Source organism: Onychomys torridus, chromosome 2 (assembly GCF_903995425.1).
Source record: "Onychomys torridus chromosome 2, mOncTor1.1, whole genome shotgun sequence".
Lineage (NCBI taxonomy): Eukaryota > Metazoa > Chordata > Mammalia > Rodentia > Cricetidae > Onychomys > Onychomys torridus.
Window position 1 is genome coordinate 21,845,050 of NC_050444.1, and position 72,089 is coordinate 21,917,138.

The 72,089-nt window shown below is 40.1% G+C and overlaps 1 protein-coding gene, 2 non-coding genes and 1 pseudogene across 4 annotated transcripts; 2 read left to right on the forward strand and 2 right to left on the reverse strand.

Annotated features, from left to right (window-relative positions):
- The first annotated feature begins 616 nt into the window (after positions 1-616).
- On the forward strand, positions 617-30,964 carry LOC118578102 (solute carrier family 7 member 13-like). 2 transcript variants are annotated; one of them, XR_004944226.1, is made up of 4 exons: positions 617-800; positions 20,486-20,965; positions 22,286-22,418; positions 30,374-30,430. XR_004944226.1 is itself a non-coding variant. In XM_036178758.1 (4 exons), exons 1-4 carry the CDS (start codon positions 20,281-20,283, stop codon positions 30,620-30,622), a joined length of 1,449 nt encoding a protein of 482 aa, XP_036034651.1. In that variant the 3' UTR covers positions 30,623-30,964. The 2 variants fall into 2 exon arrangements, 1 of the variants encoding a protein (XP_036034651.1); XM_036178758.1 differs by lacking the exon at positions 617-800 and adding an exon at positions 28,789-29,150 and having other exon boundaries at positions 20,281-20,998; positions 22,299-22,418; positions 30,374-30,964.
- A 7,043-nt stretch (positions 30,965-38,007) lies between these two features.
- On the reverse strand, positions 38,008-38,137 carry LOC118579012. The gene has a single exon (XR_004944384.1). It is a non-coding gene; the product is annotated as a small nucleolar RNA SNORA5 (small nucleolar RNA).
- Positions 38,138-58,137: 20,000 nt separating this feature from the next.
- On the forward strand, positions 58,138-61,788 carry LOC118578330 (annotated as a pseudogene).
- Positions 61,789-61,923: 135 nt separating this feature from the next.
- LOC118579025 lies at positions 61,924-62,087 on the reverse strand. Its single transcript, XR_004944395.1, has one exon. It is a non-coding gene; the product is annotated as a U1 spliceosomal RNA (small nuclear RNA).
- Positions 62,088-72,089: the final 10,002 nt, after the last annotated feature.

Sequence of the window (72,089 nt, forward strand, 5' to 3'; positions counted from 1 at the left end):
TGATGTATCTTGGATTCATATTCAAGAGCTAATATCTGTTATCCCAGGACCAGAAAGATGCAATTCTTAATATCCTAACCCCTAAGACAAGGAGGCAAATTTGGGAGTTCTTTGGGTCAGAGGGATTTTGTAGGCTCTGGGTACTAGGATTTACAGAAATTGCTAAGCACTCCTCTATGAGACCACTAGAGGGCAGGGACACTCTTTGAATTGGACTCCTAAAATGGATGAGGCTTTCCATAAGATACAGGAGGTCCTCTTAAAGGCCCTAGCCTTGGCCCTACCAGATATCTGCAAACCTTCTCACTTACATGTGGATGAGAACAAGGACATAGCTAAAGGGGTATTAACACAAACTCTGGGCCCCTGGAAGAGACCAATGGCCTATTTGTCTAAGAAACTGAACCCAGTAGCCCAAGGATGGCCAGCCTGCCTTTGCATCATGGCAGCCACTGCATTATTAGTTAAGGATGCAGACAAAATCATCACAGGACAAAAATTTATCATTGCCAGCCCACATGCCATTGAGAGGACTCTTAAAAGCTCCCCATATCAGTGGATATCCAATGCTCAGCCCATCACAAGGCACAGCTCCTGAATCCACCCAGGATCTGACACAGCTCTTCTGCCCTTAACCTAGTCACCCTGTTGCTTGACCCTGACTTGGATGGAAATCATGACTGCTTGGTGGTGCTGAGTCAAGTTCAAAGCTGGAGGCCAGATTTGACAGACATCCCATGGCCAAACACTGAGGCAATATACTTTGCAGATGGGAGCAACTTTGTCCAGAATGGAATCAGGTATGCAGGTGCTGAAGTGGTAGCATTGGACTCCATAGAATGGGCCTCTGCTCTGCCAACAGGGACCTCTGCCCAATGGGCTGAACTGATTGCTGTGATCCAGGCCCTTCAGATGGCCAGAGGCATAATTGTCAACATTTACATGGACAGCCAAAGAATGGATAAAGAAAAATTTGTACATATACAATAAGGAGTGCTACTCAGCAGTAAAAATAAATGGAATTAGCATACAAATGTATCAAACCAGAAAATATCATCCTAAGTGAGGTAACCCAGACTCAGAAGGACAAACATGGTATGCACTCACTCATAAGTGGATACTAGATGTAAAGCAAAAGATAGCCAGACTAACAACCACAACTACAGAGAAGCTAGCTCACAAGGAGGACCCTAAGAGGGACACATAGATCACCCTGGGAAGGGGAAATAGATGAGATCTCCTGAGTAAACTGGGGATTGGGGGACAATATAGGGTAGGGGATGGGGGATGAGAACCTAAGGGAATGGTATGGTCAAGTTGGAACAGGGATGGAGTGGGAGAGCAATGAAAGAGATACCTTAATCGAAGGAGACATCATGGAGATAGGGAGAAACCTAGTGCTATGGAAGTTTCCAGGAGTCTACAAGGATGACCCCAGATTAGACTACTAGCAATAGCAGAGTGGGTGTCTGAGCTGGCTTACCCTAGTAATCAGATTGATGAATAGCCTAACTCTTATCATAGAGCCTTCATCCAGTAATTGGTGGAAGCAGATGCAGAGTTCCACAGTTAAGTAATAGGCTGAGCTCCAGACGTCCAATTGGAGAGAGAAGAGGGATTCTATGAGCAAGGGGCATCAAGATCATGATGGGGAAACACAGAGAACATAGAGAAACACAGAGAAACATAGGAACTCATGAACTTTAGACCAACAGCTGTGGAACCTGCATGGGACTGGACTATGCCCTCTGCATATAGGAGATAGTTGTGTAGCTTGGTCTGCTTAAGGGGCCCCTGGCAGTAGGACTGTGATCTATCTCTGGTGCCTAAGCTGGCTTTTTGGAGCCCATTACCTATGGTGGAACACCTTGCACAGCCTTGATGCAGGGGGAGGGCCTTGGACCTACATCACCTGAATGTACCAGGCTTTGCTGACTCCCCATGGGAAACCTTACCTTTTTGAAAGAGGGATTGGGGGGTGGGTTTGGCAGAAGGTTGAGGGGAGAGTGGGAGGAGGTAAGAGAGGAGCATTTGTGGTTGGTATGTTAAATGAATAAAAAATTTCTTAATAAAGACAAAAAAGAAAAGAAAAAGAAAATGGTGAGTTCTTGAATCCTTGTGGCAACCTAGTCCAGATCAATTGTCCCTTAAATCCATGGTCTGAGTCATTCCATTCAAAAGCAAACAGAGGCTGGCTGACTGGGGCCAGTGGCAGACTGAAGAAGGCATCCTTGAGATCCAGCACAGCATAAATGACCCACTCAGGTGGCAGGTTACTTAATAAAGTATATGGATTGGGGGTTGTATGGTGTAAATCTTCTACCCTTTTGTTAACTTCTCACAAGTCAGTACAGGTCAGCAGGGGTTGGAATGGGGCTTTCTCATTTGAAGGAGGGGAGTTTTCCAGGCCGATTGGTAAGAGACAAATATCCCTTATTCCTAGAATCAATTTATGTGTGATGTTATTCCCAACTTGGCTTGCCAGGTCATGGGTTATTGGTGGACCCTGGCTGAATTGGAATTGGCCTTCAGCTGCACTATGATTGGGACCTGGTCCTTAGCCAGTTCCATCTTTCCTGCCCACATCCTGGAGTCCCTTCCCATAGTCTTTCCAGGAATAGATTGTTGTCAGTGTCTGGAGGTGGCATGGCATAGAGCTTATATCCTTCCTTCAGTGCCATGTTTAAAACATGTATGGGGCCATCTTCACTTAGGACCTGCACTCCCTCAGGGCTAGTGGATCTGTGCTCCCATTTTTGTCAGGAGGTCATGGGTATGGGCATCGAGAGATGACCATAAATGAGTGGGTCCTAAATCCCACTCCTAAATCCATTTCCCTTCAGATAGTCCATGAATATCAGTCAGTCTCAGTGGCCCTTTGCACCCAGGTCCTTTTGTTAGACAAGGGTCCCATGGGCTGTTTTAAGATGGAATGCTGTGTCCTATGTCCACCAAAAAATCCACAGGCTTCCCCTCCACCTTCAAGGTTACCCAGGGTTCATGGAGGGGACATGAGCCCCAACATCCTCAGTCATGGAGTTCCTCTATTGCTGTGGATATCGCTCTGTGTAAATAAAGTTCTGATTGGCCAGTGGCCAGGCAGGAAGTATAGGCGGGACAAGAGAGAAGAGAATTCTGGGAGGTGGAAGGCTGAGTGGAGAAAGACACCGCCAGCTGCCGCCATGACAAGATGTAAGGTACTGGTAAGCCACGAGCCATGTGGCAAAGTATAGATTAATAGAAATGGGTTAATTTAAGATAGAAGAAGTAGATAACAAGAAGCCTGCCACGGCCATACAGTTTCTAAACAATGTAAGTTTCTGTGTGTTTACTTGGTTGGTTCTGAGCATCTATGGGCCTGGTGGGTGAGAGAGATTTGTCCTGACTAGGCCAGGCAGGAAAACTCTAACTACACTCTATCTCTAAGACCTTTGTCCCCTATTCTCTTTGCCTTTGTGGGCATTCATTTTTCCAATGTCACTTCTTGCACTTCTGGCCTTTCTGAAGGCAGGGGCATGGCCATGGCTCCTTTTGGAAAGGGGGTTGTCTCCTCTTCCCCTTCACATGTACTGTGTTTCTGAGTTCTTCTACATTTGGCCTTTCTTTCCCCGTGGCTGCCAGCAACTCTCTGGCAAGCCCCTTAGTCTTCTTCTCTTGAAGAGTTTCTCTATTGTTGTAAACTTCCTCCTCTATTGTGACAAGCTCAGCCAGTTTCTTATCTGTAAACCCATTCAGCCATTGTAGCTTTCATCAGATGTCTGGCGCTGCATGGTTCACAAAAGTCATATTCGCAGCAGACTGATTTTCTCTCGCTTCCGGGTCAAAAGGAGTGAGTGAAGGTTCTATAAGCCTCCATCAGCCACTCCAGGAAAGCTCCCAGAGTCATATCCTTATCTTGAACTACCTGATCTACCTTGGATAAATTTATGGGCTTTCTCACAGCTTCCTGGAGACCTCCCAATAAAATCTGGCCACAGACTTTCAGCCTCTCCCTACCTGCAGGGCCATTAGGATCCTATTCCAAATGGGTTAAGTGAAATGCTTCATCAATGTCAGCCTGAATAGCCTTGGGCTGGCCATTTGCCCCCATAACCAACTTCTGGGCAGCTGCTAGGACCCACTCTCTTCCTTGGTTGTGAATAGTACCTGCAAAAGCTGCTTCCAATTGTCCCAAGTGGGCTGGTGATTGATCATTACAGATTCTAACAAATCTAGCAGGGCAGAGAGTTTTTCTGAAAACTTGGGGTTTTGCATTTTCCAATTGTACAAATCACTAGTAGAAAGGGGTATGTGGGTCAAATATTGATGACCTTCCTGATGTGGTGGCCCCATTGTCTGCAGGGGCAGGGCCACCACAGTGGAATCTGCCTGTGCTACTTGAAGTGCTGTCCAGACTTTGATATGAGGAGGACTTGCCATGTTTCCCTTCCCTTCCCAAGCGCTGGGCTCAGCAATAGCTACTTTGTGTGTATGTGGACGGGGGAGGTGCCGGTATGGAGGCTGGAGCATAAGAAGGTGGGTAGAACTCCTCTGGCTTATGATCCCTCTGCTGAGAGGCAGAGCCTCCTTCACTTGCAGGATCATTGGGGCTGGTGGTTGGAAGTGTTTCAACTAGGTGGGAGGCTCTGCACCAGGTATTGCTAAATGAGATGATGTATGGACATGGTCATGGTGTCCAGGGTTCCAATATATAATATCTTTAACCTGTTAGATTACTTTCTGGCCATCCTACACCAAGGGCCAACCATTTATTCCTGCAAAAGATCGTTAGCTTCTCTGGACATGAAATTAGCCCCAGACACTCCTCTTGGCACCTGAAGTCCTTTAAATGGGTCTGGACTAGGTCAGGGGTGGGGATGGGGGTGGAGCTTGCTGACGCATAGTATTTTTCAAGAACACAAAAGAGGATGAACAAAACATCACACACACAAAAGCAAACCCATTGGTGTTCAAAAAAAAGAACTGTAAAGATGCAGAAGGCAGTCTCTTCCTTGCTCTGCTTGATGAGCTGATGGGTGCTACCTGTCACTAGGTACCAGAACCAAATTCAAACTGGAGTCTCCTAACTCCAACAGATTGAAACTCCCGGGTCCCACCAGAAGGGAGCACTAAGAGTGCTCAGACTCCTGACCAGGAGGAAGGTGTTGGAGTGTCCTCCCTTCCTCAGCAGGTCTTGAGTTTGCATCTGGTCATCAAACCAAAACCAGTTTTTCTTGTCTGGTCACCAAACCAGGATAAAGACAGAACAAAGACTAAACAAAGACACACTCGGACTCACCGGTCAGAGGAGAACAGAATTTGCTCTCCAAACACCCCACTAAGTGAGTTTGGGGGTCCTCAGCATCCCCAGACACTGCACCATATATAAGGTTTAAGGAAATGCTGAAGGAAGACCTCAGACTCAAATAGTATGCAAGAACAATGAGCGTGTATTATACCATCATTTATGTGGAGTCACTCACCTGTACAAAATAGCAACAACCCCCACAGGGAAGTGGAAGCTTCTTTAAAGCACAGCTGAGGGGGTTTTCAGGGTCAGCTACATAACTGATTAAGCAAGTAGAGGTTACATTAGTATACTGCTAGTTGGCTGAGGTTTAGTCTTATTGTTTTTGGACACATTGGCACACTCTTGGACATGACTAAGAAGAGGGACTGCTGGGTTTGTCCTTGAGATACTGTGAGACTGACTTAGGACATCTGTGTTTGTTCTCTCCCTCAACCCTGAATGTATGGGCCTTGTAGATAAATGGTCCTTTGTTGGAAAAAAAAATCTTTGTCCTTGTAGGAGAACTGGAACCTAAACCCAGTTGTGAAAGTGGGAGAATTTAACCCATCCACACTGACCTATGAAGAGTATATGCTTAGGATTTGGGCAACTGAGTCAAGCCCCTTAGACTTACATTTTCTCCCCCTGTGCAAGAGGTTAAGAAGCATTTGGTGAAGTATTTCAGTGGAAATTAGAAACAAAATAGATTGTAGCTGACCTGAAAAACCAATAGGTACTCCTATTTTTAGGGGAAGACAAGAAAAACTAGTTTTACTGTTGAATGACATCTGTCTTCCAGAGATAGCACCTTACCAGTGGCCTTCTGCTCTCCAGACATGGGATATGTGCCTGTATGGATTGCCCCTGACTTCTGAGATCTTTTGTCTTCTTTGGGATTCTGTGTCCTTAGTCTTCATTGACCCTTACAGGTGGCAGCCACTTCATATGAGGCCCTTGGTTGTTGGTTTATACTTGGCAGCAACACCATTTACACACATTTAGGTTAAAGATGCAGATGCCAACGTTGTGCCTGATTTTCTAAAACGTCTGTTTGTTAGTGACTAAGTTTATATAGGGAGGTGTGGTATGGAAAGGGGCATGATGAATAGTCTTGTCAATTTGGCAGTATCAATTTGTTAATTCTGTGCCTCCAGGCACAAAAGTGAGGGATTATCTTGGGTTTTGCCATGGCCAGACATGTGAGGGATTATTAGCATTTGACTATCAGAGGAAGGAAGACCTGTCTCCAAACTGGTAGACACTATTTATTGGACCTGGGTCCTGAACACAATAAGTCAAAAACAGGTAGCTAAGCAGGAATATTCATTTCTCTCTTCTTCCTGACTAGGTGAATTCTAAGTGACCCAGATGTTTCAAGTTCTTCCTACTCTGACTTCCCCACCCTGATGCACTATACCCTTCTACTGTGAGCCAACTTAAGCATTTTCTTCTTTAAATTCCTTTTAACATGGCTTTTCATCACAGCAATAGGGAAGGTCACTAAGACAGACATTGTCACTGTCTAGGTCTGAATTGCCCCGGCCAGTGGGGTCTTCAACAAGGACCTAAATTGCCGGCAAATGAGAAGGACAAGAGACACAAAGAAGGAGAGCAAGACAGGACATCTGATCAAGCTCCAAAATTTTATTTTTCTCTCAAGGCATATATAGGTAGGCCTGGCAAACTACTATTAGTTCACATGTTAATTTGTTGTTGTTTGCCATTTTTTTTGTTTTGTTTTGTTTACTTGTTTGTAAATAGATACTTCCTGAACAGGGCCATCTCCCTTTCTGCTTCTTGCCCTTGTTGTGATACTGTCATTGAGGTCTTTGCCTTAGTTATTTTACAATAGACGGGCAAGGCAATCTAAGAAAGTGGAATCCCAGGTATTAGTGGCATATTTCGATAGCCTATATGATAAGAACTTAAAGTTTACTTGAATTCATAAAATTGTTAATCTTTACAAATAAACCCCTTACTATGTGTTGTGGAGCTCTCAAGCTTGACTTGTTTAGTAACAAAGATCGAATGTTAAAATTTTTACAGTTCTTGAAAACCAAACCTGGAACTCTGGGTTGGCTCAACAACAGCTCTTCCTACTCTCTAGCTGAATGAGCCGTCTCTTCTTTTTCTCTTCCTCCTCCTTCTCTTCTCATCCTCTTCCTCCTCCTTTTCCTCCTTTGTCTTCTCCTCCTTCTCCTATTATACCCCCTCCTTCCCTCCTCCTCCTCCAACTCCTCCTTTTAATGAAAAAAGAACCCATCAGCCGTGTGTTACTTCGCTCCCTTCCTCTTGTCTTGACAGCTGCTCTGTGACTAAAACTCATGTGATGATTGTGAACTTGATGGGAGTAAACAACAGAGAGAGGGCTGTTGTCTCAAATATCCATGTATGAAATAAAGAGAATGACTATATAAATACATATACACATATACATATATATCTCCCAGATTCCATAAAATTCGTTTGTAAAAAGTTCTAACCAATACATATGATTATAACAAATATTTAGAGGACTAATGATATTGAAACCAAACTGAACATTGTTCCATTTTTCAGACCATGAAAATTTTAGAAATGAATTTCAGTATTGAAAAGGAATGATCAATTTGTTTTCTCTCTTTTACCATCGTTCTCTCTAAATGTAGTTACACATACCGTCTCTTACAATAGGGAAAACTTGTGTTAACAAGGAAAGGTTTTATAAAGGGACTATTTCCTCCTCAACATCATTTGATGTGGAAGATTAGCTTGAATGGTGCAACTTAATTAATAGCCAAATGCTCAGTGGCATCCCTCTCATTTTCACCTCAGACTCCTTGGTCCTCCTTTAATGCTAGCATCCTCCTACCTGCCATGCTCGCTCTTTCTTACATTGCTCCTTTTATCAGTGCCATGTGATATGTTTTTAAAGACATTTTCCTTCTTTATCTTTGTAACTGGCACATTTTCATTTAGAATTCTGTGAACTTTCCCCTCAAGGATGCCAAACAACAAAATCAGCAACAGAAATATTTTCCAAATTTTCAGATTCAAATAATTTCCTTTTTTTCTTCTGTAAAAAATTCTTATCTGAAGCATATGATATTATATCATAGTTGCAATTTTTGACCCATGTCAAGTTATAAAAGAACAAATAACAATTAACATTTCATTATTTACAATATTATTCCATTCATATTTATAGGAAAATGCGCATTTTTGTACTATGTTTCTCACTTAAATTAAACACAGCTCCATCAGTGTTTGAAAAATAAGGCACAGCGAAATAACATACTTTGACATGTAATAAATATTTTAAGCTGTTCAGTCTCAGAAAATGCCTACTTTTGAGTACAGCATATTGGATGTAGACTCATAGCATTTTCCTTCACAAAAAGAGACACCTACATGGTGTGCAAATGAGTGAAACAAACTATGACATTCTTGCTAATTCTGAATGTTTGAACACAAAGGAGGGAAGAATGCATTAAAACAATGCTTCTTTTCCTGTGTTATCTGAAAATGTAAATACACATTATATAGCTAGATTCCAAAGCCAGGGTGAAAATAGTTCAACCATCCCTGATTTTAAAATAATAGTTTATGAGGAGTAGATCTTTATACTTCATCTGTAAATTATTACAATAAGTTACTAAGCGCCTAGCTTTCTTTGTCAGGTCTTCCACATGCAATGGTTCATCTTCTTTTTGGTAGAGATGGGGACTTGGGTGGAGTTCAATGATACAGATGGTGCTTGTGTAGTAAATGATTTGTACATGGAATAAATGGACTTAGAGTGGCCGAGGGCAAAGTTCCTCTAGATTCTGTGTGCTAGTGTTTAATTTTCAACTTCTTTGTCTGTAATATGAGTTTCATCTTCCATGACTAGTGATATTTCTGTTTTTTAGGTAAGATTTTAACTGTCTTCTGCACTTTAACTGATTGTATTTTACACGGCATGATGCTGGTGTCTGCTAAGCAGTTGCTGGGAGTCTTTGCAAGGTCATGAATATGGACAAGAGGCTTGAATCTCTTCTTATGAAGCTGCTAATGCTGCCTCAGAGATTCTGTCTTAGTCACCTCATCTAATTACCTCCGAAGAGCTCTCTCCAAATACCATTAACCTATAAATTTGAGGATTAGTTCTCTGACATATGAACAATCTTCAGAGGATACATTGGATTGTAGAAGTCAGAGAGGTCAGGGACACCACAAGGAACCCCACAGAATCAACTAACCTGGGTTCATAGGGGCTCACAGAGACTGAACCAACAACCAGGGAACCTGCATGGGATTGACCTAGGCCCTCTGCATGTATGTTACAGTTGTGCAGCTTGGTCCTCTTGTGGGACTCCTAACAACAGGAGCAGGTACTGTCTCTGACTCTGTTACTGGCTTTTGGGATCCTACTCATCACACTAGGTCACTTTCCCCACACTTAATACAAGGCAAGGTGCTTAGTCTTAGTGCAATTTGATTTGTCATGTTTTGTTGATATCCCTGGGAGACCTTCCCTTTTCCTGAACAAAAACAGAGGGGGAACGGATTGGGGGTGTGAACAGAGTTGGGGAAGAGACTGAGAGGGGAGGAGGGAGGGGAAATTGCAGCCAGGACGATAAATAAATTAAAATACATAAACAAATGAATAGATAGATAGATAGATAGATAGATACATAGATACATAGATACATAGATACATAGATAGATACATAGACAGACAGACAGAAAGACAGATAGAGAAAAACAGAGGATATATTGGAACCATAGCATTCTGTCCTTGCCTACAAATGTCTTAGTCACAGGCCCAACACATTAGTTAAACCCAAATAGCCTCAATCTAAACCCTTCCAGCACTCACTCAAAAGACCACTCATATGAATTAAATATGGATCGGCCCCAGGCATGAGCTATCTTGGGGGCAAATTCACTCTAGTTTTGAAAGTGTGAAATTAAATTAAATCACCTACTTCTAAATGCAATATTGGGTAGGCATAAGACAGACATAGCCATTCAAAGGAGAGTGATAGGTAAGCACAAAAAGAAAATGGCCCCAACAGTGCTTAAAACCAACAGTGAAAATATTAAGTTTTAAACCTAGAGAATAATTTCTTTGGTTCATATCCTATCTCCAAGGATTTGTTGAGTTTAGCCCTCATTTCTTTACATCTTTTGGGTTAGAGTCTCTCAAGTATAGCTCTCCTACTCTAGAATCACACAGTTGGAGCCATCAGTTCTTGGGTCTCTATAGCTATCCTATTTGTGTGGATCTACTGCACACTTTTCAGGTGAGATTGTGTGTAGTTCTTAATTCTACAAGCTAACACTCTAGTGGGGGCTGTCTGTGATGTGTCTGATCTCACATTATGTGAGGTGATTGTTGTACAAAGACATTGTTATATAGGGCTTTGTTCAGTGGTTCTATCTCTGCCTTGCCCCCCCCCCAGGTAATCTAGATGTATTCCCACAGCTCTTGAACTCTGCACAGGTATGGAATTATTACCATGGGAACAATATTAAGGCTTCCTCACTCTTGTCCTTATCTGAAAATGTGATAAACTCGTACTGTACTCAAGAATACTCTTGACTCCACCTTTGGCGTAGCTGGGCAGCCTGGGCTGTACTTTGAATTACTTTCCTCAAGTGACTCTTGTGTCTAGGCCTCCTGAGAAGCTGAGATGATAGGTACATTCCACCTTGTTCAACTGAGAATGCCTGCATTTTCTGCCATGTTTTTACTCTGTTTTCTTTTTGATACTAAATTTTGCCATTGAGTTCTCTTTCCCATCTCTTATTTAATCATAAACAATTAAGGTCAGCCACAAAAGATGGTTTAATGAATGCCTGTAATTCCAGCATGTGGGAAGCAGAGGCAGGAAGATTTCTACAGGTTTTTAGCCCGGTCTTCATACCAAGAACCAGGCCATCAGATGTTATATACTAGGCTGTTTCTGAAAACAAGAAGATATGAATAAACAAACTAACAAACTGAAAGTACTTCCATGAAAAGTTCAATGGTTTTTCAGCTTTACATTTTTTTCTGGTGGTATCCCCATTCATCCCTTCTTAGATTCTCCCTTAACCTGATCAGTTCCTGTGGGAACCTGTGAAAGCTGTTAACTATTGATGGGATAGAATACAGAATGTTCTCACAAAGTAGACTTTAGAAACTATGATAAATGAACACATTTGCAAGCAAGGACATGGCAGGAATGCCCTAGCATATCTGCACTATCTCTATAGGAAAGAGAAATACTTGGGATGAAGATTCTTGTTTTTGTTTTTGTTTCACATGACCAAAGATGATAAGACATAACACAGGTATATCTCTCATTGTACTATATTTCTTTAACTGTTAATATGTTTTGCTTGGTTTAATAATAAAAGTGAGAATCTCTTCATTTGTACTACTTGTGAGCTCAGAAGCCCCTGGTATCACCACTCAGATCTTTGGAATATATCCTCTGATCCCCAAGACTTAGCCTTTCTGGCGATGGGGCAGGTGGACAGTTTCCATATTGTCCTAGGACAAGGTGGATACAATGTAATCAAGTAATTTGCAACTTTATCACAAAGAAGATGATTATTTCAGTTTCCAAAATCTTGCTTGCCAATTGTGTATGAGACCTCTTGAGAATGATTTTTGTCCTCAACATAATATTTTATATTAATGATTTGGGAATTTCATACAATGCACTCCTATTATGTTTACTTCTCTTTTTTTTTTGAGAGGAAGAGATTGTCACAGAGGCTTCCAATGTCTCTCATTCTCAGTTATGTGTCTGTAGTCATTGGAAAAAAAGCTTCCTTGTCCATAGCAGCTGTCAGTAGCATGGATCATGGACTTAAACATGGTCTCAGACAGACTGTTGGATATAGGACTTCAGCATGGTTTCTGGTGGCAGCTCAGATCATGGATATCCACATGGTCCCCAGTGGCACCATGAACCAATCATGGACATTAGCATGGCCTCCAATGGGAACAAGGACCATAGATATCAATAAGACCTTCAATGGCAGCAGGAACCACAGAAGTCTTTCAAGGAGAGTTAATTCAAAAAATTCAGCCATTTTTCATCTCCTATATCTTCTTCTTGTTCAGAGTCAGTGAGGCTGGGCATTGTGTCCCAGGGCAGGACCTGTGGGAGCTCCAAGCTGCTGTACACCACCATGCTATTGCCAGCCACCCTGCTGGCACCATAGCATAGCCAGCCTGCTTGCAGCCTGTGGGCAGCATTGCAGCCCTGCCTAAGCTTCCATGGGTCTGTCAGACTCCTCAGAGCAGCACCTCAGCACAGTGGTGTTGGAAGCTGCTGACATCTTGAATCCCAGAATGATTTTTGTGTATGTGTCTATATTTTGTTGGTTAAAGCAGCACTGCTGGTGGCTGGCCAATGCTCATGGCAGCCATGCTGGTGGAAGAGTGTGCTGGAGGAAAGTCAAGAGCCATAGTTACCCTTTTAGAGCTTTATTGAGAGAAAGAGGGGGAGAGAGAGAGGAAGAGAGACAGAGAGACCACATGGAGGGAAGAGAGAAGGATGGGGGGACACAGAGGGCCCACCCGCTTTTTAGGCTGGCCTGTGTCCCAGGATAATGATGTAATTAAAAACAAAACCCTTATATCTGAGACTTTCACTTACTATAAAAGAAACAGGTAGATGGGAATAGGGGCATCATTCCTCTCAAAAACTGCTTCCAGCTGATTTTTTGGGTGTCAGTTGGCTCTTGGAGGAATGGAGAAGGGGAGTCTACTAAAGTAGACAGGCGTTGTGGGATACTGTCTGCCATCCATTTGTCCTGGAGACATGTATCCCTCTTGGCTGTGGCTGGGAACCTTCTGTCTGACAAGATGCTGGTGACATAAAAAAAAAAGCTTAGAGAGAAAATAATCATTATTATTTTATGTTGGTAGATCTAGCCTGTCTTGACAGATTTTGAAACATGTTAAGCTTTAAGAAAGACAGATTATTTTAAAGCAACTCATAGTAATAGATGTTTACATTAAAGTCTTTTTGTAGTGCCCAGACACTTTTGGGTCTGGGGGTATAAATACCTTTTAGCTGTTACAGTTCCTTACTTGATGATCTTTGGACTCCAGTTCTGTGGTGGTCCTGTACCATTAGCTGAACAGTGAGTTAGTCAGAACAGGGAACTGGGAAGAGAAAAGCTTGTTGTGCATGAGAACTTATTTTTTTTTAATTAGGGACAAGGCAAAGATCATGGCCATGTCTGTATGCACATGAGAAACACAGGCAGTAACTTTGAAGTGAGACAATGAACTCTTATCTTAGTTGGAAATCTTTTTTCATTAAGAAACTTTGAATGTGCAATTAAATCTGGTGAGGTAAGTAAGGCTGTCCTCTGTACCTGACAATAGAAAGGAGAAGTGATATCCTAAAGCTCCCAGGACTGAGTCAGTGGCTTTGGTGTCCAGAAGGAAAGAAACAGATTGCTTCCCTGCTGTGTTCTGGGTTCCCTTCCATGTCTGTAGCCAAGCCTAGGTTTGCTGGAGGTCTTAGCTTGATGTACCCATGCACCTTGGTGCCTGGGGGCAGTCAGCTGACTGGTAGTCTTTCTAGGCGACACTTTTAACAAGGCTGGTGATGGCCTGGCAGGACATTTGCTAGCCTATGGCATTTTTTCACTTAAAACAGGGACCCAACAGCTTTCGGGAGTCAGAGAGTGCCAGCACTTGGCAATTTTGTTTTCAGGCTTTTATCTCTTCCCTGACACACCTTAAATTTTAAGAGATCGCCTGTGGGGTCAGGAGCCTTACTCTCCAGATGCTTAAGTTTTAGTCAGGGAGGTCTGGGCATTTTTTTTTCCTCATGATTGGTGGCATAAGGACAGCTTTTGGAAGATCTGCCAGTAGGCAGACTATAAACCCATTCTTTTGGAAGACTTGTCTGAGGCTATAAGCTGATTTTTTTTTTTTTTTTTTTTTTGGCTTAGCCATCCTGACTACTGTAAACTTAGTTGTACGGATCTTAGCCACTTTTAGATCTGTCTGTGTCTCCCAAGGCAGTTGAAAATGAGTGGGTGGAGTTAAGGTGAATTAGGGCGAGAGTCTTAGAAGCCGCCCAAGCCCAACCATTTGAGCCCGCCCACTTGGAAGTCAGACAGAAAAGGTTGCACGTGGCAGACATAGAAGTGGGGAGGGAGAAGGGTTTAGAGCTTTAGCAGAGAGCTTGGAGATAAAGTAACTTTTTATTTGCCCGTTCGCTGGCAGAAGTTCCCACAAAACTGTTATGTGGCCAGGTTTACTGGTACTGCAAAGCTGTTATGTGGCCAGATCTACTGGTACCCGTCCCATCTGCCAATGTAAGTGGGTGGTATCTGCCCCTTTGTCCCATGGCTTTTGACCATTTGCTGGTAGAAGTTGCCGCGACACTGTTAAGTGGCCAGAATTATCTGTACCTGCCCCATCCGCCAATGTAAGTGGGTGGTATCTGCCCCCCTTTGTCCCATGCCTGTAGCTGAGAGAAAAATAAAAAATTAAAATAACAAACTGGGATCAGACTTCAACCCGGGCGTCCCTGAAAATGAAGTAAGATCTAGTAAGATCTCAAGTCCCCCTCCTCCTCATCAAGGGAATGTAAGAGCTGTGGCTGCGCTGCCGTTGGTCCACCCAGTAGACCCGAGATGACATTTTTATCCTTGTCAGGAACAAAAATGTGCCTGCCGTTGCCAGCACAGCCCGAGGACAACCCCTGGGGTGTCTGTTGCAAAGAATATAGCTCAGACTACAGCTGCGAGAATGGCAGACTCACTGTGAAGATTCATGGCGATAGCTGTATAGGGGTCCTGCGGAGGCAAGGGACATGGTCTCTTGGTCTCGCTGGATGGAGGAGGCAGCAAGCGGCAGCAGTCAGCAGGTCCTTGGTTGGTGTATATCCGAGTTGAAAAGCACCAAATGTTGGTTAAAGTGGTGCTGCTGGTGGCTGGCCACCGCCTGCGGCAGCCATGCCGTTGGAGGAGCATGCTGGAGGAAAGTCAAGAGCCATAGTTACCTTTTTAGAGCTTTATTGAGGGGGGGGGGGGAGAGAGAGAGAGAGAGAGAGAGAGAGAGAGAGAGAGAGAGAGAGAGGAAGAGAGACAGAGAGGGAAGAGAGAAGTGGGGGAACACAGAGGGCCCACCTGCTTTTTAGGTTGGCCCATGTCCCAGGATGATGATGTAATTAAGGACAAAACCCTTACACATTTCAGTTAACATTCTGGTCTCAGACAAGCTTTGCATTTTTTGGAGTCTTCTTTTGTCCTTAGCCTTTACCAGAATAACTTCAAACTCCTTCTAAGCAAAAAAAAAAAAAAAAAGTCTTTGTTTCCTGCAAGCCACAAGACTATATTATACAATATATATATATATATATATATATATATATATATATATATATATATTTGGCTGTGTGTTAAAGCTAAACTTTGACTAGCCAAGGGTTTGTCAAAAGGCAAAGCCATTTATTACAAATATTTGGTGTTATCCAGCTTTTAATATTCCAGCTGTCTTCTTCTGCTATGAAATCCTTGGGTACCCAGACCAATTGGCAAACAGTTCAAACTCCCCTGCTGAGCTTAGGAGACAAGCAGACAGGGGGGGGGGATGATGGATATACATAGTTTTGTCTCTTGTGCTAATGAAGCTCAGACCATCCCCTAGCCTTGAGGAGGTCTAGTGGTTCTCCAGAGCAATTGACTGAGAAAAAAAAGAGGGTTTAATTATCAAGGTGAGAAGTAAAACAACATTCCTGAGGAAGCAGAGAACTGTGTGCCCCAGGGAAAGAAAGGGCAGGCATTTGCTGTAGAAACAGACAGAATGGCATGGCCAGAGAGAAGAGAGGAAGACAGAGGTTCCATAGAGGGTAAGCAGATCTCGGGTAGAGTTTTCTGAGTGCTAGGAGTAGAGAGTAGCAGAGATGGAGAAAGAGGATACCGAGGATAAAGATGAGGCTGAAAGCATAGGAGTTTAGTCATTAGCGGGACTGTGAGCTAGGGAACTGGAAGGAACTGTAGTTATGGAGACAGGATTTCATCTCAGAGAAATAAAGTAGATGGATATAGAGCTTGTTATCTCTAGAGTTGTTCCTGCCTTGAATGTCTGATGGAGCTATAGCTAAATTGATAGAATTTTGTCTTAGAGCAATAAAGTTAACAGATATAAGAACATAGTGTACATAGAATTTTTTTCCCTCAGATATCCTACACCAAAAGTATCTAAGCTCCTGGACCCTGGGTATTCCATATTTGTTAAAGATCAGTTATGGTAGACAGAGGCAGAGGAGTTGTGAATTGGAAGACAGCCTGGTTTCAAAGTTATTATGTAGCTCAGGTTAGCCTTGGCCTTTGCATACTTGCATGTCTTGAGTATTGGGCTCACAGCTTTGTCACACACAACTGCTCACACTGTCTTAATTACTATGTTTCATTCTACTTTTGATTTCAAATTGAGCTCTGCTTATCAACTCATTAATACTTGAACCATATGACTTATGGTTCACTTAGCCTATATTTTATCATGGAGGAAAATAAACATTGGAAAGAAATTTTACTGGGTAAACTGCTCTTAAGACTCTGTCTCAAAAAAAATCTGAATTTTAAAATGTTTGATGGTACTTACGATTAACTTTAAAAATCAAATTATTGTAAATGATGACCATGCTTATAATAGTATTATATCTCTTAATAAAAAGGCAAAGATAATTGTTGAAATCAGCCTATGCCTTTATCTAATTTATTCCAAATTGTAAAAAAGAAAAAGAAAAAGAGAGAGAAAAACATTGGAGGTTTAGGCTGTGCCTGGGCCTGGGAGACTGCATTTTACAAGCCATTTTGGCTCTGTCTTAAGGAAGACGGATGTCGATGATCACAGCCCCTGGACAAACCCAGAAACTAAATATCTGTCAAGTACCACCCACTGAGCACGGACTGATACATGAATTACTTTTTCTTATCAATATAGACTCTCTCAGCCTAAATCAGAAATGTTTGAACTGTTATCAGACTCTTTCTTTAACTTGTACTCATCCTTTAAAATGTGTGTGTGCACTAAGGACAGGTCCTAGTCCCACAGCCTGGGTGCTTCCCAAACAGATCAAGCTATCCAATTGTCTCACTTATCCAGAGGGCCTGATCCAGCTGGGGGCTCCACAACCGTTGGTTAATAATTCATGTGCTTCCATTCGATTGGCTGTTTGTCCCTGTGCTTTTTGCAACCTTGGATTCAACAATTTACACTCTTGCAGTCCCTCCTCTTTCTCGACAGTTGGATACCTGGAGCTCCACCTGTGGCCTGGCTGAGGATCTCTGCATCCACTTCCATCAGTTATTGGATGAGAGTTCCAAGACGACTGTTAGGGTGTTTAGTCATCTGATCACCAGACTAGGTCAGATCAGGCTTTCTCTCCACCATTGCCAGCAGTCTACAGAGGATATATCATTGTGGATTTCTGGGGACCTCTCCAGCACTCTGCCTATTCCTGTTCTCATGTGGTCTTCATTTATCATGGTCTGTTATTCCTCGTTCTCCCTTTCTGTTCTTGATCCAGCTGGGATCTCCTGCTCCCCTAAGCTTTCATTCCCTCAAATCTTTCCCTTCATTACTCCCACTGTCGTCCAGGTTGTTCATGTAGATCTCATCCATTTCTCTGTCATTGGGTGATCCCTGGGTCTTTCCTAGGGTCCCGTTTTCTAGGTAGCCTCCCTGGAGTTGTGTAGCAGTCTAGTCATCTTTGTTTTACATCTAATATCCTCCTATGAGTGAGTATGTACCATGTTTGTCCTTCTGAGTCTGGATTACCTCAGTCAGGATGATTTTTTCTAGATCCATCCATTTGCCTACAAACCTCATGATATCATTGTTTTTCTCTGCTGAGTAGTACTCCACTGTGTATATGTACCATATTTTCTTTATCCATTCTTCAGTTGAAGGGCATCTAGGTTGTTTCCAGGTACTGTCTATTACAAACAATGCTGATATGAACATAGCTGAGCAAATGCCCTTGTGGTATGATTGAGCATTCCTTGGGTATATGCCCAAGAGTGGGATAGCTGGGTCTTGGGGGAAATGGATTCCCAATTTTCTAAGGAAGTGCCATATTGATTTCCAAAGTGGCAGTACAAGCTTGCATTCCCACCAGCAGTGGAGGAGAGTTCCCCTTGCTCCACATCCTCTCCAGCATAAGCTGTCTTCTGTGTTTTTGATCTTAGCCACTCTGACAGGTGTAAGGTGGTATCTCAGAGTCATTTTGATTTGCATTTCCTGGATAATTAGGGATGTTGAGCAATTCCTTAAATGTCTTTCAGCCATTTGAGCTTCCTCTGTGGAGAATTCTCTGTTTAGTTCTATAGCCCATTTCTTAATTGGACTGTTGGGCATTTTGATGTCTAATTTCTTGAGTTCTTTCTATATTCTGGATGTCATTCCCTCTGTCAGATGTGGGGTTGGTGAAGACCATGAGCTGGCTCTTTGGAACCTTGGGCTTACACAGGGACATATGCTCAGCCTGGAAGGAGGGGACAGGACCTGCCTGTACTGAGTCCACCAGGTTTAAATGAATCCCCAGGGGTGTCTTGGTCCTGGAGGACATGGGAATGGAGGGTGGGGGCGGGAGGGGGGAGGACAGGGGAACCCATGGCTGATGTATACAATTAAAACACATAATAAAAAAAAATTAAAAAAAGGTGTGTGTGTGTGTGTACATATATATGCACAGATATTTTAGAGTACACTGTGTGATATGAGAGTTAATATTTGTAATTAATATTGAAATAATAAAGCTTGTCTTCATGTTGGCCTAGCCACCAATGCAGGTGAAATTATATGACAAAGTGTTTGTGAAACTGCTGAAACTTGTGAATTTATTGTCATTCAATAAATTCTGACATTGTAGAAAGATGCAAAAGTGTTCAATATGTTTGTTTCTGGCATAGTGTTCTTTTGACAATAATCAGCTTTATGTCCTTAATGATCTGTAGGTTTATGGAGCTGGGCATTACAATAAAAAAAATTATTTTATTGTTGACTTTTAAAACTTTTTACCAAAAGATATATTCTCTATAAAATCTTCTGTGCCTGGATGCTGTTAAAGCATAATTTACAGTATAATGTTCATCAACAACTTTCCATTATCCTACAGCTCGAATTGTGTCTGAGTAGAAGATCATCAACATAACAGTTTTTAAAAATTACCTCCACGTTGCCTTTTAAATGTTTTCTGCACAGCTGATTTGATAGGCTCTTTTTTTTTTTCAGTGTGAATTTGAGTTATTATCTCACGTCTTTTAGTCTGCTGGAGGCCAGTTAGGACGGATCTGCTGGTTGTAAATGACTTCATTTTTCTTTATCTTGGAATATCCATTTTTCCTCCTCTGCTGTGAGAATTGTGCTGTGTATGGAATTCTTTCCGTTATTCCATGGACATTGTCATGGCCCTGAACATTCACATAGCTGTCAGGAGTGTGTAAGGTCTTTTTGGAGGTCCTGTGGACATCTTCTCAAGAAAGTCCATTATGTAGTTTTGTTTTTCCAAACTACTACTCTCAACATAGAAAATTATTTTAAACAACCACAGTTGGTGGCTTCAGACTAATGACCTAAAGACAGGAATTTCCCCACCGAGCAATCTCTGAGTCAGAACAATTAATTTATGCCCTTCAGTTAGAGCATTTTCTAAAAGCTGAGAGGTATTCTTATATCTTGTCTTAGAGGTAGGAACAGGTGTTCTAGCCTTGGGAGTTTGGGCTGAGCTTCACTCTGTAATCGCAGCCTGTCTTTTTTGAAGTTCCTTTCTTTTTCAATTGAATGTCCTATTTTGACAATAATTAAAAGACAAGTTAAATTAAGCCGTTATAGGTAATCTATTTTATTTCACTTAACCGTGTCACAAATACTTTAAAAGTAGCCTAGTTTGAGGAAAATGAAGCAGATGGGCTACATAATTTTAAAATTTCAGAGGGTCCATGAACATCTCTTATAGTTGTACATTGAGACATATTTAGAGATTATAATTAGATAGAATTGATTTTTTTCAATTATAATGGATAAAGGAAAGCAAATAAAGCTCAAGAGAGACCTTGGATATTTCTGGGGGGTCAATTTTCTAATTATTAATATAATTGGTGCAGGAATTTTTGTATCCCCCAAAGGGGTGCTGGAGTACTCTTGCATGAATGTGGGAGTCTCCTTGTGTATTTGGGCTGTCTGTGCAGTGCTCTCCATGACCAGCACTCTCTGTTTTGCAGAGATTGGGATAGCATTCCCATACAGTGGGGCTCACTACTATTTCATCAGGAGATGCTTCGGCCCTTTCATCGCCTTCTTGAATCTTTGGACCTCTTTGTTTCTGGGCCCAGGGCTAGCTGCCAGTCAAGCGCTGTTACTGGCCGAGTATGGCATTCAGCCTTTCTATCCCAGCTGTTCTGCCCCCAATCTACCAAAGAAGTGCCTTGCCCTGGCAGTGCTGTGGATTGTGGGAATTCTGAATTCTCGTGGTGTGAAAGAGCTGTCATGGCTTCAGGCAGTGAGCACCGTGCTGAAGATGGGCATACTGGGCTTCATTTCCCTCAGTGGGGTGTTCATGCTGGTGAGAGGGAAGAAGGAGAATGTGGGAAGGCTTCAGAATGCTTTTGATGCTGAGTTCCCGGAGATCTCCCAGATTATAGAAGCCGTCTTCCAAGGATACTTTGCATTTTCTGGCGGAGGATGCTTTACATACGTAGCAGGTAATTATCAATCTTCTGGGGTGGGGGGAATCAGTTCATGGCTGATATAGTGCATGCATGAAATGAACATCTTTCATTGTATTTTGCATTTAAAGGATTCAACTTTCTTCCTTGACTTTCCCAATGTGTTTATGGAAATTGGGCGATTACTTTCATGGCAAAACTTGTCTTTTATTGACCAATCTCTCCTTTTCTTCATTTTCTGGGGCCGTATATTTGAGACTCCGAGTGAATCTAGTTTTCTTTCTGTTAATGTGTAAATGCTCAGGTCGTGGAAATAGTTGCCCCCTTGGAAGTGAATTCAGGAAAACCAGATTGTGCTGGTGTAGTGACCAGAGTGCATTTAGGTTCTTTGCTACTTATTGAGGTTCTTTACTATTTTTACTCATTTATTTTTGGGATTATATTTTCTTATAAATTTTTCCTTTCATTGATGAATGTTCTCTCTCTCTCCCTCTCATTCTCTCCACTTTCCCTCTCTTCTCCACTGTCTCAAAAGAGTTTATCTCCAGCTTCTACTTGAACCCAGTTTCACGTTGTAGTTTTTGTGCTAGAGACATTTCTTGTTTATGTAGCTGTCTCTAACATAAAAGATCTAGAACACTGCATACGGCATCTTGAATAATGTAGAATTTCTTTCAGACAGATGACAGTAATGAGTAGGGGGCATGAAAAACTCCTTTCTTGAGGTTAAATCTCATGAAGCTTCTGCTCACCTTCTGTTCCTACACTCTGAACACAGAGCCTACTTTCCACTTGAGGAGCCTGGAGATGAAGGAAGGGTGCAAATGGAACAAGCATCGTGAACCCATACTCTAGTGTCTTCAGAAGAGGATCACTGTGCAAAAGTTTGACTCTGACTCTGAGTGTGTGTGTGTGTGTGTGTGTGTGTGTGTGTGTGTGTGTGTGTGTGTGAGAGAGAGAGAGAGAGAGAGAGAGAGAGAGAGAGAGACAGAGACAGAGAGAGAGAGACAGAGAGAGAGAGAGAGAGAGAGAGAGAGAGAGAGAAGGGTGACGGGGGAGAGAGAAAGATGGCTATAGAGTGAACAGAAAGAACAAGGTCCAAGATTTGACCCATGAACAATTTTTTTGTTTGGTTTTTTGAGACAGGGTTTCTCTGTGTGGCTTTGGAGCCTTTCCTGGATCTCACTCTGTAGCCCAGGCTGCCCTCAAACTCAGAGATCTGCCTGCCTCCACCTCCTGAGTGCTAGTATTAAAGGTGTGAGCCACCACTGCCTGGCAACACATGAACAATTTTAAAGATAAATTTAAGATACACATTTTTAAACAAAGACTGATGTTTCTCTTTATCCATTATAGGAGAACTGAAGAGAACCCAATAAAACAATTCCTAGATGTATATTTACAGCACTGCCTCTGATAACTGTGGTGTATTTACTGGCTAACATTTCCTACTTGACGGTTCTGACTCCCAGGGAAATCTTTTCAACAGGTTAGTATACAAATGAAAAGACAATAAATAAAGTGCAATCCTTTCAGTACAGTTAAGTGTTATTTTTTGTCGTTTTTTGCTATTTATTACGAATTCATACTGATGATTATTCTTTATTGAATCCATTCATTTTTTTAAAAATCTGATTGAAAAGTGTATGATTTGGTTTAGAAGCAAGATTCATGTTCCAGCACAGCCTTGCATTTTCTAATAACCTGAAAAGGTATGTATAGTGCTGGCAGATGTCATAGATCAGATTCAAAACATTAGTTATTGCTTTTGTGATCTCAACAGAGTGACACAATGCAATCAGTAGTAGGATTTTTAAAAACTTTCAAAATGTTTGCTTTTCAATAATTTGAGTAACACCAAGAAAGACAAATTTGAAATTTATGATATTGGTTGAATGAGGAAAAACTGAATGTTAATTGATGACTATTATTAATATATAAAATGTTTATCGTAAAGAACTCTAAAATTTTGTGGTGGATAAGGATCCTGAATATATTGAAAATTTTTTAGAAATTCTTGTCTTACAGCCTAAATTTTAGAATGAAAACAAAAAGAATATACCAGGTATTGTGATGCTTACCTGTAATTCAGAATAAGCAAAGCTGTGTCAGGATGTAATGACTTTAAAACAAGCCTGAATAAATAGACAGACCATATATGTAAGTAAGTGTTCATGAATTGAAAGACTATCATGAGATAAATAAGCACCCTAAATCCTAAACTGAACAACAGATTCAAAGGATAAAATGAAATATGGGTTAGAAAAAAAGTTAAACAAGGAAAATTGAATGCCAGCAATTTTCTCATACCATTTTTCAAGTTCTAGTTATCACCTTCTGAGATAAGTTTATCACTAGATGTTCTGGAACTAACCCATTTTGAGCAACTATTCTTATTTTGTTAAGTGAGTGTCTGAAGCATTGGATGTAAATCTAAGTGAAGCTTTAGAAAACACACTATTTATTGACATAAAACTACATACTTATGTAGTATTATGTGGTGGTTCATTATATTATATTCAATGTGTAATACTAAAAATCATTATTTTCGTCTCCATAAACACAATCATTTATTTATTTGTGGAGCATTCAAGCCTAAGAAAAGGTTTAACAACAGCAAATTGCCTCAAGTAAAATGTGACTGCTCTCCAGAATGTTGTCTTGTGGTGTGTCTTTCCAGGGTTGACATGTTATCAGTCTAGGTATCCTAGTGAGGAGAGCATAAATGAAACCAAGTTTTTTTGTGGGAACAAACCAAATGTAACCCTGGATAAACCTAGACAATGACTCACTAACTGCTCTGGCTCTTAGTGTCCATCTGTAACATTAGCTGTGGGTGTGACCACAGCCACTGGCCATCAGGAATGGCTGCTGCAATTTCTTGAGGCTGGTATTTATTATGCCTGACAGTGTTCTTGACATTTTGATTATTTATGAATTGGAAAACTTTCTCTGGCATGTTGTAATGACTGAAGTCATTGTGTAGTTAGCACAGTAGTTAGGGCTTGGGTGGGAAACTTGGGAAGTTTCTGACTAATGTTGCTAGTAGTTTGGTTTTTACTGCTTCTTCTTTGGGGCTTCTAATCCACAGACTTAATGTAAACTCCAAATTACTATAGGTAAATTTTAATACCTATTCTTTTATTATATTAGGAATTTAAATTAAAGAATTATTCAGAACCATATGCAAAAATGTAGATTTATGGAAAGTCACTGTATCATCATCAGTTATGGCAGGACAAAAGTAAATTTCACCAAAATAACCAGTAGTTTCCAGTAAATGACATAAGTAAGTCTGTATAACAGAGCACTCAGAGCCTTGAAAAGGTCATATTGTTGGTGGATACTAAGAGGACAATGGTTATAACGTATGAATAACAGAAATGGCAGGCTCTAGATTCTCATGAAATAGGAACTTGTGAACAACAGTGGTCAGCTGGGATGGGACTGTGGGTGATTTGTTATTTATTATTAATACTAAATTTAAATAGGTTCATAACTTATATGACTAGTGTGGAAAGTTACCAACAAAAGAAATAAGCACTTAAAGTTATGAGTTCAAAGGGTTGGGGGTAGATTTTGCCACTTGAGCATAACAAAAAGACCTCACAGTTTTGTAAAGGAAAAGTGGGATATTTATAACACAGTATGAATTGGATGTTACATTTTATTCAAGGCACAGTGGTTGAAATTACAACAATCTTCTCTATTAGTTCCTGTGTAAGGTGTACAAGTCTCAGTGTCAGATCTCTGACCTGTTCTCTTGCTTTCTGTTCCCTTAAGGGAAAAAAGGAAACTTACATTGTGAAAAGTTCTACAAAGAAGGATGTCCCATTAGAATGAGGGATGTGGACATAGCATTGTAAGGATTCCTGGGTCCACCATTTTCACCCTAAGAACAAAAGTGTTCCAGAAATCCTGTCAACAGAGTGTTCACACAGTCTTCTAGAGGCTTCTCAGCCATGCTAAAACTAGGGATATTAACCTATGGCAAGACAGTATGGAACATAAAGAGGTTATTCGGAGACAGAAGCTAAGGCTTCCTTGTTCTGCTGGTAGGAAGCTTGTCTCAAGTGTCAGGTGTGTTTAAGGGGTTGGATATGTAAGTGGAGATTTTAGAATTAGTTTCCTGATAGGTAGATAGATACATTCATTTTTGGAGGGTAACTTTGTAAAATTTCTCTCACTGAAGAATGCATACACTCACAAGTCCCTCTTCAAAGAAGTCCCACCTCTAGTACCTCAGTGGGTAATTACAGAACTATTTAGAACCGAACATGTGAGGAGTTAAGTCAAATATTCAAATGCTGACATTCTCAGGAGCATCATGTCTGAATTATTTTACTTTTGATGATTTTTCAGTAACTCATTTATTTCTTCCTTTTCCTTTTTTGGATACGCAGGCTTGATATATGCCCTGGGTTGCCTGCAATAAACTCCTTCTGCCCCCTGCTGTCCAAGTTCTAGCATGACAGGTGTGTTCCACCAAGCTCAGCTTTAAAGCACATTGTCTAAGAAAACACTAAGAAAAAGTTATATAAATCTATCAATACAGAATGAGTACATGACTTATCTTTAAAGAACAGAATAGTGAGACTTATCTAAAACACTTATATGGATGTGTATGTGCATATAATCAAAATATGTTAGAAAGTGAACAAAAGCAAATTCAATGTTCATTTTACATTTTACCAAAGACATGTATGAAGTAGTTTTTAAATGAAATAAATATGGAAATGAATAAAACAATGAAAACCATCACTTGTTGAATAGAGTTAAGAGGAAGGGAGGAGTATTGTGAATAACTTTTTCTACTCAATGCTGGCAGAGCTACACATGGCCTGTCTCTGGTTGTCTTAAATCAATCACACTACAGAACACCCACTAAGAAATCGAGGGAAATTTCCATTGCAGTGCAGGGAAATCATTTCTAACTCTGCCTGAAAGTGTGCAGTGTGAGTGTCTGGAGGAGCAACAGCAAGGCATTACTTGAAATTAATTAGAGCTGCAGCATGGGGTTCTTTTAAGTAACACCACAAATTGTGGGAGGTTCAAGAGAAAAGCAATGTGACACTCGGGTCTTTTTTAAATGGGCTAATAGCTGGGCATAGGTGATATGTGTCTATAATTTCAGAACTTAGGAAACTGAGACATGAGGATAGTGAGTTTGAGGTTAACCTGAGCTACACAGCAAGTTCTTGGACAGTTTGAGTTACATAGAAGACCCTATTTCTAAATGAAAAAACATTTGAAAATCTTATGGCTTGTTATGGCTCAGTATACTGAAGTCCTAGGGACTCTCCTAGAAACCAACTACCTATGTATAAAATGGTGACTCAAAGGACATCTAACCCCCAAGGACATTAGGCTCCGCTCTGCTCATTCTCTTGAAACCTGAAGAATTATCACTCTGTTAGAACCCTCTGCCCAGCAACATGTATCTACATAATACAAATTTGCCTCAAGCGAATTCCCACAAATGATGGGTATTGCTGATTTTTGTACCACCTAACATGGTTAAACCAATGTTCATAATATCTCTTCACCTTGAAGCACCAAAGGAAATAAAAAAGAATGTTCTATACCAGTTGGCCCACTACAGGAGTTCCCAGCTTCAATATCATCAACAATTTGGAGTGTGTGAATTTTGTTTTGGGGTTCTGGGTATTGAACATAGAGCCTCGAGGATGACAAGTGTTCTGACATTGAGCTAATTCTTTGAAGCTCTCCTGACCATCACCAGAACACATGACTGCTACTCACTAGGATGCTAACAGCAAACTCCTACCTAATTTATGGAACATCAGACAACTCACCAGACATTGTCACATGACTCCCGAGGAGCAAAGTCACCTCTAGCTGAGAACCACTGTTTAGAAACTTAGACAAGCTTCAGAAGTTATAAGTATTTTAACTATTTGTGATGTCTATGTTCATCTTCTATGTACTTTACGTTGCACTAACGAATTCCTCCCAAGTGCCTGCCTTGAGGAGATTTCTGTCAGGGTCCAGAACAGATGCTACAAGCAGCTAAGGATACTAATCTGAGGGATATTCGATGAATCTAAGCACACTGAGTTCTTTAGTCCATTTACTTTATTCTTCTAAGTCAATTCTATCTACATAGTTTCTTTTCTGTTCTCATAGTTAGCTCTTCTCAGTCCCTGCTGCGCTCAGTCCTTTCTGATGTTCTCATGTCTATCCACTTCTTTCCGTCTTCATCCTCATCTTGTTCTTCTCAGTCAATCCCCCGTGCTGGGAGGGAACCAGTATATATACACATGCAGTAATTCTTTGGCAAAGCAACATGAGGTTTGAAGTTTCAGAGTTGCAGAGAGAGGTGATGAGGATCCACACATGAAGCAATAATTGTCAGCTTCCAATTACAACCCCAAAGGGGAGTGACTAAAGGGAAGTTCTCTGGTAGGGTCAACTAAAGACTAAGATCAATCAGGGAATTTATGTGCTCAAACTATAATCTAGAAATGGAATGTTAGGGGTCAGTAAGTCACTAGAAAGTCAACTGTCTTTGGTGCCACTTCTGCCCCCACTCACCCCCAACCCCTCCACCCCCACTCATCCCAGCTGCAGTTGCTTTTTCATAAGGAAGGGGACATATGCTCAATGGCTAAGCAACCTATGTTAGGGCATGTAGCATTTGATTAGTAAAAGCACCTTCATTCAGAGTAATTGCTGAGGAGAAAAATCTAGGAATAGCACCTGGCTGAGGAGGAATTAAAACTTAATTTTCACAAGAAAGAAGCTTGGCACCTATCACCTTCCTGGCATTGATGGCAATCTCCTTGGGTCAGTGGAAAGTAACTGCCTTAACTCAGTAACTAGCAAGTGGATAAAACATCATCCCAGGAATGTGAGCAGCAAATCTCTTAATTTTGGGTCTTGTGTAAATAACCCAGGGTAAAGGTAAGGCGTTGAGGATTTAATTGTTAGTGGTTCTTTTCTCTATCTGTGAGTGAGATGAGCTAATGTTTATCTATGTGCAGATTTGTCCTTGGGAAAAAGTATCTTTGCTGAAATACTTTTGTCCAGAGAATGACCCTGGCCAGACTTATGTTAATGAACAATAAACACAGCTGGGGACAGTTATCTAATTACCCCAAATGTATAGGCAAAGTTGTGCCCAAGATTGAGCTGCAATCATGAGATTTTATGTACACTAACATGGAGATGCACAGCAAATGGGGAGAATCATAGCTGCTATTGCACAAGTAGTTTACAATAAGAGATAGCCAGTTCATTCAAAAGGCAGTAATTCCATAACGCCTTGCCTGATGGCTTCTTCTAACGGAACCCTCAGTTCAGATAGGTTGCCCTTCTGAACTCTAGCTGTCACTGCTCTGTACTCCATGGATTTTTGCTGCCAGCGGCTCTCAATATTGCACTGCAGTTGGATGAGTCTCACTTCTTTGTAAACAGCGCTCTGCTGCTCTTTTCTGACTCTGGGGGAGTTTGTCAGCATTCTATATGCTAGTTTTAGACAATAAGCATGACTTCAATTTTTCCTTCAACACAATTAATACACTCCTTAAGTAGTTATTAAAAATTAACTATGTTGTGCCGGTCAGTGAGTATATTAATCATGCTATATACAAGATAGGAGGGATCTGTGTCTTCATGAAGCTCCTGGTCTTCGGGGGAAGACATTAAAAAGAACCATTCATTGTGCACTGTGATGAACTAAAATGGACATAAACCTAAGTTATGACTTAAATGTGAAAAAGGAAATAACAAAGTTAAAATCTCTTTTTAGCTTTTGTTGACTTTGTGAAATATTATTGTTTAATCATTAGATTTTTCTTTCTCAACACACTTGCTTTTGTGTATTTTTTTCTCTGCAGATGCTGTGGCTATTACATGGACTGACAGAGTCATCCCCCAATTAACATGGACTGTTCCCTTTGCTATTTCTGCCTCATTGTTTAGTAACCTCGTGATTAATGTACTTGAGTCAGCAAGAGTGGCATACACTGCAGGCGAGCATGGCCAGCTGCCCTTGATGTTCAGTACCCTTAATGTTCACTCATCCCCCTTCATAGCTGTGCTTCTAAATGTCAGTATGGGATCCATTGCAATCATCTTAACAAACTTAATTGAACTGATCAACTATCTTTATTTTATGGATTCAATTTGGACTATGTTATCCATGATAGGAATCCTGAAACTGAGGTACCAAGAGCCCAATCTACACAGACCTTATAAGGTAAATGTGAGCTGGGTAAATTTGTTCTATGTGAAGCAAGATACTTAACTGTATTGGGGGAATATATTCAGAAGATGCAGGAGTAGATAGGTTGTCACTCAGCAACTTGAGAAGCAAATCATGACAATCTCGTCTTCATTTCTAAATTTAAATTTTTGTTCATTGGCTCTACCCAATAGAAAACCTCTAAAGTTCCACTTAAGGATTCAGGTAAGACAAAGGTAGTTCTTTAGGTAAAGGACAGGGCATTCTGAATCTCTTGACATGGTATTTCTTTGTTTAGTTACATTCCTATCTATGCATGCCATTATCCTCTATAGTCAGGAGCAGATTTAACAAATGAGAAATAGATGCTATTCTGTGTAGTTAGAGTGTTTTGCCTGGCCCACAAATCTCTCTCACCTGCCAGGCCCATAGACTCTCAGACCCAACCAAGTAAACACACAGAAATTTATATTTACAAACTGTGTGGCCGTGGCAGACTTCTTGTTATCTAGTTCTTCTATCTTAAATTAACCCATTTCTATTAATCTATATTTTTCCACGTGGCTTGTGGCTTACCAGTACCTTACATCTTTCTTGTCTTGGGAGGGGCTGGCAGTGTCTTTTCGCCCCAGCCTTCACTTTCCAGAATTCTCTTCTCTGCTTGCCCCGCCTATACTTCCTGCCTGGCTACTGGCCAATCAGTGTTTTATTTTAAACAATCAGAGCAACACATTTGACATACTTGAACATCCCTCAGCAATTCTGTAATTCCAACACTTTTTGCTTAACAACAAATTCTGTCTCTTCAACTTTTCTACTTATGAACTTTCGTCCTAGATGAGGAAATAGTTCATAGGAGAGGGGATGGTACTTTAATCCTAGAAGAAGAAATCTTCCTTGGAAGATTGTTGGGATCTTCACTGTGTCCTAGAAACTCCTTTTGAATAAGCTATGCCATCTATACCCACAGTGGTCATCTCACCAGCAAATGTTTATGACTATTTCCATTCATGAAGACCCAAAAAGAAGTTCATTTTCTTAAATCATACCTTCACCAACAGGAGTCTCCAACACTTTTCTTTTTGGGGCATTTATCTGAGTGCTGAACATATCTACCTAACAAAGTATCTTATTTGGTCTGATTTTATCATTAGCATAGTATTTTTGCTTGTGTAAATATGTAGCTACCACACATGGATTTTCACATCTAATTACTTTATTAAATTTTATCTTTTTAGGTATTTTTGCCATTCACAGTCATAGCAATGGCCATCAGCCTGTGCTTGGTCTTGATTCCCCTTGTCAAGTCTCCAAAGATGCATTACATCTATGTGCTCCTCTTCCTTCTCAGTGGACTGCTGTTTTACGTGCCATTGATACACTTTAAAGTGAAGTTGATTTGGTTTGAGAAGCTGACCTGCTATCTGCAATTACTGTTTAATATTTGCATCCCTGATATATCTGATAAACAGACACACTCCTTTTAGAAGCAAATTTCAAATAAAAAAAACTTAATTATGGTAACTTTCAAAACTGAAATAATGTAAATAAAAGTACCCAAGAAAGGTCTGGCTTTAAAATAAGGAAACAATTGTTACATATGATCAAAGCTCTGCTTTGATGCAAAAATTTAAGTTTCAGTTTATGTAATTCCATATACAAATGATGTATTTTCCATTTGCTTATTCTCTATAGCTTCCATTTTCTATTGAATTTCTAGTTTCCTTAAAATCAAAATTAGTTATTTAAATTTTTTTAAAAAAAATGTTCTCTTTATATTTCTTGAGTGCTATTTTAGTGCTTATTTGAAGATAAAAAGATCAATTTTATCTGTCTTGTTTGCATTTCCTTGTTAGTGTTGTAGATTTGGTCTCACCATAGGTCCCTGGGATAACTAGTCTCAAATTCTTGGTCACTCAAGCAGTGTCCATTTCCTGAAGTGGGCCTTGAGTCAAATCAGTTATTGGTTGATTATTCCATAAGCTTTGTGCCACTATTGCCCTAGCATATCTTAAAGAAAAAGGGTGTGTGGCTGGCTTGGTGTTATATTTCTTTTTTGATACCATATAGAGTATCTCCCTGTAACAAAGACACTGAAACACAGGAATAAAGGCTCTGTGTTGACATCTCCATTTTCACTGATTGTGTAGGTGTTGTTACCAGTAATGGAGCCTTACAGTCGGTATGTGGAGAGTAACCTATAGTCTTGGTAACAGCCTGGATCATTTGGGGGATTCACTTGGTGCCCCTTTGAATAGCAACTCAATTAGATGTAACCCAATCCCAATATTAGAAGCATCATGTGGTGATAGGAAATGGCTAGTTGGTACTCTATTTCCCCCATTATTTGGCAATTTCATTTAGATCACCTTCATATATGTATATATTTTAGGAAATTTATACAGTATTAGGTTTCTGTAATACCTCTTGAATACCCCTTAATTTTATCTGCCAGCTCCTGTATTTCATCCCCAAGTCCCTCTTCCATACCCAACATCACTTGATTCCAGCCCCCATTTTATCAAGATCTATCTATTCTACTTAATTTTCCTAATGAGATCTATCTGCTCCCTATAGTACCTAACTCTATACCTACCTCTGTGGTTTTTATTGTAGCTTGGTATTGACTTAATACCCAACACTCTCATATAAGTGAATACATACCACATTTTCTTCCTTGGTCTGGGATACATCACTTAAGATGATTTTTTATGTCTTTTTTTCTTTTCTTTATTTGTACTTATTTTTATATCCAGACCTGCAGTTTCCCCTCCTTCCTCTTCTCCCAGTCCCTACTCACCCAACCTCCCCTCTGCTCCATCCCCATCCACTTCTCCTCAGTTCTATTTAGAAATACGCAATCCTCCTGTGATATCATCAAAACATGCAACAAAACATGGTGCATTGCAGGAAGACTAAGCACTTCCTTTATATTAAGGGTAGACAATGTAACCTAGTCTCCAAGGGAGACCCAAGTTTTCCCTCTTGATCCCTCCATGTTACTTAGTTTCTCTGGATCTGTGGATTGTAGCATGGTTATCCTTTGCTTTATAGCTAATATCCACTTATAAGTGAGTACATACCATGTTTGTCTTTCTGGGTCTCTTATTACACCACCCAGAATGTGACACAATCTAATATCACCTGAAGGGAGTCTCAAGGAGGGGTTTTCTAGATCAGGTTGTATTGTAGGCATGATTGTGGAAGATATCCTTGATTACATTAGTTGATGTAGGAAGATCCATTCCGCTGTGAGGCTCTCCATCCCACGCTTGGGTCCTAGAATGTTTAGGAAGAATATAGAAAGTAGGTTGAGGTGTGCAGACATGCATTCATTCTTTCTCTCTCTGCATTTGACTGTGATGTAATATGACAAACTGTTTCCAATGCCTGCTACCTTGACTTCCCATCAGTGAAGGATTATAATTTGAAATAAAGAGATAGAATTAGACCTTTCTCTGCTAAGTTGCTTTTATTAGTATATTTTATCATGGCAATAGAAATTAAAACTAGGGCAATAGGCAAAATGAGTGATTTTCCTAACTCAACTGCACTAGAAGCAGAAAGGTAAATGAAATGTCATTTCAAGAGCATCATGACCAAAAGCAGCGTGGGGTGGGGTGGGGCATAGGGAGTTTATTTGGCTTATACTTCTAAATTACAGTTCATTATCAAAGATAGCTGATATGTTTCTGCTGATGCAAAAGGGCAGATCAGAAAAGACTGAAAGCAGATAAATACAAGTTTATGGGCATTGCTCCTAGGTGGGTTTGTAGATCCCAAATAATGGGGCTGGAGAAGCTGAGCACCAGGGTGAAGGCAAGGAGTTTTTAATAGACCTTAGGTGAGGGGTGATGACCTGCCAGCCCATAGATGGGACTGTGTCCAAGTATAGTGAAAAGCTAACCCCTGAGAAGGCACTTGGGTGGGCTGGTCATGTCAGAAAGGCAGTTGCAACATCTGCCAGAAATGTGGAACTGGGCTTTTGGTACCATTCTGTTCCAAGTTTTCTCCGTGTGGGTGGGATTAGGGGAAGTAGGACAGACAGTGTTTCCTAGCTTGTCTTGGACTAGATACCAGCTAGTGAGGCACTAAAGCCTCAAGAGGCCCTTAGGGACTAAATGAATACTGTGTCAGCTTCAGAGAAGGATTATTTCTGCTAGGTTAATGAGTCTTTCTGAAAATGTACCCTGAACAGCCACCCCCATACAGCTGCCTGAACCACATTATTTCTATTTCTAAATAATAAACATGGCTCCCATCTCACACCAACTAAGCATTGTGTGCAGAGAGAACAAAGGCATTTTCTCTTCAGAGCAGAATATCTTAGATCTCATGTTGTCTGACCCTGACTCCTGCCCCGAGACTCCCCACAGTGTCCTGCTATTGACACTCCTGATGCTACAGGTGACGTTGTCTCAGTAGAATCCATTCCTCCTTGCCTGTGGGTCTGCCCTGCTTATAGAATTCAGGAGCTCCAGAAAAACACAGCAACTGCCACAGAAGGGGAAATGAGGGCACTGTCTGTGATCCCTATGAGCACTGGCTCCATAGGTCCATCAGCTGCAGAGGTAGCCAGAAGTGCCCAACCAGATCATACTTCAAATAGCAATGAAATTTTAATGCCTCATTTGACAAAATTCTCTTCAGAAGAATTATATTTAAATCCCTCCAACTCTAAGCCCCTTCAGAAGTGGAGCTCTCTCAGAAGCAGCTGATGGTGCTGCCTAAAGTCAACCTCAGCACTCTATGCTCACCCACTGAGGCTGTGCAGTCTGAGACATAAGTAGTAGATGTGGACAAAGCCCCACCCTCCCTCAGTGTGGTTCTTCATTGTATCTTCTGTCCTGCACCTTCCCTTCACATAATGAGTCTTACCATCTACTTCCACCTCCTTAAAGGGTACCAGGTTTTCTTTTTAATGGCAACTGTCTTGCCAGGGTTACCATAATAATGTACTATAAGCTGAATGGCTAAAAACAATACTCAAACATGTCCTCACAATTCTTGAGTCTAGAATCCCAGACAGAAGATGTTCGCTGGGCTGTTCTCTTCTTAGTTCTCTCTCCCTGCATTGTAGGTAGCATCTTTCCCTGTCTTCACATGGGATCCTTCCTCTGCCTATCTTTGTGTATGTCCTCTCCTTGCATGATGGATGGAGTCACACTCCATGGACTCAGATCATTTTAATTACTGTTTCTCTAAAGATTTAGTGCCAAATACAGTTATATTTGTAGGCTACTGGGTTATAGCTTTGATGTATTGAGAACATTATTGTCATCCTATAACAGTTCTGCACACACTCTTTTTCTTTTGACTGTTTCTAATTTTATTTATTTGGGCATTGTCTCAATGGTTTTTAAATATAATGGACACTTTTTCTTATTTTAACATTTTACAACACCAATTCTTTGATTCATTAATTGCTTATATTGTTTTTTAGTATTCATTGTCTTTTCGTGTGTTAGTGTGTGTGGTGGTATTGTGTTCCCCAAAATATTGTGCACCCTAATAAATTTATCTGGGGTCAGAGAACAGACAGCCACTAGATACGGAGCCAAAAATGGTGGCTAGAAAATGGGTCAGAGCAAGCCATAGCAGAAGCTAGCTGGTGGCGGTGCACGCCTTTAATCCCAGCACTTGGGAGGCAGAGCTAGGCGGATCTCTATGTGTTCAAGGATACAGTCAGCATGGAGACACATACCTTTAAACCCAGAAAGCAAGCCTTTAATCCCAGGGAGTGATGGCAGAAAGAGAAAGATATATAAGGCATGGAGACCAAAAACTAGCAGCATTTGGCTGGTTAAGCATTCAGGCTTTCGAGCAGCAGTTCAGCTGAGAGCCATTTGGATGAGGACTCAGAAGCTTGCAGTCTGAGGAAACAAGACCAGCTGAGGAACTAGCGAGGTGAGGTAGCTGTGACTTGTTCTGCTTATCTGATCTTCCAGCATTCACCCCAATAACTGGCCTCAGGTTTGATTTTATAAGACCTGTTATGATTCGTGCTACAAGTGTGTGTGTGTATGTTTACAAAATGTGTGTACTTGTATATGTACATGTATGCCTGTCTGTGTACAAGTATTCATGTGTGCATGCAGACACATGCATGCAGTGTGTGTGTGTGTGTGTGTGTGTGTGTGTGTGTGTGTGTGTGTGTGTGTGTGTGTGAAATCAGATAGCTAACTTAGGTGGCAGTCCTGCTTTCTATTTTATTTAACACAAATCTCTTTGTTGTTCTCTTCTCTATCTGCCCCACAAGATTGTCATCAAGCTCCTGGAAATTTTCCTGTCTCTACCTCCCATTACTGCATATAGAGATAGGATTGCAAAGTTCACATGGCTGTTTTCAGCTGTGCCATGGGTTCTGGGCATGTCTACTACGGTTCTCATGCTTGAGTAGAAAGCTCTTTTACCCAATGATTCTCCACTCAGCCTCACATTTTCCATATATACTATCTTCTTAGTTATTTGCCACCACCTCTCCTCTGTCTTCAACTCTGTGTTTGGGTTGCTATTGCTTTTCTAAGCCCTTGAGATACACTGCTAAGTTGTTTATGAAACTTTCCTGATTTTGTAATGAAGGAGGGTTACCACAAACTTCCCTCTTGTTGCTACTTTTACCATACCCAGTCCCATTAACGTCCATAAATTTGTATATTTCCTCCATTCCCATTATGTGTTCAGTAACATTTTGGTAAATATCCATGAATTTGCACTTTTTCTGTAGAGTTTGTTTGTTTGTTTGTTTGTTTGTTTTGTTTTGTTTTTGTTTTGTTTTGAGATTGGGTCTCACTATGTAATCCTAGATAATAGTATGGAACTCACTATACAGATCAAACTGACTTTGAGTTTACAGAGATCTGCTTGCTTCTGACTGTGAAGATTTTGCTGTTGCAATGATTATTCTGAATTTCAATTTTGATTTCATAATGGTAATGGTCATAGAGGTACATGATCCTATTTCAGTACTTCTGGGTGTCTAAAAGTTGTTTGTGGCCTCCTAAGGTCTATACTATAGTGTTATCCATTTATTGGAGGAAAAAGGAATGTATAGTTAATTATAAGGGTATGTTCTTCTATCTTATCACTAGAAGAGTTAAAATAGGAGATTATGAGTTCAAGGCCAGATTGGGCAAAATAGTAAGACCTTGACTCAAACAGAAAATAAATGTTGGAGAGATAGTTCAGTGGATAAAACACTTGCCATGTAAGCATGCAAGCCATAGTTTGGATCTCCAAAACCTACATGAAAATTAGGTGTGTATTGCAGGCTGCCTGTAATCCCAGCTCATAGGAAGCAGAGACAGGTGATCCATGGGGCAAGCTGGCTAGCTAGACTAGCCTAATTAATGGGCTAATTAATGAGTTCAGCAAGCAACCCTCCCTCGGTGAAAAAGATGGTGCATGATTGAGGAAGACATCTGTGGTATTTTGAAAGATGATGGCCCCCAAAGGGAGGAGCACTAGTAGGAGTGCTGCCTCTCCAGCACCATGCCGGCCTGCACACCACATGCTCCCCACCATGATGATAATGCCTGAATCTCAGAGCTGTAAGTGAGCTGTCTCAAATAGATGATTTACTTAATCAGCATTGCTGTTGACATGATGTCTCTTCAGAGCAATTGGAAACCCTAACTAAGACAACATCCAATGACAAAATCTGGCCCCCACATTTACATGCACACGAACATATGTGCACATGCAACCACATACATGCACTTACAAACTCATGCAAGCACACATATATACAAACCATACACATATACATGCAAAAAAATGTTCTTTTTTCTGTAGCTGTAGGGAAAAAATTGTTCTATAAATGAGTTAAAACTTCTTAAATCAGATGCTTCATCCCCCCCCCCCATGATGGGTCTATTGATTTAAGAGAGATATTAAGGTCTTAGATGGTTAATTGATGAGGGATGTTCAAGTATGTCAAATGTGTTGCTCTGATTGTTTAAAATAAAACACTGATTGGCCAGTAGCCAGGCAGGAAGTATAGGTGGGACAAACAGAAAAGAAAATTCTGGGGAGTGGAAGGTGGAGGCAGAGAGAAACCATGACAAGCTAGATGTAAGGTACAGGTAAGCCACAAGCCACATGGCAAAGTATAGATTAATAGAAATGGGCTGAATATAAGAGTAAGAGCTAGACAATGGCAGGCCTGAGCTAATGGCCAAGTAGTTTAAATAATATAAGTGTCTGTGTGTTCATTTCATAAGTGGGCTACCAGGCTGCTGGGGCTTAGTGGGACCTGGAGGAAAGCTGTCCAGCTTCAAATGGTGCCCAATGGCTCGAGTTTCCACCTTAAACCTGAGATTATTTAATAATCAATTCAAAATGGAGCTAAAAACAGCTTCCTAGTTTTCTCTCTCAAGTTGGTGGGTTCCTGGCTTGCGCGTTTGACCAGCAGTATGTTGGAAATGAGACATTTGCAAACAGCATATTACACTGCATGGTGGATTTAGCCTTTGTTAGTTAAAAAAAAAAAAAAAAGAGGTTTCTGGGCTACATGCTGCCTTGATAAAACCATTTAACTACTGTTTCTAAGGGTTGATGGTGGTTCCCAGAGCTAGCAGTAAACATACCACTGCCATGTTGGGAAGCTAAGGTGGGCAGAGCCAGCAGCTAGTAATGCTACAGTGAACAGATTTAGATGAAACAAGACTTTAAAAGCTTTACAATGTGTGTAAAAATGTACATAGGCTTGAAAGAGACAGAGAAAGGAATATATACAGTTATATAAACAAATAGATAGTTTTTAAAAACAAAGTCTTTAAACAGACAGTAAAGGTAGTATGAAAAATAAGCCACATAAAGATGGATATTACACAGAGAATCTGGATTGTGTTGTCTTTGGAATTTTTTTTCTTGGTGTCTGTGACTAAATTTATCCCAGAACCAAGCATGGGAACGGGGCTCAGGAGTCACAGTTTCTATGGCAGCCTTCTGGGCCAGTGTTCACCATCATTAGGACAGACACTGAATTTGACATGGCTGCAGGTCTTTGGAATTTTTAACTGAAGAGAGATAATTGATTGTAAAGGCAGTGGAGTTAAGCCAATATGTATATTTTAAAAATACCTTGACTTCAAAATTTGGATCTAAGGATATGTTGCTTTGGAAAGGAGGCTTTGCTTTTGTTTATACAGAAAGCAAGAGGCTATGGATTTGTTCCAGATTAAGATACATCAGATTTGACCAGCCAAGACCCCCTGAAAGGTCTCTGATGACACCATGGCCCAGATGATCCCACATCCAAAACAGTTTCAAGGCAACTGGCTCAAAAGATACACCCTCACAGACTACTCCATAATCCTAAAATTTTCTTTATGTCCCCATAAGACACAGGGCCCCACTCCATCAGGAAGTAGTAATAAAAACTACACCCAAATTCCCAAATATATCAAGCTGGCATTGGAGATGGAATTGGCTCACTCCATCTCTAAACCCAGGCATATTGATTTAAAAAAAATGTTAAAAGATTATAGTGTCCCAAATCAAAAGAGCCTCTGGTGTGGGACAGAGAAAAACCAATATTTTTATTTAAATCAAGTTGACTATAAAAGTGCTCTCTTTCTAAAGAAGAAAGGTGATATGATATAAATATAATAGGATGAAAGATGAGATTAATGAACTTACTTTTAAAGAACAACAACTTGTTTAAAATGTTTTACATTGGTATAGATTTTAGTCTATTGATGCAAACTTAATTTTGTTATATTGTGTGTATATTTCTACTCTTGTTTAAGGTATTATGTTTGTACAGCTCATTTAAAATTGTAATGGATAATTAAAAATAGATTAAATTAGTCATCTATGATAATCATACTCGTAGCCATGTTAGTTAAATCTTCTAGGTATACATAGATATATTTCAGATAGATAGGTAATCTTCAAATACTTCAAAGACCTACAAAAATGGCATTTAAAATATTTTTAAAAATTTAGACTTTCTGCTCCTGACAGCACCAATTTACTTCAGAGAGGAGAATGGGCATCAAAGGCACTTCATATGGAGTTTATCTTCACCTTGACAAAAACAGCCATTTGAGCAAAAAACGGTTCTTGCCTGGACTGCTTGATTGACTAGACATGCAGGACCCATAGAAAGGTGACCACTAAACTTTGCTTGGCAAAATGGTCCTTCACATTCCTGCTTCGCAGAGGAAACTGCCAGACATTCTATAGGACACTGAGAAAAGTGACCAAGAGGTTCTAGCCCTGTGGGCCAAAGACAGATGCCCCAACTTTACAGAGAAACATTAGGTGACTGTCCAATCTGCCAGCTATCTCTGTCTACACTGCAAGACTCCCAAAAGTTGCTTACATCCTTCTCCCATTTCTTAGGTAATAGTATATCCTTCTGAGGTCTTTGATGTAGTTAAAGCTAGATAGTTACAATTTTCCTTAGTAATGATGAAAGATAAGTTAGTTATAAAACCTTAGACTCACAAATATAAGATCGATAGGATATCTTCTTTAATATTGTAACTATAATTCTTGCTTGATAATTGTTTTGTTATCTGTAATTTTACTATGTAAAAGTTAAAACACTGCTTTTTGAAAAAAAAAGGGGGGAAGTGCTGTGGGATGTTCAAACAGAAAAGAAAATTCTGGGGAGTGGAAGGCGGAGGCAGAGAGAGACTGGCCAGCTGCTGCCATGACAAGCGAGATGTAAGGTACAGGTAAGCCACAAGCTACGTGGCAAAGTATAGATTAATAGAAATGGGCTGAATATAAGGGTAAGAGCTAGACAATGGCAGGCCTGAGCTAATGGCCAAGCATTTTAAATAATATAAGTGTCTGTGTGTTCATTTTATAAATGGGGCTCCCGGACAGCTGGGGCTTAGTGGGACCTGGAGAAAAGCTCTCCATCTACAGTTAATATTCAGTGTCAACTTGATTAGATTTAGATCACCATGAGAACACAACTATGGGTGTTTCTATGAGTGTGTTGCCAGAAGGTTTCACTCAGAAGAAAATCCTGATGTGAACTGAGCAGAACCATTGGTAGTGTACAGTCACAGGATGGATAAAAAGGAAAAGCAAGGTGAGTATCAGCCCTTTTCTCTCACCTTCCTGACTGCACACACAGTGAGGAGGGGGTTTAAGGGGTGGAGATCTGTATTCCACTGGAGATGGGGGTGGGGAGGCTGCACCAGATGTTCTTCTCTTTTTTTTGTTTTTGTTTGTTTGTTTGTTTTTTGAGACAGGGTTTCTCTGTGTAGCTTTGCCCCTTTCCTGGAACTCGCTCTGGAGACCAGGCCGGCCTCAAGCTCACAGAGATCCACCTGGCTCTGCCCCCCATCCCCAGTGATGGGATTAATGGCGTGCGCCACCGCCGCCACCACCGCCTGGCCAGATGTTCTTCTCCAAAGCTAGGGATGTAACTGGGGGGCTGGACTTGGAGGAATATACTGACAAGTGAAGATCTGCAGTTAGCCTTCAATGTCTCCCTAATCAGAGTGGCCTGTGTGTTCCCAGGGAGTGCCTGGTGGAGTTAGGGCTTGCTGCCCTGGCTAGTGTGTCATGTCATTATTTTGTGTTTTCACTCTCCCGTTATATATCTTGGATAATTTGATCCTCTTTTTTTTTTTTTTTTTTTTGTGGATTTCTCTGCCTAAAGCAAGTGATGTTTTTCTTACAAGATAGAATCACACTCATTAGTAGTTAGCCTACACCAATGGTCCTCAACCCGTGGGTCATGACCCCCTGGGAGTCGAATGACCCTTTCACAGGGGTCACCTAAGACCATCAGAAATATCAGATATTTGCATTATGATTGATAACTGTAGTAAAATTGCATTTATGAAGGAGCAATAAAAATAAATTTATGGTTGAGGGGTCCCCACAACCTGAGGAACTAACTGTATTAAAGGGTCACAGTATTAAGAAGGTTGAAAACTACTGTCCTAGACCCTTTAAACAGATAACAAAACAAGAGAGAACTGCCTACAGTCAGGTAACAAAACAATATCAAAACAAAAAGCAAAGAATTTGATCTCAAAATTATATAAACATATTAAATTATAAAAGCATAGACACATAAATGCTTGTTTAGTCTAACAACACTTTTTAAAATTGAAAATAAAGTTTTTTCATACAATATATTCTGATCACCCTCATCTTGTCTCCGATCCTCCTCACCTCCCCACCTATCCATCTTCATGCCTACTGTCTCTTATTAGAAAACAGACAGACAAAAAAAGAAAAACAAACAAATAATTATTAAAACAAACTAAACTAAAAAAAAAAAAGCAGTAGAAACACACACACATTCACTCACAGACATGATCTATAAAAATACAAAACTACAAGCCATAATCAAACAAAACAACAGAAGGTAAAATATACCAAACAAAACAACAGTTTTAATATCAGATATTCTACTGACCAAATCATTAAAAAATGTTATCTAGGGGCTGGGTATTTAGCTCAGTGGTAGAGCACTTGCCTAGCAAGCACAAGGCCCTGGGTTCAGTCCTCAGCTCCAACAAAAAAAAATGTCATCTATTGTTTTCAAAACTTGGATGGACACAAAAGTCAGATCCTTATGACCTTAGGATCTAATTATGCTTAAAATTGACTATAGGATCCATCCATTTGCCTTCAAACCTCATGATGTCATTGTTTTTCTCTGCTGAGTAGTACTCCATTGTGTATATGTACCATATTTTCTTTATCCATTCTTCAGTTGAAGGGCATCTAAGTTGTTTCCAGGTTCTGGCTATTACAAACAATGCTGATATAAACATAGGTGAGTAAATGCTCCTGTGGTATGATTGAGCATTCCTTGGGGCAGGCAAATGGATGGATCAAGAAAAAATCATCCTGAGTGAGGTAATCCAGACTCAGAAAGACAAACATGGTATGTGCTCACTCATAGGAGGATACTAGATGTAAAACAAAGATGACTAGACTGCTACTCACAACTTCAGGGAGGCTACCTAAAAAACAGGACCCTAAGAAAGACACAGGGATTGTCCAATGACAGAGAAATGGATGAGATCTACATGAACAACCTAGACGACAGTGGGAGTAATGAAGGGCAAGGTTTGAGGGAAAGAGAGCTTAGGGGAGCAGGAGATCCCAGCTGGATCAAGAACAGAAAGGGAGAACAAGGAATAACAGACCATGATAAATGAAGACCACATGAGAACAGAAAGAAGCAGAGTGCTGGAGAGGTCCCCAGAAATCCACAATGATACATACATCCACTGTAGACTACTGGCAATGGTTGAGAGAAATCCTAAACTGACCTAGTCTGGTGATCAGATGGCCAAACACCCTAACTGTCGCGCTGGAACTCTCATCCAATAACTGATGGAAGTGGATGCAGAGATCCTCAGCCAGGCCCCAGGTGGAGCTCCAGGTGTCCAACTGTCGAGAAAGAGGAGAGACTGTAAGAGTGTGAATTGTTGAGACCAAGATTGGGAAAAGCACAGGGACAAATAGCCAAACAAATGGAAGCACATGAATTATGAACCAAAAGCTGTGGAGCCCCCAGCTGGATCAGGCCCTCTGGATAAGTGAGACAGTTGAGTGGCTTGGACTGTTTGGGAGGCATCTAGGCTGTGGGACCTAGACATGTTCTTAGTGCATGAGCTGGCTGTTTGGAACTTGGGGCTTACACAGGGACACTTTGCTCAGCCTGGAAGGAGGGGACTGGACCTGCATGTACTGAATCCACCAAGTTTAAATGAATCCCCAGGGGGGATAAACATTTGTGACATTGAAACAGTAAATGCAGTTCAGGTGAGATATTTTTGTTTAAAAGCTGGAGCTTCAGACTACTTAGTCTACATAAAACACCACTGGAATAAAGTTCACAGAGATGATACTAAATATTATCTGCTGATGTGAATATTACAAGAAGCCATTTATATGCACTAAACACACTGATGTAAAAGAATGAGTCTAAAGCTCATTTGACAATTTTCTGATTTTAAATAGGTCAACATAGACAACTTAACAAACTATAAATAATTAATGAGAGAACAACATGTGGTCCTACATGCTGGGTAGGAAAAAGGAAAGGGCCATTTACAGCCAGCTGCTTCCTGGGCACCATGGGACCTATGTGTATCTGTGTTAGCTTCTCCTGAAACAAATGGCATGAACAATGACTGTAACACCCTTTCTGATGTAGACAATGGGTGCTATCTGTTTCAGCAATTCCCTTCTGAGACATATGAATACTAAAATGTTGACATCCTCAGTAATACCTTTCACAAATGGGTCAATATGCAGATGATAATAACACTTTGAAGTGGGCAGCAGGCACTTCTCTTGCATATAAAGCATGGAGACAGCCTGTAGTACAAGCAAAATATGTTTTGCAAACTTAAAAATGACCAATCTGAAGTCCAAAAGTGAAAAGCACAATATACTTTAAGGCAAGGAAAGAAAATGGAAGATTTAATTTCCTCCATAAGAGGTATGTGCTCATAATTCCTAAACCCCTTCCCCAGGCGGCTGCTTACAGATTAACTTCTAAACCTTGCTACTTTCTGATTTCTAACTTGGTCTATTTCTTTCTCTTCGTCTCTGTACAATGGCAAGAACAATGTTTGTCTGTGGTAAATAAATTATTAAAGCAGTAGTGTAAGTTACACTTCAGTGAGCATGTCACAAGTCCTCATTCAGCCATCGGTGCACCACTCATTACTATCTTCAGGAAATACAAGACCTGGATGTCCCACGCAGGGAATGAGTGAAGGCTGCAAGTCTGTTGACATGAGAACTAAACACCTTATGCCATGTTCATCATGTTCACCAAAGAAATCAGTTTCTCCTTCACCTTTTCAATGTCTGATGAAACACAGCAGCTGACCTTCCCTTTTCCTCCTAGACCTGTGCACACTTTATCACGTGCTCTGCGTATAGGCTTAGAACAACTTATTTTATAGGCAATTTTAAGGACAATAATGACTGACAGTAAGTACAGTAACTGCTAAACTGAGAGAATTGCACAGCAGGCTGATGTGACTGAACTTGAGTCTGAGTGGATGTGCAGATCGTGGCTTAATGGCGACTCTGACCAGATATTGTTAAGGACAGGATAATTCTGTGATCTAGTCCATACCCACCTTTCTAAATTCTGCTCCTGAGTAGCCCCAAATCTTAGAATAGGAAGGAATCTTAACGATATAAGGATTTCAGAGACTAAGTCAAACTTTATTTTTTTAACTCATAAGAATTGATCTCCAGAAGATGAAACCACTTGTCAAGTTAGTAATATAGTTACACCATACAACACAGTTGTCTTTCTTCTACATAGTGAAACTATTTATTATTCCTTCACAATAAAAATTATAGAGCCACATACTCTTCTTCCTCCTCAGCCTGCCTCCCTTCTCTTCTTCCCCTAGTCTTGATGATGGTGACAGTCCTAGAGATATAATGCAAGTATTACTCATGCTAGGAGAGTATTCTACCTGAGTACTCTCCTCTACTACAGGACAGTATTCCACCTGAGGTGATAGAATTCAAATCTGACAATATTTGTTTTCTTCCAGAGAATTCATTGTAATGAATTCATTTCTTTTATCAGACAGGTAGTAATAACAATGTATGATTTCCTTATTTAATTTTAAAATCCATGTTCAAAAAGTCCCTGCTTATAGCAGTTGAGGTTAATAGTTCTTACGTTATACAATCTCTGGAGTGTGTGAAATTGTACCACCTACAAATCTGGTTTTGAGACTGCTTTGTGGGAGGTGAGGGTAGAGAATGGGAGGTGGGGTTGGGAGACATAAAGTGAAATAAACAGAAAGAAATCATAATGCATGCTTCTCTGCCAGATTCTGTTGCCACTTAATGTTTTCAAAACTTGTGTGATGGGTTAGGAAAAATGACACTTTCTAGTAGTGATTATTTCATGCAGCTTTTATTACTGCCTGTCATGCTGTGCACTGCAGAATGCTTTAGTCACAGATGATTAACACCCCATGATGGCAGAGAGTCCAGAACAAGGCTGTGGTCACTGGACTTTATAGTGGGAGATGGCCTTCAGTTGCTAATATGAGATGATTAACTTCCACTATTCTAAATTGTGCCTGTAGGTCTAGGCCTATTTGTTTGTTCCAATGGTAAATAGCTAGCATTTTGCAAATATTTGACCCATGATGTCCCCTTCACAATACTGAAGAAGGTTCCTTTTATTTGAGCTGAAGAGTACAGTTCCACACAAATAGTAGATTCTTTGATAATTGTTCGTTAATTCGATGTGTGAATGATTTTTCTTACATATTTGAGGTTGCAGCAATAAATTAGTATCTGAAAAGTACCTTCGTCCATTACTGATAATGCAAGACTTATTTGGCTTGAAAAGGTTTTGCAATGCCCATGGTTATCTTCAACACCACCCTGTGACTAGTGTGAATGATGAAGCAGAGCTGGATAGGGAGGAGAGGACTCTGTTTAATGTTGCGCCATTGCTATCTCTTTGATAATGTAATTGGCCAGAAAATTAAATACATTGAGTAGAACAAAGCTCCTTTATATAGGCAGCTCAGCATTAATTGCCTTTTAGTACAGAATGGTAAGGAACAGATAAATTGGTAAAAAAGGTAAAAATTACAAGGAGTGGAAGTTCTTCTTCATAAAACAAAAACAAAAGCCAAAAACCAAAACCGAGGCTGTTAAAGCACACATTGATGTTTGCATTTGAAATTTTGGCATTGAATATGTAATATAACAATTACCTAATACTGGTGCTGCAGAGCACATTTCATCTTTTGACATACTTCCCTGGGAGAATGTGTGAACAGTGGTATTGAAACAGGATCTAACCATGTGACTTAGGCTGGCCTCCAACTGGCAATTATCTTTCCTCAGAGTGCCAAGTGTTATGATTATAGGTGTTTACTATCAAGTCTGGCTTCTGGGGAATGTTTCAATACAGAAGCATGAAGAACATTAAATTATGGTGCATGTGAAGGAATCTTTGTCCTAATGTTGACTCTAAAATTTTAACAACAATTTGCCTAACCTGTTCTTTAAATTGCTTTGTTTGCATAGTAAGGAATTTTTTAAATCAACTTTTAATCTCATTTCTAGCTGTCGAACATGGATTTTAAGTGCAGCATTTTCTCAGCATTACTTCAATGATGATAGAGTTAAATTTGATATAATTCTTAAATTTAAGTAAGTATACACAGAAAACTCAAAGTTAAGATTCCTAGCTTCTGGATCTAAGTGCACGATCTGGCCTTTTGGTGAGATAGTTTATACATTCTTGTCCTAAGCCCCATATTAGGATTCTGTCCATCACAAAAACTCCAAGTACATTGGGGTGGATGAAGGTATTGCAATGGGATGTGGCTGCAGAGTGGGCCATTCTACTCCTACTATTGTTTAAATCTCTATTGTAATATCCCAGTCACTGTGCTCTTCTGTATTAACACATGCTGTGGTTGAAGTGACCTGGGGCTCAGTTCATTCACATAGGCTAAAGGGATGTTTTGTGCTTGGTGCCTCCTGAGATGGCATCCTCTCTCTTGACAGAAGTTATAACAAGAGTAAACTAGTTTCTCTCCACCTGGTTCAGTTAAAGAATGATATAAACAAATGCTAGAAGGAGGAAATAAAACAATAGATGAAAGTACCAAAATTACTTTAGCAATTTTGGCAAGACATATTTGAAGCAGTTAGATTTGAATCTCATAGATTCTTAATATAGTGTGCATAGGCTTAGAAATCATTGGTTTGTTTGGCTTTAATATTCTTATCTGAAAAAGGATATTATGATATTGTGACTAGCATTTTTATGAGTATGTTCATCTAAAAATTAAAAATTCATGGCACACAATAAATGAATAATGGATTGCTGTTAATTTCATTAGCTGTTGTTCATCCAACCAATGATCATTATATATTTGCTTCAACAGAGGATATAGAGTGGCTTTCAAAACTAAACACCAGCAGCGTGCCCTAGTTAGCTTTAATTGCCAACTTGACACAACCTAGAAGTCATCTCAATTGAGGAATTGCCCAGATCATATTGGTCTGTGAGCATATCTGTGAGGGATTGTTCTGTTTGCAATTGATGTAGGAGGGCTTAGCCCACAGAGACTGTCACCATTCCCTGATGGGCAGTCTCAGGTTGTATAATGAAGCTAAATGATTAAGCATGAGTCTGAATAAGTGAGTCACCAAGCAACATTCCTGCATGTTTTTTGCTTTAAACTCCTGTTTGAGTTTCTGCTCTGAATTCCTCAATGATGGATTGTAACTTATAAGTTGAAATAAACCCTTTCCTTCACTACAGTGCTTCTGATCAGTGTTTTATCACAGTAACAGAAAGAAAACTACAGCAAAATGATCAGCAAGGATATCTGGTAGGTGAATATTGGGTCAGCAAAGAGGATATCATGCATGGACTTCCTTCAACAATTCCAAGAATAACCACTTTCTTTCCCAATGTGGCATCAAGGTTGTAATGGAAAGCAGAGTGAAAGGAGGCTGAGAATTCAAGATTGAACTCAGTGTCCTGAGGCAGGTGAGCCATCATTACATCATAGAACTCTGGATGTTTGAGGATTTACAGGCCAGTATTGCATCTCTATTGAACTGGCTACTAGATGGGAAGTCTTTGACTCAATGCTGAGGGAGTTATCATAGAGCTAAAAGCTGTTGGAACCTTTAGATGGCTATGGATGTAATTAGTTATTTACTTGCTTTTGAATAACTCTTTTCCCATGAAGTTTCTCCAGAAGGCAGTCTGATTTTTTAAAAAAATCATTTTAAGTTATTTTAAATGTATTTATTTGACTTATGTGTATGAGTGTTTTGCTCACATGTATGTCCAGTAACATGTCTGTGCCTGGTGTCTACTGATGTCCTAAGGAGACATTCAATCCCTTGGAACTAGAGTAATGAGCTGTTTTAAATTGCCATACAGGTAATTGGAATTGAACCTGAGTTCTCTACAAAACCAAGTACTCTTAACGACTACACTATATCTCTAGCCCCAGAAGTCTGACATCTTACATGACAGTTTAGAGCTCGTAAAATGGAATGATCCAAGAAAAAGACAGTGAACAATGTCATTACTGTTAAGATGCTTCATCAGTTTGGATCTGCAATTTGTCAAATAACCTAGAGACAGAATCACTTTTGCCTAACACTATTGGTTACTATGAGGTCAGCCGTGATTTGATGTGGGGAATCACAAAGAATGAGGGTACAAAGGTATGGTGTGTTATTACAAAGTTTTTACAAGGGCTTCTTTGTTTTTCAAGATATGTGCTCTCTATGTGATCCTAGGTAGTTTTTTAATCAGAAAAGAAATAACTTAAAAGTATTTCGTGTGAAAACTCTTTTGATTATTTATATCAAAGAGTTTATTTTTTTTCTGTTTTGCTAGTGTTAATGATTGAAAGTAGGATGCAGCACACTCTAGGCAAGCATTCTTCCTGCTCCTGACTCACATCTCTAGCCTGTGATTTTTTGAAATAGGGTTTCAGTAGCTCACATCAGATTTGAACTCATGATTCTCTTGTATCTCAAGTGCTAAGATTGTAAGGACACTCCAGCTTCCTTGTCTAAGCCAGGGAGTTATGATTTTGAGCTCCCTTGAAGAAGCTCTGAGATGTGGATTCATGCACATATGAATTGTTGAGGACAGGTTCTTGGGGATAGAGAAGGGAATAGAGACACAAAATAGGGGACATTGAAGCGGCCCTGGTCACAGGAGGCCAGTCTCTTGTGCAGAAGCAGAACCTCTCAGCCTCTCAGAACTGCTCAGAGGTAGATAGCTGGGTTTTCAGTCATCCACATATCTATTGTTTAGCAGGGTTAGCAATAGAAGTAAAGCCTTGGGCTCTCCAAATCATGGCAAAGGGAAAGAGAGAAATATGTTAGAAACAAACCACTTCAAAGCAGGACCATGTACTACATATCAAAGTCAGCATCCCAGAGTCCAGATGCAGCACTGACCATTTTTCCTCAATGAGAATATTATGGCTTGCTCTGTTCCTTCTGGAAATGCCCACCTGTAGCCCAAGAGCACCTACAGTACACACCACAAAGCAGGAGTGTGGTCCTGACAGTGAAGTACTGCATTCTTATCCCTTTGAGATGCCTCTCATACTTGTCAGACAACTGGTGTCTATAATAGCATTTTCTTGTAATGTTACTCTTTTAGCCATCACAGCATGCTACAACAAAGTACACGGTCTGGTGATATAACAATGGGAATGTATTCATCAAAGATTCAGAGTCTGAGAAGTCTGTTATCAAGGTGCTGGCAAGACAGACTTTGTTCTAGGCCTCTTCTTAGCTCATCATGGTTGCCATCTTGCTGAGTGTTCATAAGAAAAGCAAGAACAGCTTTCTGGTGTCCCCTAGTGTAATGGCACTGATCCTGACAGATGGAGCCTCACTTATAATTTAATCTTAATTACTTTCTTTTAACCTTAGTCATTCCCTCAGAGGTCTGCTTCAGTTTAAGGATGAAATGCTTCTACATGCATCCCCAAAAGGTGGCATTATTTTGGTAGGTTCTAGAAATTTCAGAATACGAGACCTATCTGGAAGGAACAGGTTACTGAGAATGTGTTCTTCAGGGTTGTCTTTCCCTGGGCCTCTCTGTCATGCTTTCTGCTTTCTGCTTTCTGTCTGTAGTGAGGTGAACACCTTCTTCTTCTACAGGCTCCAGTCACCTTGGTGATCTCACTAAGCACATGGGACCAAGCAATCATGGAGTCAAGATTTGCCTTTCCTTCTCTAAATTATTCTCCCTTGACACAGTATCAGGACAAGTAACTATCCTGTCGTGTTTGAGTAAGAATGACCCCCATAGCTCATATCTTTGAATGCTTAGTCATCAGGGCTTAGAACTATTTGAAAGGATTAGGATGTGTGGCCTTCTCAGAGAGAATCTGTCACTGGGGTGTGCCAGACCAATCTCTCTCTCTCTCTCTCTCTCTCTCTCTCTCTCTCTCTCTCTCTCTCTCCTCTACCTTAAGATCAGGATATAGGTCCCAATAATTTCTCCAGCACCATGCCTGTCTACATAGCTCTATACTCCCTTCTGTGATAATAATGGACTCAAACTTTGAACCTATATGCAAGCCATCTATTAAATGTTTTCTCTCATAAGAGTTTCCATGGTCATTGTGTCTCTTCACAGCAATAGAATAGTGATGAAGACAGAGATTGATACCAGGGACCACGTATTTCTGTGACAGGAATGACCATGCTACTTGTTGGCAGATTTTGAGCTTTGGAACTTTGGGTTTAAAAAGTGGTTTAATGCTTCAAGCAGAGTTTGGGCCATAGCAGTAGGAATACAAAAGACTATGGTGGTGAGAGCAATGTAGACTATGGCATCCTGACTCCAGAAGTTTCAGAAGGGAAAAATACTAGTAAGTGGCCTACAGACTATTCTTATGATATTTTGGGAATGCATGTGGCTGCTTTTTGCTCCTATTCTATAAATCAGCCTGAGACAAAATTGATTTAGATTAATAGCTTTGACAGAAAAGACTTCAAGACAGTCTAATATTGATTTTGTCATGTGGTTATTAGTAATAACTCTTATGCAGATCTATAATGAAAAGAAGCAAGCTGTACAAAGAAAAAAATACAAATTGTATGGTTTGAGGTGAGAAAGAGCATCAGGAAGCATAATGGAGATAAAGCTAGTGCTCAAGAAGATAAAAAGTTTAAAGAAAAGTCTGCTGCTAAATGCATAATAAAGGAAGTAGCGACCTCAGGAAAAGACCATACTCAGCTAAGCTTCTAACTTGTGAAAATGAATTAAAGAAAATTTAAGTAGTGGAGAAAATTATCAACACTTGAAAGCTAATGCAAATATAATTGAATGATAGGGCCAGGTTCCAATCCAAGCAAGTAGGATAATTTGGCAGCTTCAGCCACCTTGGTTCTGGCTTTACAGTCAAGGAATCTCCTCCTGCTGCTAAGGGAAGCCATTAAGGCCAGGCATGTGGCAGGAGAACCCTGGCCTGGAAACTTAGAGAGACCACTACATGAAGCTATAAATCTTTGACAGTATTTGAGACCCCAAGATGTTGCAGATGTCAGAGACAGAGGATACCTGCAAAGGAAAGCTTCAGATCACGTGTGGAACCAACTCAAAAAGAGAAGTGAATTTCAGACAACAAAGCTGAAAGGAGGTGGAGAGCTGAATAATATTTTGACATTAGCATGGAGATATAGAATTTGTAGTTTGTCCTATTTGTTTTCAGTTTTGCTTTGGTCCAGTATTTCCTCACTGTGATCCTTTACCTTCCTTTACGAATGTTAATGCATATTCTTTGCCATTGTATGTTAGAAATATGTGATCTGCTTTTTTTATTTTGATTTTACAGGGATTTATCATTTGCTGATTGCCACAAGTTTCAGAGACATTGAACTTTGGTCTTTTAAATTGTGTAGGGACTGTGATAGACTATGGAGACTTTAAAAGTTGGACTAAATACATATGCTTTATGATATGGCTATAAGCCTATAGAGGCAGGGTGTTGAATGTGGTGATTTGAATAAGAATGGCCCCATAGACCTCTATATCTGAATACTTAGTCACCAGAGATTGGTACTATTTGAGAAGGATTAGGAGGTGTGGCCTTGTGGTCTTGCTGGAGGAAGTGTGTCAATGAGGGTGGTCTTTGAGGTTTCAAAAGCCATCGCCAGGCTCAGGCTTTCCCCCACTATCTGTCTTCAGATCAGGATGGAGCTCTTAACTACTTTCCCAGCACCATGCCCACCTGCCTGATGCCATCCTCTCTGCTGTGGAGATAATAGACTAAACCTCTGAAATTATGAGCAAGCCCCCAATTAAATACTTTTTCTTTTAAGACTTGCCTTGGTTGTGGTGTCTCTTCACAGTCATAGAACAGTGACTAAGACAAGCTAAAGCCTTATTTTCAAATATATCCATGTGTTAACACATGAATTTGGGGGAGACAAAAACATTCAGTCTTTGTCACCAAGGATCATAGAGTGGTAGATTCATAAAAGTTATTGTCTATTTAGCATTGAGTGACCAGCCTTGTTATTTCTAAATGTATGCAATTACTTGAAAATTAATGTGACCATCAAGTCTGGAAGCATAGATGTAGTAGACAGAAAAGTGGATACTATATATGGCCATGTTCTAATATACAGAACCTGTAACATTGCCTTATATGCAAAAGGAAATGTATAGATGTGATTATGTCAGGGATTTTAAGGTGGAGAGATTCCTTTGGAGTATTACACTGGCTGGATATGATCACAATGACCCTATGACAGGAAATCAAGAGGGTCTGGGTCACAGATATGAGGTGACTATGGAAATAAGCTGCAGTAATGAGCTTTAAGGTTAAGGAAAGATCTTGAGCTGCAGAGGTATCTCTGGAAACTAGGGTAGTATATTAGTTTGAATAAGAATGATCCCCATAGGCTTTTATTTTTTAATATTTGGTCTCTGGCTGATGGAACTGTTTGAGAAGGATTAGGGAGTATAGCTTTGTTGGATGAGGTTTGTCATTAAAGAGGAGATTTGAAGTTTCAAAGGACTGAAGCCATCCCTACAGTGTTCTTGTCTTCCTGCTTACAGATCAAAACGTGAGCTTAGTTGTTTCTGCTGCCATGCCTTTGCTCTGCCATCATGGACTCTAACCCTCTGGAACCAGAAGCCCAACCAAACACTTTATTTTATAAGTTGCCTTGACCATGGTGTTTTTCACAGCAATAGAAACCATAACTAATACAGACAAGCAAAGAGCAAATTTTTCTCTAGAGATACCAAAAAGAACATGGCTTTGGTGAGAGCTAGATATTAGTCTGTATGACACATTTTGATCTGCAATACTATAAAGTAATAATTTTACATTGAAAAGTCATCGGATTGATAACTAAAATTTCAAGTACGGTACATTTTGTAAAATACATCCTTTCTATAGAATCCAAGTAGGAAAGTGAATTAATAGGATAGAAACTTCCAGATAGTCCTATGTGTCTTACAGCGAAAGGAATGAAACATTTAATATCAGTAAATACTGTAGTGGGTAGCCATCCCAGGATTGGCCTGGAAGTTCCAACCTCCATTGAGGCTTCGGTAATGGTCACGCCCACAAGGCAGGGCTGAGGGAGGAGGCTGAGGACCCAGGATCGAGAGGAGAGCTCTCTCTTGGTTCTGGGACCCTGGACGCTGGAGGTAGACTGAGCAGAGTTCTCCAGAGAACACTGCCGGACTGCGCCATACCTTTGCCAGACCCTACAACCTATTCCTTCATTTGTAAGTTACCCCACAAAATAAACCTCCTTTTTAACTATGTGGAGTGGCCTTAATAATTTCACCAATAAAATACTTAATGTTTCACAAGACACCTGGAGTCCTGTGTTAGGACTCATACAAAGGTAAAGATTAGCTATAATATTAATGTTTCGTCTCCTTTGGATTTTTGAGTGAAATATAGTATTTTCCTAGGAAATCATCAATGATCATTCTATTTGTACCAATCATTCAATTTTCTTAATATTGCTTAGAATTCAATTTAATATGGCTTGTTTTTCATTTAATCTCATTGCTAACTGATACATTTCTGTATATAAGCATGTAGAGTACTTATTCATTTTTATAATGAGAATAATAAAATGGCTTTCAGAAGCATTAAAAGATCTTGATTACCACACACAAATAAGTGCACTTCATACATAACTGTTTTGGTCAGAGGACAAATATCTTCATTTTGCAGGCAGATTGGCTATTGAATAATTAGTAACTTAACTACTGGAATTATGGGATTCTTGCAGGGACATTGATGAACTTGGAACTAGTTTCTTATAAATTGGTTATTTTGCTGATTTGCATTAAAAATCTTCAAAATAATAAGTAAAACAATACTAAATGCTGGTAGTTTCATATTTCTTAAAACCAGAAAAGAGATCTTAAAAATACAAACAATATGTGATGGTAGCACACTCTAATACACACCTGAGATGGTGGCAAACACATCCTAAGTACTTGGGAGGCTAAGGTAGGGCAATCTTGAAATTGAGGCTCCCTTGCACTATATAGCATGACCATGTCTTAGGAAATGAACATAAATGAAAACATGTTATAACATATAGCCATGTAATGCTAACCTAACATTTACTATGTGAGGAAATTGAAGCTCAGAGATATGATGTCATAGATCATCAGCATAGACATAGCTGATGTGGATTCAGGAACCCAGAATTCATTTCTTAAGTTCTATGTTAATTAATTTCCAAGAAATATAAAATCAAAGGGTAGATTTGATATCTTATAGTTTGCTTACACTGCTATGGGGAGATAATGAGGTACAATGTTATGCATGTTATACATAGTTACTGTTCAGTATCAGACATTTCTAAGGCCATATAGCTTATGGCTTACTCTTCCTTTTCCATGGAGACTGCCTTGAGATGCTTTTCTTTTCTTTTTTCTTTTCTTCTCTAGCTTTAACAAGCTTTCTGGTTGCACCTTCAAGTCTAGAGGCAGGCCTCTGTTGTTGGGCAAAAACAATAGTGAATGAAAAGACGGGTATGATTGTAGAGAGGTGGAACTGACCTGGGAGGAAGGGTCAAGCCTCAGAGATCAGCAAAGATCCAGAGTTTGGAATTTATGGAAACTGTTGGGCCAGAGGAGAGTAGGCAACAAGACAAGTAGTTAGGGCAAGAAAAGTCAGGAACTCAGGAAACGGTAGACAAATAATGTATCACTTTCCAACAAGATGTTTGGCATTGGCCTATCATCCTCATCATCAAAATGGTACCTAAGGGACTTTTAATGAGGGAGCCAATAGGGTGGAATGTCTAAGAACCAGACTTGGGTTCTTAACTTCTACATTTTTAAGTCCTGTGGGATAGGTTTATTTGTTCATCATATTTTATTACCAAGATCTAACCAGATCTGGGAAACTTCAAAACTTCATAGCCCACATATAGTGGACACAAAGTGTTTAAAAATGAATTCTGAAATATTTATTTATTTATTCCCTCATTCAACAGTTCTTTGTTCAGCTCTTGAGTTTCCCACTGAGGATCTTAATATCTTGGCCACATGTTCTGGTTGAGTAAGTGGGATGGAAAGACAGAAGTGATAATGAGGAAGGGTACAGGTATTATCAGGACATACTGGAAACTATCACTAGTAGAAAAATACTCACCCTCATTCTTCTGAGCACTCCCCTGATCCTGCTTTAGTATCCTTGTAACTGCTAAAGTTTTTGAATGGATGGATGCAGTTAGTCAATTCTCTTTTTCTCAAAATTTGTAAAGTTCTTAAAAAATTAGCTCTGTCTCTTTTCAAACATGTTTTCTGACATGATCATAGTTATTTCATACGATTAACTTTCTTCTATGTTGATAATTTTCAACTTGTCAAAATTTATACTTCTGGGTTGAGTTCTCCCCACTCCCCTCTCTCTACTTCACATAGACTAACCAGCAAATTAACCAAGCAACCATATCATCTTTCCAAGTCCCGCTTTTACTAAAAGTAGATTTTGACAATTCTGTTGATTATAAATATTCAACATTGCTGTGAACTCTGTGAGAGCTGCACTTTTCATATGCTTTGACTATATTCCACTATCTCCTGGTAAAATGAGGCATTACAATCCAATGTCTAATATAATTGATATAATATAGTGTATTATATTGATGTAATAATATGATATGATATAATTGATCTAATAGAGTTGATATAATTAAGTAAAAAGAACACCCAGATTATTTCATAATTAAAACTATTTTATAATCATATTATTAGTGCTACAGATCATGTTTGTATTTCCTAATAGGATAAAACAAGTTTCTTCTGAATCCTAATGTCATCTTTCACCACTGTCTACTATGCACTTGGATTTTGTCGTTTTTATTATGTGCCCTGAGAGTTCTTATCTCACAGTTTACACTTTCACCCTTGTCCACATCTCCTGGCTTGTGTGATGTATCTTACTATGATCAGTGTCATTCTTTAAAAATGTCTGTCAACAATTCCTCTTTTCCATGATGTGTCAGGTGTACTGGTACTTATACTTGAGGACTTCATGTATGTGTGACATAATATCAAGAACAGAGATCATGCTCTGGCAAAACCTAGTCATCTTTTCACCCTAATATATATATATATATGATATAAGTGCTTATTAACCACAAGGATAAGTATGGTGTATATGCTCAGCCACAGTGGTAGGAGTTTGTGGTTAGGGACTGTTCCAATTACAGTGGAACAGGAAACAGCCAGGCTGGACTCGGGAAGCCCATCCCAAGTCATCTGTAGATAATACCTCCTAAAGGGTCCAAAGCCTCCAAAATTATCACCTAGAGCTGGGGATTAGACATTCAGAACATTAGCCCACAAGGAACATCTCAGATTCAAACCCTAACAGAAATTATTTCACATCCAAATTATTGTATATGAATTGAATACTTAGTAACTTACCTTAAAACTGGCTTCATAAATCATTAACTTCCTTATTCTGTTTTCTCAGCCTTGGTTTTAGAAAATGCCTTTCAATATTTCATGAAATGGTGCTTTTAGTATTAATTATTAAATGTGTTTGAAAAAATATATATACAATTGTTCCAGTGATGCAAAGTTATCATATTCCTTATTACATTAATTTGGGAAAATATTTTATTTCTTTCTCAGAAATAATTACTTAAGTGATTAGATGTATAAGTCTTTATTTGCTTGCTTCTCTGTTTTTCAATCATAAATGTTACGATATCCTATATATTTGACTTGAGTAGAATATGAATGCAGGAATATATAAGAGAGAGAAAGGAGTCTGCAGGTAAGATTAGCATACCAAATAAAAATTAAAAGTCAAATCCTCAGTATCAGTGTGATGAAGCTAAGTATCCTGTTTGAGTCTCAGTTTTCTAATAATTCATTTAAAGAAAGTAAGCATGTGCATGTTATGCAAATTCTAATTGGTCTTAATAATAAAAACCTGGAGTCAGATGTAGGGGTAAATGCTGAAAGATCAGAGAGACATTGCTGCCAGCCACTAGTTCTTAACTCTATGAAATCCTCAGCTGAAAAGAGATGAGCTCCTCTTTCTACCTGGCTTTATCACTTCCTCTCTCTGTCTCATTTGTATCACTTCCTGTCTGTCTGTACAGACCTCCAGACCTCTATGGTTAACTAATGGCTAGCTGCTCCTTCTGATTTTCAGGCAAGCTTTATTTGTTAGAGCACAAATAAAGTATCACCACATTTCCTCTTTTTTGTCTAAAATAAAAAAGGTTATAACTAAAAAGAAAACTATATACAATAAGTAAAATAACTATATACAATATATACAGGCAATAAATACATCTACAATATCTAGTCCATTAGCATTTGACAAATTCAGAGAAAATACTCCATTATCTATCCTATCTTGGTGAATCCAAAGGATAGTACCTAATTCACCTATCCTAATTTGCATTATCAAAATTACATTTTAATGTCTCTCAACCCTATCCACTTTACATCTCCTTTTTCTTTATTAAGAAATGTTTTATTCATTTTACAAACCAACCACAGATCCCTCTCTCATCTCTCCTCCCACTCGCCCCCAGCCTTCCCAGCAACCCACCCCACATCCTCTCTTCTGAAAAGGTAAGGTCTTCCCTGGATTCAGCAAAGCCTAGTACATTCAGCAGAGGCAGGTCCAAGCCACTCCCCACTGCATCAAGGCAGTGTAAGGTGTCCCACCGCAGGTAATGGGCTCCAAAAAGCCAGGTCACACACCAGAAATAAATCCTGATCCCACTGCCAGGGGTCCCTCAAACAAAGCTACACGACTGTCTCACTTATGCAGAGGGCCTAGTGAGGTCCCATGCAGACTCCACAGCTCTTGGTCTAAAGTTCATGAATTCCCCTAGCTTGCTTTGGTTGTCTCTGTAGATTTCCCCATCATCATCTTGCCTAGCTCATAGAATCCCTCTTCCCTCTCTTAGACTGGACTCCTGGATCTCGAGAGATCCACTTTATACCTCTTTAGTGAGTTTCTTGAGTAGAGGTGGAGCGAGGTGGGGCTGTGGGGCTGCCGCTGTGTCCACGTCTCCCCTAGCCCACCATGTCTGGCTTTGACTACAAATTCCTGGAAAAGCGCAAGCAGTGGCTGCTGTGCCGACCGTGCAGGAAGCCCATGCATGAGCCTGTGCAGGTTGCTTGTCGCCACCACTTCTGAGACACCAGCCTGCAGGAGTTCTTCAGTGAAGGAGTCTAAAATGCCCTGAGGACCAGCTTCCTCTGGACTATGCCAAGATCTTCCCAGAACAGGAGCTGGGGGTCCAGGTGCTAGGCTGCATGCACAGTGAGGAGGTCACTGGAGTGGGTCACTTCGCCAGCTGCAGGGCCACTTGAACACTTGCAGCTTCAGGGTCGTCCCCTTCCCCAGTCGCTGCCCAGCCAAGCTGAGCTGGTGTGTCTGCCTGCCCATTTGCAGTACGACTGCCCTAAGCGCCATCTCAAGTGTGAATTCTTTGGCTGTGACTTTAGTGGAGAGGCCTACGAGAGTTACGAGGGCATGTGCCCCCAAAGAGAGTGTGTACTGTGAGAAGAAGTGTGATGTCCATATGATGATGTGATTGTTGGCCCAACACGTCACTTCTTAGTACCCCAAGGGCACCCAGCCTTGTGCCTACTATACCAAATAGTTTGTTTTTGACACCATCCAGAGCCATCAGTACCAATGCCCCCAGCTGCCTGTTCCCTGCCCCAACTAACATGGCGTGAGCACTGTGGGTCAGGAGGACCTGCCCAGCCATCTGAAGGATAGCTGCAGCACTGCCTTCGTGCCCTGCCCTTTCAAAGAGTCTGGCTGCAAGTACAGGGTGAGATGCCCCTTTATCGGCTCCCTTTTAGCCCTTGGAGTCCTAGACAGAGTATCAGTTTGCTGGCACAGCTGAGGCCTTGATGGCTCCCGCTAGGTAACTCCTGCTTCTTCCCAACACTCTCTGCCATCATCCTGTGGAATTATGTGCCTGCTACCCTTACCTGCTTCTTCTCTTCCCTGGACCTTCCTCTTTTGGTAACCTTTTCCTTCCCCCATGGCCTTGGGTTTTGCCAACAGTGCCCTAAGCTGGCAACAGCACATCACGTGGAGGAAAGTGTAAAGCCACATCTGTCTAAAATGTGTGTCCTGGTGAGCTAGCAATGGCAAGAGCAGAGAGAGCTGGAGGAGCTATCCACAGGCAGTAATAGAGTGTTCATCTGGAACGTTGGCAGCTATGGGCAGCATCTCCAAGAGATCAAGGCCAACCTAACCTGCAGTGTTTCAGCCCAGCCTTCTATACGAATAAGCACAGTTACAAGCCTCGGGTGTCTGCATTCCCCAATGGCAGTGGTGAGGGTACACATTTCTCCATCTACATTCATGTGTTACCAGGCACCTTTGACAAGCTCATTGAGTGTCCCTTTGGCCTTCGTACCTTCTCCCTGTTGGATCAGAGTGACCCCAGTCTGGTCAAGCCACAGCATGTCATTGAGACCTTCCACCCTGATCCAAACTGGAAGAACTTTCAAAAACTCAGCTAGCTCAGTCAGTAGAGCATGAGACTATTAATTTCAGAGTCCTAGGTTCATGACCCACATTGGGTGTGAATTGTAATTGGAAGTTCCAGCCCACAGCAACTTACAAAATAATCACTCAGAGGCTTAATATTAATTACAAACTATTTGGTCTATAGCTCAGGCATATTGCTAGCTAGCTGTAACATCTTAAATTAACCCATTTCTATTAATCTGGGTATCGCCACGTGTCTTTATCTGTACATTATTACATCTTGCTTCTCTGGGTATGTTGCAGCGTCTCCTGACTCCATCTTTCTTCTCCCTGTAACTTTGCTTGGATTTCTTGTATGGCTCTAACCTGTCTCACTTTAGGCCAAACAGCTTCTTTTTTAAACCAATGGTAGCAACACATATTTACAGCATACAGAAAGACCATCCCACAGTATGTGTGTTCCTTAACATCTGCAGAGAATTAAAACAAATTAGTTCTAATTAGGTGCAATAGATAGCTTCATACCACTCAAGCACATTCCAAAGTAGTTTCTTACTGTGACTTTCTGTTTTCAGCTCACAATGGTGATTCTAGGTTGTACTCAGTATCTGTACCAGTACCTGAAGGAAGGTTGCCCACAGAGCCATCTGGGGACGCAGTCCTGTGCTTTAGTCATCAGAGGGAAGGGAACAGAGAGTGCATTGCCTGCATTGAGCAGGTTTATCTTCTATCCTTCACATGGAAGTAAGATGAAGGTCACCTTTGAAGGCTGCCTGAATTTTATGTTCAGAAACTGGAGTCTGCTGCATTACTCAAAACAGAAGGCAAACAAGGTCACCCAATGCAATAACAAATGCCATGGATCACTATATTTGAAAAAAAAAATCCTAGTGTTTGTGCTGAAATAATTCCAGTATAAAAAATCTGCAAAGATTTTGAACTAAATTAGCATGTGTAGAATGAATAGTCCATTTCTAGAAATAAGTTGAGGGTCATTTGTAGGAACTGACTTTGACTGTTGAAGAAAAGTAGATCACTAGCCCTTCTTTCAACAATTATCAGGGGGCAGACTCATTTTTTTAAAAAATTTATTTATTAAAAGTAAACCTGGACCAGAGAAAAGCTGATCTCACTTGTTTCCCATGATAGTGCAAAGGTTTGGCCTGGAGGGAGAGCTGCAGATTTTACTGTTGAAGCCTTATCTAAATATGTCTCCTGCCTTCTTTGAGGCCAATAGCTCTAGCATTTATAGAATGGGCAGAGAGACTCCAGTAGGGAGTGCCTGAGGCCACTTCGTGTTTGTAGCACCATCCAGGGGATTAACTCATGGGTTCATCTGGGTAGTTCTCTGGATGCAAAGGACATTCTCCCTGTTCTTGTAAATAATCTAAAGTTAGATTTGTGCCCCAGGGTGTGGCCCTGTTACCTGCTCGCTGTGCCTGCTCTGGCCACACTTTAGATGAACTTGGAAGAGCCCTGCTTCAAGGCGCCAGGGTTTAAAGTATCTCCAGGTTTAAAGTGGCTGGAGGTTAGTGCTTGGCACCTTGCATTTCTGTGTCTTCAGTTGCTCACCACATTGTTTACCACAGTGAACACAATGTTCCTATCCTCTGAGTGGCTTAGGGTCGACAGTAAGGTGAGCAGAGGATTCATGGGGTACAAGAGGATGTTTCATGTCTCTCTAGGAGTCATGTGCACTCATAAGACATAAGAGAAAGAAATTAGGACACGACCCCATCATAGGGCACACTATACAGCAGCAACTAGGTGGCTCATCATCCTAGGGAGCATCAAACTGAAAGACACTGAAAGACACCAGGTTTACCTGCCTGAGACTCAGAGTAGGGCTTCAGGCTTTCACTAATCCAGGCTTCTGCTGAGACAGGAGGCTCAGGACTGGTCCCTTTCTGAGGGATATCCCCTTTCCATGGTCTTTCAAGACACAGCTCCTTCTAGGGACTATCTAGGGACTTTGTTCATTGCTGTCCTATAGCAAAATCAGGAGGATGGAACTGTGACTATGCACAAAAGCCAGCCATGTGAAGTGGACTCCTTTTCAGGAAGAAGTGTACTGCCCCAGCAGGAGTCACTGCTCACAGCATTACTGTTATTAAACATTGATTTTAATGAATCAAATATTGATAATGTTTTAGCATCAAATTGTAATCTAAGACTACTTTTTAAAAATCCTTTCTAATTTTTGAATAAATAATTATTTTAAAATATTATTGACTAGGTGTAGAAGCTGAGGCAGAATTTTCTAATTTTCTTTCTTTTCTTTTTCTTTTTTTTTTTTTTTTAATAAGGGGAGAGCACACACACAGTCCCCTACTACCACAAATTTTGCAGTAGAGTTTCCCGCATTTGGGAAAATTGCAGGGGTCAGCACACCCCAAGTGCAATGGGTGAGCCTCGCCCTGGGAAAACCACCTGCTTGATCATGGTATCTCCCCTGCCAGGTAAATCTTTTTTTTTTTTAATTTTTATTTATTTTTTTATTAAGAGAGTTTCTATTCATTCTACTTGTCAACCACAGATTTCCCTGTCCTTCCTCCTCCCACCCCACAGATTTCCTCCCCAACACCCCCCCCTTCCCACCTCCTCCAAGGCAAGGTCTCCCCTGGGAAGTCAGCAGAGCCTGGCACATTCAGTTGAGATAGGTCCAAGCACCTCCTTCCTGTACCAAGGCTGAGCAAAGTGTCTCAGCATAGGCATTAGGCTCCAAAAAGCCAGTTCATGCACCCTGGACAGGTCCCAGTTCCACTGCCTGGGGGCCCCCTAAACAGTTCAAGCTAAACAACTATCTCACTTATCCAGGGGGGCCTAGTCCAGTACCATGGGGCCTCCTCAACTATTGGTCCACAATTCATGTGTTTCCCACTAGTTTGGCTAGTTGTTTCTGTACTTTTTCCAGTCATGGTCTTGATATCCTTTGCTCAAGAATCCCTTCTCTCCCCCATTAACTGGACTCCTGGAGCTCCTCCTGGGACCCAGCTGTGGATCTCTGAATCTGCCTTCATCAGTCACTGAATGAGGGTTCTATGATGTCAGTTAGGGTATTCAGCCATCCGATCTCCAGTGTAGGTCACCTCTGGCACCCTCTTGACCATTGTCAGTAGTCTATTGGGAGTCATCTTTGTGGATTTGTGAGGACCTGAGGTGGGATTTTCATGAGCTTGGGACCAATGTGAATTACATAGTGAGACCTTGTTTCAAAACAACAAAAGTATTTTTCTCCTTTTGAAAAATTTATTTAAGCATGACCTTTCTAAAGCATATGGCAATATAATGTATATGTATGTAATTTTAAAGTTAATAATGCATGTATTTATGGATAAAGAACCAAACAAGACAATAATTTAGAGAATAGAAATATAGTGTGTATATCTGCTCTGTTATTTGTTCCATTATTAATATTCTTCATCTTTTTGCTTGTCAGGAATAAACAAAAATTAATAATAAGAACATTGTACTATGACTTCCTAAGTTGCTATTCGATGAGGTATTCTTGGTGTTCCCGTGATGTCCCTGCTGTCAACATCAGAACTGAGTAGGAGTTGCAGGAACACTTACAGTTCAAAGATGAGTCCCTTTTAAGCTCAGGACTGAAGGGAAAGAATAATGATGGTTCATGGGCATGAACAGTATCATTTGCCCAAAATTCCTCATTGTAAGAAATGTTGGTTAAAAAAAGAGGAAAAAGGTGGGAGGATCTTGTTGATTTTGTCTCCATAGTGTCTCATCACACTCTCAGAAGAACTCTACGGATCTGTTCTTACAATTTGAACACACCTTCTAGGACTTGTGGTCCTGGGCCTCTATGCAACTTTGGTAGTTGTGGCTATCTAAAGTATGCTTTCTTATCAAAGATATAGAAAATGTAAAAGTCTGTTCAGTCATTGACAACTTTCACAAGGAATGAAAAAGGCAACTTCTTATTCTCCGAAATATCGGAGACAGTTCAATTTATAATTATCAAATCATTTCTCATCTTTGGATGAATTGAAAAAAAAAAAAAAAAAGGAAAAGTCAATTAGAGTAAGTAGGCCTTACACAGAAAAGCATGGTTACCCACCCGCAGTCATTTGTAAATATGTGCTGTGTGATGCTGACAGAGACTGATGTACTAGCATTGCAGGCACACATGATCCCTTGAAAACTCTTTGATAAAGTCTGTGGGTGTCTATACTGTGTCAATGACACTTATTTTTCATAAATCCCATTGTACTGCTTGTCATCAGACACTAGATGGAGCCCTAAGACACGCATATGTCTAAAACAAAAGCTCCAGGTTGAAAATTACGGTACAGAAATGACACAATAAAGTGAACAGATTTTATATTCATAGAGTCACATGACTTTACAATTCCTAGTGTGTCACATACGTTTTATATGATTATAAAATACATGTTTTTCATTTAAAATTTATCAGATAATATGTACCTCCAATTTTCCCTTTCAGACTCAGCTCTTTTAAATTGTTGCTGTCTTCAGTGAAAGATATTATACAAATGAGGCCAGTATTTCTTCTAGTCATGACGATGTTTTCCAACAAGCTGCTTTTCATAAGGCTTTGAAGAAAACACCAGAGAGAAAACAGAGAAATAGAACTGTAGTGTGAAAGTATTTGATGATTTAATTCCATTTGAACAAGGGAGCACTGATTGAGTGCCTTGTGCATCAGAGTCTGAGTTGAGAGTTTTCAAACATAAATATCAGTTTTCAAAAGGAAACTGAGTGCTAGAATTCCTTCTCCATGAGAGAAAATCAGTGTCAAAGAAGTTGAAAATTTTAAGAGACTATATTGTTAGTAAATGGCAGAATGACGGAGTTTGTGTCAGGTTGTTGAAGACCAAATGCATACCTCAATGGAAATTTTGACATTCAATTCTTTATTAGCGCTTCAAATCTCTCTCCTGTCTCTCTTCACTCATCAGCTGGTTCTATGATGTAAATGTGGGGGGAGGGGAGGCTCCTTCCCCTATCTTCCAAACATAATGCTTTTCATTTCTTAATCACTCCTTGCTGTACCCTGGATAATTTCTTTCAATCTGATTTTGCAATTTCTTTCAACTGGGGTGCCCAGTCTGTTGTTTAATCCCCACTCAAACACACTCCTAAGAGCTGGAATCAAATACAAAGCCTTATTCCTTTGTTGTTCAATCTTCAAACCAACCCTTTGTTCTTATGTTTCCAGTCCTCTTCATTTATTTGTCTGTTCTTGTTCACTAAATCTTGTCAAAGGGATCCCACAAGGGAGAGAGTTTAATGCAGAAATTAAATAAGGATGGAGTTTACGGAGTGAGACAACCTGGCATGTATCACGGTGCCATTGGCCCACTGGCTGTGTGTTCTCAGGTAGGTCACTTGACTTCCGTTTGTTCCGTTTCTCTCAATTATTACAAGAAAGTAACACCTACTCACAGGGTAATTGTCAACATATAAAGTCACATGGAACAATCAGCATAGTACTTTGTATATGATGAATGCTCAATAAATGTTATCATCATCATTGTGTCCTCCTTTATTCCTAAACGCTCCATGATCCTAAGTTCTTGAGAAATTAATCAGTGGTTTCTTCTCCATGCCTGTTCCTTCCTTTAAGTAGTTTGTGACTTAATTGTGAACTTATCCTAGTGATGACTATTTCCCATGGCTGTCGTGCAAGCACCCTGGCTGTGAATACGGCCCATGGAGTATTTCACACTTAACTTTGTAGGTCTGGACCAGCACCAATGATCACTTCTGCTTGGGTGGGGCCTATCATGGTCAGTGTCATAGCTATCACATTCAAACAGGTGGGGATTTGATGTTCTGATTTCTTGGGGGTGATTCTCTTCCTAAGGCCTTTCCATATTGTCCCAAGGCTTAAGGGAGGATGGGTTTACTTCTAGGCTTAGTTCTGGAAGTGTGTATTATGGCCTTTTGAGCTCCTGTATTGGGACAGAAATATCTCTCAGTGTGGTGTCCATCTCCCACTGCATGGGCCATCATACCTTAATGTCCAGCCCTGAGGCCTCAGCTGAGCTCAGACTCAGGTTTGCTTGGCCTCCAATATGGTTTTTCTACTTTGTACTCAGGCCTTCCCTATATTAGCTAGAATTGTTCTGTTTGGGGAAGAGTGAGGTTTTTTGTTTTTTGTTTTCTCCTAGTGACCCAGTCAACCATATGGACTTGAAGTCATTGTTACATCTTGGAAAAGAAAGCTTCACTAGGAAAGATAAATAGTGCTGTGCTTAGGTAATATGAGCTGCTCTGCCTTATGTCTCTCCATTCAGGCCCATTGCATTCTAAGAAGCAGTCATCAAGACCTACCAAACCTCACTCTAAAATCACTTTAAATTGGCCTAGAAAGTTCATTCCTTTCCTTTTCATGGCCTTTGTAAATGTGCCTGAATTTCTTAGTCTCTTTTAACTAGTCTTCTTGGCTTCTGCCTTGTCTCCCTCAAACCCATTTGAGTTTGAAATGGCTTTATGAAGCACAGATCTGGTCACAGCCTACCCCTGCTGGGAAAGCTGCACAGTCTGGTAGCTCCAGGCTATTCTGAGTGATCACTTATTAATGTGGTACCCATCATTATTATTTCCATTTCCCCCTTAGACCAGAAAGCTCCAGTTTTCTCAGAATCTCACATGGCACTTTTATTGATAATATACATATAGATACAAAACTCTAAATGTATATTATGTGTAGACTCACAAGCCTATCTCCTTTAAGAAGTCATTCTCATATGTTTGGGGGAGGTGCTTGAGGACTGTCCGAAAAATGTGTATTTGACTTCATTCAGCTCCAGAGAGCTCAAGACAGATTATTTTCTTGGCCAAGGAAAGGATTTGTTGAGTTTTAATTAATAAGTTAGAAATACACTGTGTAGTCACAGGAACTTGATGAGCATGAAGGTAAAAAATAAATTTATTTGAAAAGTTTAGGTTGGTTGGACTGAGATAGGGAGAAAATACAAGCATAAACGTGGGAATGCATTGACAAAGAAAGACAGAAATTCAGGGATACACAGTTGCAATCCCAGATTTTTTCTTGGGATTATAGTTTGCTGATAAGTTTTTGTGACAATAAACAACCAAAAGATGGTCACAATGAAACAACTAAAAGCAAGGACTACAATCAACTCTCATTGAAATGTGTAGAGCAGAGAAGAGTTAAAGGAGGCTACAGAGAGACTATGACATCACATTTGGAACATGCCATGTGACAGAAAGAAGGAAGGGCATTCCAGAAAGAAGAAATGTACATGCTTTGTCATGAAAACATTATGGAAAATCTGAAGATAGGTGTTGGGTGTGACTGGGTTGAGATAGTGAGGAGAGGAGTGAGGGCAGAATGTAAATTACATTGCTTCAGTAGCTTCAGGCTATATAGACCTCAGCTGTGCTCCATGATGAGAAATCTGTAAGCTACCCAGAGCAGGCCATTGGAAAACAGTGTACAGAAACAGCATGGTGATTCACACACTTTCTGGGACTGATGGATTTCTGGTAGACTCTTCCCATCTGATGTTCCTACATGGGAAAATAGAGAGATGTGTTTCATTTGCTACAACTGTGATAGCATTTCTAACTTGGATCTTAAGAGAGTTTCAAATTCTGTAACATGTCTGACACCAAAATGGAGCTCTAGGAAGACACAATATATTATTCATACTTTCTGTTGCTGTGGCAGATAGTGACCAAAAGAAATTTTAAGTAATGTCTTGTGACTTAAGAGGGTTTTGTCCAAGACATGCTGGATTCATTGCTTTAGGTTAGATGAAGTAGAACACCATGACAGCAATAGTGAGTGCCAGAAGCTATCCCTTTTGTGATAATTCTGAAGCAGAAAGAAAGAGACCAAGGCAACAAGACTGGGGAAAGATCCCTCCCTCAAAAGCCATGTCCCCAGAGTCCCAATTCCCTTAACTAGGTCTCCTCTACCATTTACTGCCCAGTCAAGGCATCATAGTTAATCCATCCATGAAGAACATTCATGACCCAATCACTTCCACAAAGTCCACCTCTGAACACCTTTCAGAGAATACATAGTCCAATGTAGTATTTCAAAACAAATTGGCTTTTAATTATCTGTTTGTATTTTAGCTCTGAGAGTGTGAGACTTGAGAGTCTCAAGTTCCTCTTCTGTGAGATATTTAGGAGGATTTTATTACTCACTTCATGGAGTTGCATAAGGTTGAATGACTACTGCAAACTCCTGTTTGGAAGACTCAATACAAATTAGCTAACAAAGAGTCCAAAGTGGAAAATATATTTGGAACACAATAGTCTTTCATCCATGGACCCTAAATCAGTCAGTGTTCAGTCTGAGAGTGACCTCACTGGAAATTCACTGGCATTGGGAGTTAGTATTGTTTTCTTGCATCTGTATTAAATAACCATTCCCACAATCTACAAAGAAATTCTAGTAACTCTGAAGAAACAGACACTGTGCCTGATACACCAAGACCTTTGTATCATTACAGTAATCTAAGCATAGGACACTTTGCCTTACCTTTTCTTGCAATAATGTAGATATTTGAAACTCACATATAGATATGTATTTGTGGAGTAAAAGGATAGGAGATATTTTGGTGTGGGCATTACTCTTGTCATCTTGGAAAAATGATAAAATAAGTGAATCAACACATGTAAATTCATAGAAATCATCCACAACTCCTAATACTATGTGTCTTTGAAATTTCAAAGAAATGCTGTAATTATGTAAGAAGTAAGAAGGACAGGGACAAGAAAGGCCAAAGTAGAAGACCTTTAAGAAAGTAGTGGACAAAGACAGATCTTCACCTCTATTTCTCTTTCTGAAGGAGAAGAAGGAGAGAAGGAATTGGAAGGTTAAGAGGGAAGGGAAAAATGTGTTAAATTGCTCTATTAGTACAGCCAAGTACAATGATGACCTTTAGGAGAAAAGGGACATTTCAATATTTTTTTTTTAAAAAGGAAAATCAAACAAAAAATTCAAACCATTATTTGCATAACAAGTTGTGAAGAGCACCCATTTGCATTTTATTATGGAGAAAAAGTCCTCATACAGTTCATCCCACTAACCTCAAGTGTGAATATTATGTAGGAGGTAATTAGGGAAGAGTCCACAGTGCCCCAGGGGGCAGAATTCCTGACAAGTAAAAATACAGGTAAAGACTGGAAATTGGATGAATGATGCTAATTTAGATAATCACTTCAAGTCAACTGTGATGTCACATGGGGGATTATGAAAACCAATTTTCTTCATCTATGATGACTATGTAATGAACCTGGTTGACTTGTTCTAACATTTCTTAAAGTCTGCTAAGGATTGTATCATCCCCTTCTCTCCTATTAAGTAAGTTTAATTAATATTTATGGTTTTATTTTAACCAACACTCAAAACGAAACCAGAGTGAGAATAAACTGCACATGTGTATGCCTTAGCTATTTCCTAAATTTCCTCTTTTAATGTTCTTAAAGACAAAAGGCATCAAGCAACCTGGAATTCCCATTCCACCTTGTGTTTGCTTATATTGTGCCCTGAGTGAGCACCTTAAGTTGTGTCATGGTTATGGAAGTTATAAGTAATAGATAACAGCTTATTATATACTTTATATTCATAAGCCCTGTTTGCTACTACATAACCAATCTTTATAAAGACACTGCTAGACCTTTTACTCAAAGTGATACATTTCTCAATTTTAAAATTAATTTTAGTCTACTTATTATTTTCCTAGAGCTACTGCTAAAATAAAATAAAAAGACCTCAACCCCTGTGGTTTAAGACAGCAGAAGCTGGAATCTTTCAGTTCTAGTGGTTTTAAGTCTGAAATCAAGATGCTAGCAAAGCCACATGACCTCTTCATCCCTCAGAATCCTTCCCTCTCCTCCTAGCCTCTTTTCTCAGCTTCTGGTGGTTTGCTGTCAAACTCTGGTGTTCCTTGGTTTATAAAAGTAGACTTCAAATTTTTTTCCTCCAAGCCGTAAGCCCTCCGTGCATGTCTAGTCCTCCTTTTATGAAAACAACAATCATATTAAATTGAGGCCTCATCCTATTCATTTTAAATAATTATAATTCCAGTGTTGCTACTTATAGATGAAGTCTCCTCCAAAGATAGTGGATGTTAAGGTGTCAGCATACCTATTCTGGGGACATCATGAACCTCACTGTTCTCTTTCTGTTTATAATCATTAATGTATAACTATAGGTGATCACTAAGTGTAGTTGACAATCAGATAGTGAATGGGGAAGTTATTTATCTGTCTAAGACAGCAGAAGATCAGGTCTCTGCTTCAGAGCACATTTCCTAACACAAACGGTCCCTAAATAAATGATATTGTTAGTAAGTACTGCTTCACTTAAATGTATTTACTCACTTCGTATTGGTTTTCATCCTAAACCAGTTCTGAGTGTGTTTCAGTGCAGGCCTTGCTGCACATGGATGATGTAATTACAAAGGGTGACAAGAAGCAACAGCTAGTAATAGGAACATCACCCAGTGCGGATGAGCAGACACATTCACACCAAGGACCTGCATTGTTTAGTTTGTGGCTTAGTTTGTCTTTTGCTTATTCAGTCATGGAGGAAAGGGATTTCCAGGCACAGTGGGAATCCACAAGAAGTAGGTCAAATGTCAAAAGCTGAAAGTGCTTATGTACAGGAGAGCAGAACACACATTTGCCTTGTAGGTGAGCTCAGCAGCTCCAGGCTTTGTGGATGAAGTGGCAGAAGTATTCTAAATGGCACTGTGAGAAGGCTGAATTCCGAACCACTGCTTAATTCACCATGGCATGCAGCCCTCAGGCGATACTACATGAATCACCTGCCTGGCCTCAGTACTCCCAGAAACAGGAGCTCTGTGATTAGAAAACACATTTTGATAGGTGGGGTCTATGCCCAAGGCTTTCCAGAGGAAAACCACTCTGTCTGGACTATCTGAGTATCTTCTTAGCTTAGTGCCTCTGTTCTCTGCTGGAAGCTAGCCATGCCCAAGGCTTGTGCTGCTTATAATTTGTCTACATTTTACAGCCATTACCTGCCACCACTGTTCTGTCTTGGGTATAGTTTAATACCAGTTACTCCAGAGTCACATAACAATGTTGCATGGCTGTTCCTAAGGAAACAATATATTTGCAGATGATGGGCTCTGGTGTCCACAGCACCTACTCATCAGTCTCTGCATTTTCTATGGTTATTCATATAAAAATGTTCCAAGAAAATGCACACAGAGGACTTTTGAAAATCAAACATTTGTGAAAAAAAAGAAAGAAAGAAAGAAAGAAAAAAAAAGGAAGGAAGAAAGAAAGAAAGAAATGAAGCTCTTTGGGTTTTGTGGTGTTGACTCCAGCTTTTTGGAAGTAATTATTGTACTGAGTGATTGTTAGCAAAGAACACAAGGCCCTCATGACCTCATCTTACGCAGTCAGCATTTCTATTGAACTGCAAACATGGCATTCATATTCCCAACCCAATTTTGTCTTTCTGGCATTTGCTTGGATGAGTATATTTCATTGCTCATTTTAATCAACTGTCTTTTCATTGACATGTAATTATCCAAATCTTCTTTATATAGAAAACAAGAAGTCCCTTGCAGGCATTCTTCACTGAGAGAAGACAGCAGCTTGCAGGAATTTCTGTGTGTGAGATCTAGAGCCTGCCAGATGTTTTCATAGTGAAAATTGATAACTCTTTTGTCTCAGTTTATCTACTAGCAAAATATGGGTGACAGTAATTCCATCTGTTTCTTGGGATGTTAGTGAATAACTTTTCTAACATGGAGTCAACAAAGCATGGAGAGGGATCTCTTCTGTATCAAACCATACTCTAATTACCCACAGACATAAGTTCATTTCTGATGCTAACGAGACTTAGGGAAATCCCTCAGACTAAGGGTTCACTCGCACATTACTGCTTCCACCCCTAATTTTCAAGTAGAAAGTCTCTATATTATGCACAGCTTCTGATTCATCATTTGGAAACTAGAACTTCTTCTGAACTCCTCGGGTCTGTTTATTTGGTAGAATAACTCTCAGATTCAGGAATGTGTTACTTATTTTTACCGACTTATTATAAAGGGTACAGGTCAGCCAAATGGATGAGATACAACTATCTCTGTCTATAGTGTAGCAGACATATTAGAAAACTGAATGTCCAGTAATATAGGTATGTAGTAGGTGCTGAGGAGGATCAGCTACTTCTAGCTGAGGTTCAAAAGAGCTGTCACTCATATGATGTGGGCACACTGTGAGATTGACACTTGCTTATTTCCTTTGTTTAGACTCTCAGATAGCAAGCAGTCCCACCATGTTTACCTGGCCAATCAAAACAGCATCAGCATCCTAGTGTAGATGCTCATCAACTGTGGCCTAGACTATAACAATTTTTTTTGCTATAGTTGCATAATACTACAAAGATCCATAACCATTTGTCACTTTGTGGGAGCTCAATACTCAGGTATATCCAATATTCCCACTGTCTTCTCCTCAGGTACAAGAACTC

Bases quoted from the DNA above. Each gene is read 5' to 3' on its own strand.
- LOC118578102 (XM_036178758.1), top strand. From the start codon at position 20,281: ATGGATAAAGGAAAGCAAATAAAGCTCAAGAGAGACCTTGGATATTTC. The intron at 20,999-22,298 runs GTTCATGGCTGA...AGAACTGAAGAG, and splicing joins TTCTGGGGTGGGGGGAATCA to AACCCAATAAAACAATTCCT. The intron at 29,151-30,373 runs GTAAATGTGAGC...TTATCTTTTTAG, and splicing joins ATCTACACAGACCTTATAAG to GTATTTTTGCCATTCACAGT.